We start from the raw sequence: 60,948 nt of genomic DNA on the forward strand, positions 1-60,948 counted from the left end.
GCACAGTGGTTGACGCTCAGGGCCTATTCAACAGATGTTTATTGGCTAAATTAGTAAACTAATGAGTGACAGAATGAGTGGATAAATGAATAAATGCCTCAGGATAACTCCGGAATGACTCAGGGGCCCCATGGGATTGATGTGTACTTGGATTTGGTCTTTTGTTGATCTTTATCTTAATGAAGCACCATTAGCCAGGACCTTGGTTTCTATGTAATAGATCTGCAAGACTGAGGGGTAATATGTGATCCCAAATTCAGAGACCAGCCCTTAGTTTCTCTTGGTTTCACTTGTGATATTTTTACTCAGGCCTTGCTTTGATAAGAAGAGGGAGACTTGGGAAACAAGCAGTAAACCACTTGGTTTGATATGCCCAGTCAGGCTTTGACAACCTCTCACAGTTTGTAACTTGGAGACGTATTGATCTGATGATTAGGCTGTTCTCGGGGCAGAAGCTTTTCAGGTTTGCTAGAGCTTCTTGCGCCACAGTGACTTCCAAATCCAACCCCAGTGGAGGCAGTCTGTCCTGAAGTCCACAAACGAAAGCAGAGCAATTCAGAAGTATAAAGGCCTCGAGAATTTTGCAACTTTGCAAGTTATTTATATATTTGGTTGTATCAAATTATGTATCTGTAGCTAGGATGTCCTTGGATTACATTTGAGGTCTCTGAAAATCTTTGGAGATGGAAGAAATCTTTGGTGGAAGGGAAATCACCCAATTGTCACCTGGTCCCTCATTGGAAGGGCCTGGAGGCAGGCCGTGTCAAGGAGGACGAGAGCACCAAGCTGGTTCTCTCGAGGTCCAGAAAAGCAGCCTGGTCTACCATTGGTTATGGATCTTCTTCTCAGCTCAGAGACAACCTTCTCTGATATTTTTGGCAAAATAGCCCTTTTGGCCTTTTTATTATTTTTCTTTGGCATGTTAAAGCAGGGGCCTTGGAGTCCTGTGGCTGGGAAACCAAAACCATAAGAAAATAGGAAAACAAAAGGCCATTTAGAGGAGCACAAAAATCCAATAGAAACTTCCAGAGAATAAGAATCATTCACTCCTTGTTCATTTGTTTTCTTTATACAATTTTCCTACCTCTGATTTTAAAAATTCAAATGGTGCAAAATGATACAAAGAAAGAGAAAAACATCTTTTATTAACTTTCTGCCCAGAGACAATTGCCATCAGCCTTTTGATGCTCCTCTTTGTTAGACCTCTTTCTATGCCTAATCCCACCAATTTATCTATGTCTCTATCCATAAAAAACCTATGGAGAGAATCATACTAGGCACGTCATTTGCAATTTTCATGTATGCATGTGTGTATGTACAGACTTATGCACAAACACATATTTAAAATTACAAAGCATTCTGCATTATGAAGGTGAAATAATATACCAAATCATGGTTGTTTTGAGGGACATTTTGATTGCTTTCATATCTCCCGATTATAAGTAATGCTGTGATGAGTACCCTTGGCCATATATCTTTATTCTGTTTTTTTTTTTTTAACAATACATCTTCAGGAGTAATAAGGTTAGATCAGGATATTTGCACATATAAAGTTTATATTTTTTGGTGGGGAGGTTTCTGGGGATTGAACTCAGGGGTACTCTACCACTGAGCCACAACCCCAGACCTATTTTGTATTTTATTTAGAGACAGGGTCTCACTGAGTTGCTTAGGGCCTCGAGTTTGCTGAGACTGGCTTTGAACTCACCATCCTCCTGTCTCAGACATTACATGCCTGAGCCACCGCACACATATAAAAATTTTTAAGTGGCATTCAATTGTCCTGCAGAAAGGCTAGCCAATTTCCACACCTGCCAACAATAAGTGGGAGTGTCTTTCCTGTCACCCCTTGACCAACGTGGAGTGTTGTCAGGGGTTTCCACATTTATCAATCTGATAACAGACAAATGACACCTCTGAGGAATAATACTTATGTTTTGTGGGGAGTTACCAGTTAAATTTCCAATCTTTTCTGGTGATAATTGGCTATTTGTTTTCTCTCTCTCTTGCTGAATTATCTGTGTCCTTTGCCCATTGTTCTATTGAGGGGTTCACTTTAATTCAATTATTTGAGTTTTTGTATTAACCTTTTGTTGGTGCCATATGTAACAAATATTTTCTTTAGCTTGTCATTTATTTTCGATCTTTTTTCGTGATTTTGCTATTGCATGTCATGTAGTCATTTCTATGGGTCTTCCTGGATCTGCTTCCTGGGTTTTCTACACACTTAGCTCATCTTTATCCTAAAAGCATAAAAATACAAAAATGTTGACTCATTGTCTTCAGTACTTGTTACTATTTCTTTTTATATGTATATATTTAAGTTGTGAGTATCACTAGCATTTTTTTGCTGAAATATAGCTGAAGTTTGATTTATTTCTAAATGCCAATTGTCCATAAATTATTTATTGAAATTTCCTGTATTGATATGGAATGTTACCAATTTTTTTTAGAAATCATTTTTTTTGTTTTTGTTTTCAGAAATGGAAATTTAAAGTGTGTAATTGCTGAACTACCTACTTGGTCCAATTGCTACTCCTGTACTGTACTGCAAAGCAGTGGGTTTTTTTTTAGAAAAAGATATTTATTTTTAAGTTATGGTTGGACACAATGCCTTTATTTTATTTATTTTTATGTGAGCTGAGGATTGAACCCAGGGCCTTGCACGTGCTAGGTGAGCACTCTACTGCTGAGTCACAATCCCAGCCCCATGTAGTGGTTTTATAATACATTTTAGTAAACATCAGGTTGAATCTCCTTCACTGGCCTTTCTTTTACCAGTCCTTTTCTAAAATCATTTGGATTTTAATGTCATAGTTTAGGTGAAGTGTGTGTGTGTGTGTGTGTGTGTGTGTGTGTGTGTGAGAGTTGGTGCTAGGGATTGAACCTAGCGATGCTCTACCACTGATCTATATCCCTCGCCCTTTCTATTCTTTATTTTGAAACAGGAGTTGCTGAGGCCGGTCTTGAACTTGCCATCCTCCTACCTCAGCCTCCCCAGTCATTGGGATTACAGGTATGTAGCACCACACCTGAGTAGGCTGAAATTCTATTTAAAAAATATTCATCTGTCCGATAATAGAATGATCATTTTTTTTCTTTCAAGTCTTATTGAAGAACATAAGTAGATTTTTTAAAAAAATATTGTTTTCTTCATCTGAGTTCTTCTGCTTCTTATTAAATCTGTATGGAGAACTTAGAAGGGTCTGGGACTTTTGCTCTTTCTGCAAATAAGTTAGCTGCCACAGTGTCATGGGTGCTGACTGAAGACAGATGACTCCTATGTGAGGGACACAGCAGGTCACAAAAGCTCGACCATCTACCTCCCTGTCCAAGTGACATGGCACGTGCTGCACATGCAGCCTGCGTCACAGCTGAGGAACTCTAGGTTTAGGAAACCCTAATGAGAGGTCAGGGCAAGCTACCACAAGCTGATCTAGAAAGGGAGAGTAAACCAGAGAGGAACAAAGATCATTCCGGGCAAAGACCCTGGGGTGAGAAGTGGGCAACTATAAATTCCTGGGGGTGAGGGAAAGCCAGCATGGCAACTCCATTATCTTCTAGCTAATGATGCTGCAGGGAATGAGCCTGTTTATTTCTTCCACTATAAATGACCTGTTGGTTCTCCCTACACATGCACAATTTTTTTTTTAATCCTTTGTATCATTTTCACTAAAACTTGTGCTGTTCATTCTTAAATTTTCTTTTTTTTTTTTTTTAAATTTAAGCTGGTGATGGACCTTTATTTTATTTATTTATATTCAGTGCTGAGAATCGAGCCCAGTGCCTCACACATGCTAGGCAAGCGCTCTACCACTGAGCCACAACCCCAGCCGTCATTCTCAAATTTTCTTAAGACACAGAAGGTCCCTTCATTCTGGAAGACAGCCTCTTTAATATATATTTGAGTATTTTCCTTTCTTATTAGGTTTGAACTTTTCTTTAGATAAATGATAAATCTTCATTGTCTATCATCCACAGTTATGTTCTCCCCCCAAAACAAAATAAGACAAAATCTATCTTGTTTCCACCATGTTCATAAGGTGGGACTCTTCCTTATTCTCAGTATTTATCTTAGTTAGTTTTACTCCTTCTGTTCATGCATCAGTTTTGGAAAGGGAGATTTGAGGAGGGGAATCCACTTTTGGCTCTGTCTTTTTCAAAGTGGCTGGGCCTGTTATTGAAAGGACCACATTAGAAGTCCTTTCTCCAAGCTCTATAAAATGATCCCAAGGAGATATTTAGAGAATCCCCCAAATAAATTCACTTATTAGCTCACTTAAGCAATCTCATTACTTAAAATTATTTTTATTTATGACAAGGAATTGGGGAACATATTTCTGCTTCATAGATGAAATACGTCATCATCCAGGTGTGATGAATTGAGGAGCCTGAGAGGTGGCATCCAGTATTCCACCAATCTTGGTTCCTAGTTGTTCCATTAACATGAAATTTGTTGATCAGATTTAAAAGGTCCAGAAAGGCCATCACATTCTCTTAGATCCATGTCCTCCTGTGGAAGGCAGGAAGTGGAAAGCGGCACAAGCCCTGAATCTTCCTCCTCATAGGGCAAGGGAAGTGGAACCTCAGAAAAATCCAGTGAAAAGATTATTTTAATTTTTATTTTTAGGAAAAATTTCTGACACTTTGAAAATTTTTTGGAACATTAAGCTTCAGTTTTAATGATAAAGATTTTGATTAGATTCATTTGTATTTGACGTTTTATTGTCATTTAAATTCAATTTTTTGTTGTTAGTGATGCTTACAAAAACAATTGGTTTTTGTAAGAAAACATTCTTAGGATACTGTGCTCTTTGACTTGTTACCCTTCCTTTACCTTTCAAACCTGTCAAGAAGAGTTTTTTTTGAGGAAGGATTTCAGCAGAGCAGAACAGGCTCACCCTTTGAGGGGACTCTTCTCGAAAGAGAGGAGAACCTCACATCTTCTCCATGGTGGGTTTTCTCTTGTTGACTTTTGATCCTGATATTAATGGATAGTTGCTACCTCCTCACTGAAGGCAAAGTAAAAGGTAAGGAAGCACTTCCCCCACTAGGAACACTTCCTGTTTCCTAAGTCTGCACAGATTAACTAATAATGAAACAGAAACTTGATGATGAGAGGTCAAAATGGAACTCAGACCAAGTTTCACATAACAGAAATCTTATTAAATACATTTTGTTGGTTTTCAGTATCTTTGGTAGCCCCTTTACCAAAGAGAAAAAATAAAAAAGGGAATTTGAGGGGCATTTATTGGCATTGTGGAATCCAGACACTAAATCTAGAACCAGAATAATTTGGTTTTCTTACATATTAGTAACTTTATGTTCACTGAGCATAATTAAGATGCTTTTAATTATATCACATGTCACTATTTTGTGTACTACCAGGAAAGAAAAAAATTCTTCTGATGGAATTCTGACATACTTAAAGTACTAGGGTGTACCTTGATTTCAGAGATGTTAAATGTGTGTATAAAATATGTATTTTAGAATCAATGAGATAGGGTATTTTTCTTCAGTTTACCAAACAGGAAAAATTGACATCCTAAACAGCTTGTTCCTCTATCAAAAATTCTCAACTGTGCATTCCATAAAATATTAATAGTTTAAAATTCTATGTATTAAATATAAATATGGTATTTCTAAGAACAATCAAGATTATTGATAGAATACTGTTAATCTCCAGAGAATTAACAAAGTGACCTGACCTTTGTAAATGATGCCTGGAATTTCCCCTGTCAGGTTTTTAAGAATTTCCTCTATTTCATATTTTGCTTCCTGGGTAAAGCAGTCTAGTTCCCCATTGCTGCCCTGGTCAGGATGTAAGGACTGCTCCCATCATCTTCCCCAACTTCTTCTGCAGCCTTGGATACTTCCACTAATCCTTAGAGATGAATTTTATGACTAAACATCAGCCCGAGGTAAAGTCTGATGTTCTGCCCACTTGGTACATTCCTAAACGTTCTAGCAAATCTGATCCCAGGGTCCATCAGCTGCTCCTTGCTTCTGGGTTTAGGTAATTCTACCTGAGAAACTTGTGATTCGTATTTTTAATGCTATGCTAGGATTATTAGAGCACGGGGATCTGCACAAAGCATTACACAGGTGACACTTACCCACAGTCCCAATATCTTTCCCATGGTGGCGTTTTGGCATGTCTTCCACTTTTTGCCATAACAATCTGCATAATTTGTGTGACACTTCTTTCTCTCAGCATCATGTTATGCAAAGAGTGATGCTAAAGGCTCTTAACAAGTTGATTGTTTTATTCTGTAGATATGTTAACTATTCCCCTGTTGCTCGTTATTTGAGTTGTATTCATTTCATTTTTGCAATTCTAAATTACATAAAAATGAACATCTCTGTATGCAAATCTCTGTCCATGTTTTGATTGAGGGAATCATGCACTTTAATACAATTGTACTGTTAAATTTTTTTTTTGAGGGAAAAAACAGTTCATGACATTTTATAACCCAATCGAAGGAGTAGGAGTAAATATGAGATAATGGCCGCATTTATTTCATACTACTATTATAATGGTCCAAAGCTGAACTGAGAAACTGAGACACAAGTCATCTTGTCATTGATGACATCACCAGTTTCATTGGTTGCCAGTGTCTTCCCTGCCTCCTTATAGGCCCCTGGAGAGTTGCTGTCCTTGAGATTATACCAGGGGGCCAGTCACCTCCCTGATCCCAGGGGCACTGTGAACCCTCCTGGGGTGCCTGACCTTCACCTCGTTGGTTGTCCCCTCCAATAAGTATCACCCCAAGTCACCAAACTGTATCTGTTTGCCTTGCAAACCAAGCACTTCTGCTTTTGTTTTGCTTCATGTCTGGGCTAATTCTTAGCACCTCTTCTGCCTGTGAGCGGTTTGTCACCTCATTCTGTAAGACTGGCACCAGCAGAGATGCAGTCACAGAGGATCCCGGGGAGAAAGCGAGGCCGACCCCCACTCCACTCCACACCTGTGAAGATGGCCGTCCACAACCTTTATTCTGCTTCCGCTGGCTCCTTACCAGCCATGAAGATGCCCAAGAAAAGGGGGCGGAAGCCTGGGTACAAGGTATGGCTTTCGATGAACTTGTGTTGGGCTGGGGCCTCCTGGGGCATGGGCCGACCCCCACTGCAAGACGCAGGGAAAGATGGAGAGCTTGGTAAACACAGGCTGAGAAGCAAGCCTCTCTCCAGGCAGCACACGAGGGACAAGGCCTCATTGTTACAACGTGGCACAGAATGCCTGCTGTCACATGCATTTTTACGAGTGGAGAAAGCAAATTACACCAGATGGGGAAGCTGTAAGGCGAGCAGATTTTAGGGTCATAGATGAACACGCGTTACTAAACCCTGCGTCTGAATTAGTGTCTGTGACACTGAGCTTTCCCTGACTGTTCTTACTAGGGTGGCTCTTGAAGCCATTTCCCAGAATTCTTTCGTCATTCCTTTGAGTAGAAGCAGATGATATTCCTGAGCCACTTAAATGAATAACACAAGCAGGCCAGAATCAAAGGACGTAGAATAGTCCTCTCAAAATGGGCAACCATAGGGAAAATTCAGGGTGTTAATTGAGTTTCCTGCTTATATAGAAGGTGCTGATGTCAAGTTTGGCTACAAGAGGGCAAAGCAGGCAAAATTTTAAATCCTGTGACCCTTTTAAGAATTAACAATGATTTGAAGAGACTGGAAGGACAATAGATCTTCAGATGTAACCACAATCCCAGAAACCAACCCAAACCCGAGGGGCAGCTCCTTCTGTAAGACATGTTGGAAGAAGAAAGAATATTCTGCTTGTTCTCTACAAGTCTTTTGGGCATTAGGAAATGAGTTTCAGAAGTTCTCCTCCATTTGTTTTTCTTGAAATTAAGGTTTGTGTTTCCATCTTGAGACCTGAATACTGAAACCCAAATGCAAATTGGCAATTAACTCTCATATATTAGGAAAATGTATGGAAATGATTTCAGGTCAGCAGAAAGAGCTTCTGAAACAGTTGGTAATGAATTCAACCTTTATTCCATTGCTTCTCCCAGTTCTTCCAAATGCTGGAAAATAAAAACAGGTAGGTGTGGGGAAGGTTGGTTATTCCAAGTTATTTTAAGGTCATTTTTCTTTTAGTAGGAAAAAAAAAAAGCTTTTACTAAGTCATCTCATGAGGTAAAGTCTTCTGTCATTGTTGCATTTTCTGACACAGGGGACCTTCTTCACTCACAGTGTGCCAGCTTTAGGGTTGTGTCTCTGGGGCTGGCCCAGGGCAGGTGTCACTCACTCAGGTCCCTGTACCATTGCTGGCATCTGGGAATCGTATCTGGAGGGCTAAGGCTGGGCAGCTCTTCTATTTATAGGGCCAAGAAGCAAGTCCAGGCTCTGAAGAAACAGACTGAAAACTTCTCTCTTCTCTTTGGCCTTCTTCTTGCTCCCCTGGGGGCTGTGACCCAAGAATGAAAATTACCAACAGACACAGCATTTTTGGAGCCAGGAAGAATGGAAATTCAATCCATGGAATGGACCTGATTTTGCACTTTTCCTGTCTCCTAAAAAGGACAGTTTTCAATGCTCCTGATGCTCAGAGACACTTCAGGTCAGGATGAGAGTTTTTTGGTTGGTTGGCTGGTGGTACAGGTCGTGCACAAAGCCAGCAGCAGGTCATTTTCATGACTCTGTAGGATTTTTTTCTGGGTAAAAAAGCCACAACTCTTTTTTTTTTCTTAAATATCTAGTTCTTAGTTTTTTTTTTAGGTGGACACAATATCTTTATTTTATTTTTATGGGGTGTTGAGGATCGAACCCAGTGCCTCACGCATGCCAGGTGAGCACGCTACCACTTGAGCCACATTCCCAAACCACCACAACTCTTTTTGTGAGTCTGCTTCCCTTATATTTAGGAAAACGTATGAGAAATATTTCAGGCCAAGAGATCATGGACAGCTTCTCAAGTCGTAAGTTTAATGTTCTAGAAGAATAACTCCAAACAAGGTGCCAGACTGAATGATGTTCTCACCCATCAATGATGACATGAGAAAGATAACCATTTGAAGTCTTCATAAAGCTAAAATGATTCTGCTTAAAGGATCATCCTTTTTTTTTTTTTGAAACATATCTGCTTGCTATTGTTTTGTGGTAAACTAATTTTTTGATTCATTAAATGTTAAATGCTGATAGGATTTGGTAATTAAAAAATATTCTTAGCTGGCAAAATAAAGTTGACAACCTATTAGCTCTCCCTGGTTTTATTTGGACAATTCCCTGGATTCTGACACCCTCATTTTTACCATTAATGAAAGGACTTTAATTGTGGAGAAACCAGCAAGGAAATTGGACAGTCTCACTCCATTTACCAAATGGCCACTAATTTGGCAATTTTAGCTAACTGGGACACAGTTAGGAGGTAGGAGTTATTAAAAAGAATTCCTGACCAAGCTAAATAAGATCTTACTTGGTCTGACCTTAAAGATTTTGTATTTTATTACTAAGAAAATGCTTCCAAGGCCTTCATCAGAGTCCACTTACCTTCACTGTAAACATTTCTTACAGACTCAATTCTAGCAGTTTATGGTCTTCTATTTGAAGGGGAAGGTGTTCTTGGAGAGAAGACCAAACAGACACCTGGACCCTACAAGCATAGTAAGAACTATTGTTATAACATGGTACTAGTATACGAACAATATAAAACCATAAAATAATACAGCATAACATCAGTTTTATAAAATAACAAAATATAATTTATCATGTCAAAATAGAATAGTGAGGTGTTGATGATATTATTATAATGAAATAATACAATTTGGAGCCTTTGGCTGGCTTTTCTGGAGATTCTCAGGAGGCCTCATTGTGCTGACTGCATCTCAGGTCTGTGCTGGTGGACGTTTGTCCCTTCTGGGCTGGAGGTATTCCAAGCTATTCTGTCAATCACCTCTGTGCTCTTGCACATATGGGAGTTCTCTCTGGTTCAAGAACTGACACAAGCTCCCCCCCCCCCCCCATTCAAGACCCAACAACAGTTAATAGTAGTGAGCTCGAACTGCTTCTGAGTCTTGAGGATAATTTGAGTGAATTGCAGGCCGGAAAGGAAGGGTTAAACTGGCAGTCATGTCCCCTGGAGTTCATAGGTCAGGCCCCCTCCCAGGGCCCATCTGGTCATCTCTCTCTTGACCTGAGGCCAGCAGCCACATTGCTGGGGCATGATTGCCACTGTGAGAACATCACATTTTATGGCCTTACTGCCCCCTGTCATCTCTGACAAAGGAAGCAAAAGCCTCTTAACATCATATCTTCTGTGAAGAGCCATGCTCTGCTGTGAAGATAGCTGCCTTCGTTCTCAAACAGAACACTTACTTCTTAGCTCAAAGCATCTGTTATTGGCTTTGGACCTTCATTCAGAGACTCCCCAAGATCAACAGGTAAATGTTCTTAAATTTCCTGACTAAAAACACTACTGAAATCTTTTTAAAGAGACAGGAAGGATTGGCTTCAAGGATGAATGCTAGCTTCTATTCGGTAGGTACAGCTATTCTGATGTAGGATTTCCATCTGGCTGGTCCAAACTGTGAATTGGATAGTAGTTGTTGAAAACAAAAAAAGAATTTTAGTTTTTTTTTTGTGCCACTCCCAATGTAACGGCCACAGAGGACACTTTTTAAGACTTAAACACTTTTAAGTTTAGTCAGCATTTTTAACATTTTTACCCATCATTTTCTCAAGTCTGTTAGTGAACACAATAATAAATTCAGCCCTAATCTATAGCATTTGCCAATTTCCAAGGTGAAGCTATTCCCCGTGTAGCTAATTTTGAGCTATATTATGGTGAACCTAGACATGGGCTGGGAAAGGATGTTCAAAAGCACAGCTTTGGTGATACAGGTACAAAGTAAAATGATTAGAAAGTGATGAATTTTGAGTATTTATTGCTTCTGTTTTTAATAAGCTTTATTTAATTATGTGTGTATACACTTGGATTCTAATAATGATTATTTAGCAATAAACATGCAATATTCCTGAAACTTTAAGTCATCTCTTATGGATGAATATAAGCTGGCTCCAGCACCCCCTGCTCTGAGTTCTGCTGTGAGCAGGATACATAGAAACACATTTCCAACGTCCCTTTTCTCATCAACAGGGCTGATTGATTTGACCCCACAGCTGCTGATGTATGAAATTTGGCCCCCTCCCCAGTTTCTGTAAGAAACCCAATTATACCAAGCATTTCTCAAAATGTGTTGCTTCTGAACAAGATTGTTGGGGTCACAGGGCATGGTGGACAGGGTGTCATTAAATGATTTTCAGTGATACAAATGTTTTTCTGAATTCCACTTTCTGCACTGGTGGTTTTCCTTCTGCCTTCTTGCTCTAGGTACCCTGAGGTACAGTTTCATTGTGTCTCTCTTGTCTTTCGTCTCAGCAGCAAGATTAAATCATTCCTCCCCACCCCAGGCAGAGCAGCAGCCCACTCCCTGCTCCTCTCTAGATCCAGATGGAGAATCTCAACCCAATGCAGAGCTGCTGGGAGAATCTCCAGCATCCTCGTCCTTCCCCCACATCATTTGCATCTCTGAAAGGCACATTCCCCTCCCACCTCCAAGCATCTTCTGATGTCATTGTAATGCCCACAGTATATTGTATTTGGAAAATTTTATTTTCCTAGGAAACTTTTAGTGCAAAGAATATTTAGTTAGGATCCCAAATTTGCCCAAAGCAGGCCTCAAGGCCAAAGGATACTGATGCTTTCATTTCTTGGGTATTTAATCTTTCCCCCATGTGCAGGGCGAAAAGGTATGGGTGGATCCAGTTGAGGATCCCGTGGATCTAATCGACTCTTAGGAACGGAATTAGGTCATTGGCCACAGACTTTCTGTTATTGAAATTAATTTGCATTTCTACAAGGCAAGTAGACTAAAGTCTGAGGTCTTAAGCAGACTAAATTATTATTCATTTTAGTATGCTACATTTCTTCTAATGAGCATTTGATTTATGGCATGGACTCAGATTCATTGCTTCCAAAATTCATCTACTGAATGGTATATACACGGCCTTAAGGGTTGGGAGAGAGCTTAACAACCAACAACTCTAGCCCATTAATGGATTGGAAGATGAAATTCAGAGGCACTGAGTGAGTTTCTCATAGTCTAATGTGAGGTGGCAGCAGAACTAGAATTAAAACAATGGTCATACAGGATGGCAAAATACGAGTAAAATGATAATAAAATGTTTATGTCTTAAATGTAAAAAAAGAAGAGAAACAAGAAAAACCAGATACTATCTCTGTTTTAGCCAGTTTTTCTGCTGCTGTGACTAAAAGATATGACCAGAACAACTGTACAGGAGGAAAAGTTTATTTGGGGCTCACAGTTTCAGAGGTCTCAGTCCATAGACAGCTGGCTCCATTCTTCGGGGCTTGAGGTGATGCAGGACATCATGGCAGAAGAGTGGTGGAGGGAATCAGCTCAAACAATGATCAGAAAGCAGAAAGAGAGACCCCACTCTCCAGATACAAAATATATACCCCAAAGTCATGCCCCCAATGACCTCCTCCAATCATACCCTACCCATTTTCAGTTACCACTCAAGTTAATCCCATCAGAGAATTAATTTGTAGGCTCTCATAACCCTATCATTTCTCCTCTGAACCTGAGCTTTTGAGTGACACCTCGTGTATCCAAACCATAACTGAAAGAACGATCAAGGCTCATCATCAGAGAAAATGCCCCTTTATTGAGGAACAGCTCTGCATATTTATAGAGCGGGGGTGGTTTGACAGTTATGACAGTTTAATGGTTGAACGGTTTGACAGTTGGCATGGGGTGCTTTCTGATTGGTGAGTAAGGATCATGTGAGTTAGTAGGGCTAGTCTGATTGGTGGGTAAGGATCATGAGAGCCAGCAGGGCTAGTCTGATTGGTGGGTAAGGATCATGAGAGCCAGCAGGGCTAGTCTGATTGGTGGGTAAGGATCATGTGAGCCAGTAGGGCTAGTCTGATTGGTGGGTAAGGATCATGTGAGCCAGCAGGGCTCACCATTGGACGGCTCTTCTCTGGCAATTGGGAAGTTAGTCTTTGGTGCCGGGGCTACTCGCAACAATAATCATCTCTAAGTCCCATCTTCTTGCCACCTCCTTATAATGCAGTGGTGGGTGGAGTTGATGACTGAAATCATGCTCATTTCCCATGTGTTGGAATGTGAATGACCTCCTCTTTATATCCTCTCCCAGAAGTTTCACACTGAAGGTTTACTTCTTGAGTAGAAATATTTTGAAACATAGGGACAAAAGCAGTGTAATTGCTCCCCCAGAGTTAGCTAAAGCAGCAATAAGTAAACATGCTAATAAGTAAATATGCTAATGTTTAAAACTAACATAAAATATACTATCAAAGAAAAGATCATGTGAATGAACTACAAATTATCCTGGATTTTGCAATCATAACCTCACTTCTATCTTCAAAGCAAATCCCAAATCCAACTAGTTTCTACCTCTCTACCTCCACTAGGACATCATGGCAGACTGGTTTCTTGCCTGGACTATGCAGTGACCTCCTTACTATTGTTCTCTTTCATGTTGCCTTCCCTCTTCCCAACCACTCTCTTTGCAATAATACATTTACCTTTATAAAACAAAATCTGGGTTGTGTTTTCCTGCACAAAATTTACTAATTATTTCTATCACTCTTAGAATAAGATCCAAACTCTTTTTTTCCTGACTCTATGTGTTTACTAGGGCTGTATAACAAAGTACCACAAACTGGGTGATTTGAAACAACAGCTCTGGATGGAGGTAGAAGTCTAAAGTCAAAGTGTCAGCAAGGCTGTGCTCCCTCTGAAGGATCCTGAGGACAATTCTTCCTTTCCTCTTCCTGGTTCCTGTTGTGTGCCAACAATCCTCAGTGTTCCTTAGCTCTGTGCATCACTGATCTCTGTCTCCGTTACCATGTGACATTCTTCCTATGTGTCTGTGTCGATTTCTCTCTCTTTGTATAAGGACACCAGTCACTGGATTAAAGCCCACCCTCATCCAACATATTTAATTTCAATGCAATTACATCTGTAATCCTACATAAAAGTCAACATTTATGGGTACTGGAAGTTAAGATTTGAACACATCTTTTTAGGGGAGCTCAACTCATCCCACAATACTGACTTAGAAAGTCCTCATCACATAATCCTGACCACCTAACCATCTTCCTCCCTTCTGTCCGAAGTTCCTTGAAGTAACCTAGACTCCCTGGTCCCTTGAAGAAGTCAAGATTTAGTAGGCTGACATGAGTTAGATCATCTGCCTGGAAAGTTCTTTCTTTAGTCACAAAGGGCTACCCTTTCACATTCAGATGCTGACTTAAATGTCACCCACTTATAAACCTACCCTGGACACAGAGTCCCTTTTGATCACATCATCATATTTCACCTCTCAGAACAGTGTTTCTCACAATCTGAATTTTATTATGTGTTAGTTATTTGTCTCCTGCAACAATATTAGTGCCTGAGAACAGGCACCTCATGTCCTCCACTCACAGTGGAATCCTCAGCACCTCAAACAGCTCCAGGCACACAATAGGTGCTCGATAAACATTTGTGGAATACATGACTGCCTCATTGATTGAATGAATGATTTTTTTTCTCCTTTTAGACGAAGCTTAAGTCATGCAATGTGGAAAGGACAGCTCTTGTATAAGTAGTACTTAGGAAACCATTTGATGTATTGGGAACAGCTTGCTCAGAAAGTATCATCTGCCAGGTGCGAGGTAGGAGGGTGGGTGCAAAGATCGTAAAAATGTGATCTTAAGTGATACACATAGAAAATATAAATGGGTCCCAATTTCTCCCTTCTGCCATGGCTATAGAACAAGAAACTGGGGATTCATTTACATTTCTGGAATTTCTAATAGTTGCAATATTAATAATAACAACTATAATGCCAGTTAACTTTTTTCAAATCCCTACTTTGCACCATGTTAAACATTGCATTAAATTCTTGCTTCACCTCTTCGATAGTATCATCATCCTTACTTTGCAGATGAGGAAAAGCAGGCTCTGAGAGCCACAGTAGGAAGCCTCAGGGCAGAGCTGGTGAGTGTGCTAGCTGGACTCTGAACCCACATCCAAAAGCCAGATCTCATTGCCATTGTATATGCCCTCTGCCACCCAATTTCATTTAGAAAATGTGCTCTGTTGGTTTATCCTCTGCTGATGCTCAGGTGCCTCTACACCTCTTCACGCTTCCCCAACTTCACCCCCGTGCCCACATTACCCTCCTCTTGCTTCCCACCACTCTTTAGTTAATGCTTCTGTTATTACAAGAGAAATACTTGAATTTTACATCAACTGACCCTTTCTACTTTAGTGCCCTTTTGACCACACTCTCAGTTTGCAAACAAATCCCCTTCCAGTTCTCTCCAGTGATTCTCCAGCAGATGATTCTCCTACAGAAGGTCCTCCCCTGAAAGACAGCTGAAGTAAGAAAATTTCAAGGCCCATATTTTGGATCTATAAGTGGAAAAGAAAGATGAGCTCTCTGGGTGTGGTGGCACAGGCCTGTAATCCCAGCAATTTGGGAGGCTGAGGCAGGAGGATTGCAGGATTGAGGCCAGCTTCAGCAACTTAGCAAGGTCCTAAGCAACTTTGGAAGACCCTGTATCAAAATTAAAAAATTAAAAGGGCTGGGGATGTGGCTCACTAGTTAAGTGCCCCTGGGTCCAATTTCCAGTACCAAAAAAAAAAAAAAAAAAAGAAGACGACGACTAAGAAGAAAGGAAGGAAGGAAGGAAGGAAGGAAGATGGATGAGCTGATCCCAGATTCCCAGTCCCTTTGTTGGTGGCTCCAGTTGGCAGGGACCAATACGTTGCCCTACCACAGTATCCATGATGGTAATTTAAGGCAAAGGAAAGCCCCTGCAGCAGCCATTAGCAGTCATGCCCTGGCTGAGGACTCCGTCACGGCTTTGAATGAGGTTCTGAACTTCAGGTTAAGTGGTACTAGCATCTGTCCACTGTTGTTGGCTTTGAAGGTCAAGGATTATCAGTGAGTCCTCTTCCAGTCGTTTGCTGCTAGGAAGAGACCTTTCTCCTCTCCTCCTCTCCACTTACCCATTTTTTTCCTGCCAGATTCTGTCTTTAATATTTAAAAAAATAAACTTTATTTTAGATGTTTTTAAAATATTTTTTTTAGTTGTAGATGGACACAACACCTTTATTTTTTAATTTTTGTATGGTGCCGAGGATTGAACTCAGTGCCTTACCCATGCGAGGCAAGTGCTCTACCACTGAGCCACAGCCACAGCCCCCAAATACCTTTATTTTATTTATTTATTTTTATGTGGTGTTGACGATCAAACCCAGTGACTCAGATATGCCAGGCAAGCACTCTGCCATTGAGCTGCAATCCCAGCCCTCTATCTTAGAATTATAGAAAAAGACAGAACAGAACTTGGGGAAGTACCCTGCCCCTAGTTTCTCCTATTGATACCATCTTATGCTATGATGGCACATTTGTCACAACTAGTAAATCAATAATAATAAATTGGAATTAAGCAAAGTCTATACTGTATTCAGATTTCATTAGCTGTCCTCTATTCTCTTCCAGGATCCCACATTATATTTTGTCATCATGTTTCCTTAAGCTCCTGAGGTGTAATTGTTACTCACCTTTTCCTTATTTTTGTCGACCTGGGCAATTTTGAGGAGTACTGGTCAGGTATTTTGTGGAATGTTCTGACACTAGGGTTTGACTACAGTTTTTCTCAATACTAGACTGGAGTTATTGATCTTTGGGAAGATCTCAGAGGTAAGTGACATTTCATGGTGTCATATGAAGTACATACTATCAAGATCACTATTGATATTGACCTTTGACATAAGATTGAGGTGATATTTGTCAGCTTTCCTCACTGTTAAAGCTACTTTTCCCCCTATTTCCATCTGTACTGTTCTGAAGGAGGTCACTATGTGCAGTCCACACTTAAAGACAAGTTATGTTCGTCTACTTGGGAAAGAATTTTCTATGTAAGTTATTTGGAATTTTTGTGTATGAGATATTTGTCATTTACAACTCTCCCTAGCATTACACGTTAGAGTTGTTGTGAGATTTATATGAGCAATAAACAGTCTAGATGTTTAAGTTTCCACCACCACCACCACCATCATCATCATCAATCTTTCTAGGGAAGGATCACAAGGATCCCTGTGTGATTTTCTTGAAGTTCACAGGGAGGGGAGAAATGACAGCTTGCCAATTCTGTTTTCCCTGATGAACATCATTATCTTTAGATTGGGGTTAAAGGGCTGTAAACCTGCAAAGGTGGATTAAGCTGAGGTCCTCCCAGAGCCCTGCCCAGAATCCTCTGGTACTCATGGCCAGCCTCTCCATCACAAGTCGTGCAGAGTGGGATAGCATTCCCAGGAACCCTTGGTGCTTGACCTCCAAAGACTGGCAGCTCCTTGGCAAATGAGGAAGCCACACCAAAGCCATGGTGACTGAGTCACAGCAGGCTTCTGATGTCTCATTCCCACCACTGAAGTTTCTGTTACATTATTTTTATAATATTTGGCAATGTATTGCTACATGATGGGCCCTTAATTTTTTAAATGCTGTGCTCAGAATAAGATGAAATCTGTTGTTAATCTTAGCTTCTGTTGAATACAGAGGCTCCCTCAAGAGCTCCAAACTCTGTACCCATACAGCACTCTGCAGTCGATGGGCTTGCTGATGGCTGATCTCATTTTAAATGCATTTCCACACATTCAGTGTCCCCTTGGTGCTGTTCAACAGCTACACTCCCTTCCCAGTCCTCCCACCCTCCTGATTCATAAGCATGCTCACCTCCCCTGTCTTCCTGCTCAGCTTCCTACATCCCAAGGAAATTAGACGCCATCAGAAAAAGACCTGCAAGATCCCACCTCCGGATCCACCTACCCAGAAGCCAGACCTTTATTTTTTTTTTCAATATAGTTTTTATTTATTTATTTAATTTTATCTGGTAACTACATGACAGCGGAATGCATTGCAGTTCTTATTTCACATGTAGAACACAATTTTTCATATCTCTGTTTGTATATAAAGTATGTTTACACCAATTCATGTCTTCATACATGTACTTTGGATAATGATGTACATCACATTCCACCATCATTGCTAATCCCCTGCCCCCTCCTTTCCCCTCCATCCCTCTGCCCTATCTAGAGTTCATCTATTCCTCCCATGCTCCCCTTCCCTACCCCATTATGAGTCAGTTACCTTATATCAGAGAAAATATTCGGCATTTGTTTTTTGAGATTGACTAACTTTACTTAGCATTATCTTCTCCAATGCCATCCATTTACCTGCAAATGCCATGATTTTATTCTCTTTTATTACTGAGTAATATTCAATTGTGTATATATGCCACATTTTTTAATCCATTCATCTACTGAAGGGCATCTAAATTGGTTCCACAGTTTAGCTATTGTGAATTGTGCTGCTACAAACATTGATGTAGAAGCCAGACCTTTATATTCTGCTTTTCTTCTCTTTGAAGCAGATGAAAGGTGCAAGTTCACCTCCCCTGCACACAGTGAATCTCTTCCCTCCTCACCTTCTCAAAGCCCCACACCCCAGGTCTCCACACACTCCCTTATATCATCAGTCTTTCCTTCTGTACTGGATTATTGGCATCAGCATTAAAGCACTGTTATTTTCCCCATCTTGAAAACAAAACAGCACAGAATCTTTTAAAATATCTTTTAAAAGTTTAAATCATGATTACTATTGTAATTATTTCTAATTATGCAGTTCAGTAGTAGCATGTATATTCACATTATTGCACAACCAATCTCCGGAAATTTCATTTTGCAAAACTAAAGCTCTAAATTCACTCAACAGTAATTCATTCCCTCCTCATCCAGGCCCTGGAAACTGCGACTCCACTTTCTCTTTGAATTTGACTTTTGGTGGTTGTCAATGGTGCTCTATGTATATGAATATACAAATATCTCTTTGAGATCCTACTTTCAGTTCTTTCGGTATGCGCTCAGAAGTGGCTTGCTGGGCCTGTCGTATGGCAGTTGTATTTTTTTTTTTTTGAGGAAATGTCTTTCACTTTTCACAGAAATGTTACATTTTACATCTCTACCAACAGTGCACAGGAGTTCCAGTTTCTGTACCACCTCACCAATATTTGCTATTTCATGGGGGTTTTGTTTGTTTGTTTACTAGTAGCTATCTTAACGGGTGCAAAATCTTTTTTGTACCTAAGGGGCAAAAATCCTTTTTTTAAAAAACATTTATTTTTTAGTTGTAGGTGAACACAATACTTTTATTTTTATGTGGTGCTGAGAACCCAGTGCCTCATGCATGCTAGGTGAGAGCTCTTCCTCTGAGCCACAACACCAGCCCCAGGGGGCAAAATTGTTTTACTCTTACTATTCCCTCTTTGTTTTTTAATTTCTCTATTTATCAAGATATTTATTACTTCATTATTATAATTTTATCAATGAAGGTTTTTACACAATATTTATGAGATTTCCAGACATTGTACAGTTTTTGATTTTGTGAATGGAAGTTTTGTCATTGTTTTCTAATGATTTATTACTTATTTGTAGGAATTGATTGATTTTTGACAGTTTCTTTCACATATTATACAATTTACATATTTAAAGTGTATAAAGCAGAAGTTATTTGTTTAAAATACTCAGAAATATGGGCAACCATCTTCACAGTGCCTTTGCTTTTTATTTATGTATTTATTTTGGTGCTGATGATTGAAGTCAGGGTCTTACACAAGTGAAGCATGCATTCTACCACTGAGCCACCCCCGAATCCCACACAGTGAGTTTTAGGATAAGTTCATTACCTCAAGAAAAAAAAAAAAAAACCAATATCCTTTTCCCTCTTTTTATGTCTCATTCTCTTCTCCCCTCTATGACAAAATTCCTTGAATGAGTTGACTACTTCCTAATCCCAGTGTCTCTCTCCCATTATTTCCTAATCTTATTCCAATCAGGAACCACCCCATTTTAAAATTTCACCCCAAAATACAACTTCTCAATTGCCCTTCCCATGCCCTTTCCCTGTTTATTTTTCCATAAGTTCTTATCACCATATAACAGTCAATATATGTATTTAAGTATTTCATTTGTTGTCTGTCTCCCACAATAGAATGTAAATTCCATAAGGGTAAAGATACAATTTTATTTCATTTGCTTTGTTCTCTGTTGTATCCCCAGCAATTAGAAGAGTGTCTTGCATTAAAAAGGGCCCAAGATGCATGTTTGTGAATAAATGTAGAATGACTGGGTAACTAGCAGTCAATACCTTTTATCAATCACTAATAATATTATTCTGTCCTAAAAGTACAGGCTATGGATGGGGACTGTTCGTATGTTAACAACTGAATAGACAACCTTGCTACTCATTTGTGGTCCAAAGTCAGTATCACCTATGATCTCATTAGGATGCAGAATCTCAGGTCTGACCCCAAACTCCTGAGTCAAAGTCTGCCCTCTAAGGAAACTCATCAGGAGGTTTCTTGGCAAAAGTTGAAAAGCTCAGGGATTGAGCGACAGCCTTCAACTTAACTATGTAATAGAATCTGAGTACCTTTTGAAACTCCTGACACCTAGGTCCCACTTCCAGAAACTGACTTTCTTCCTCTGGAATGAGGTCCAGACAGGTCAGTGGTAGAGAAGGTTAGTAACTAATGGCTTCGCTATTTGGGGGTAGAGAGCTAAGATACAAAGCTTGTCTCTGTCCCAAGCTTGGTACAGAGAATGATTTGTTGATATTGATCTTATCAATATCATCTCCACCAAATTCCATAAGAGAAGATTTTAGCTCTTCATTTGTGGTTTCAAATGAGAAACCACATTTAGTTTCAAGGTGGCTGCTGCTCACTATCAGGAAAGGCACTCCCTCCACATCTAGGCCAGCTGCAGAGAGTCTGCTGCAGGAAATAAGCACAGAGCAGTGTCGGTCCACGGAGGGATGGCTCCTGCTTGCTTTCTTTTCTAGAAGGATCCAGTGATCTTTGCAAGTAGAGAGCTCAGCAGAGAGTGAGGAGTCTTCAGGGTCAGTCTCCTGGATGTGGGCAAAGCCCTGTCTACAGGATTCTAGGGAGCACAGGGACACAGGCAGGGGACTGTCCCTCCCATCCTGTGTCCTGCACTTATAGGGCTTATGAGTGACACTTTTGTTGTTGTTGTCGTCGATGAACACAATACCTATATTTTATTTATTTATTTTTATGTGGTGCTGAGGATTGAACCCAGTTCCTTACACAAGCGCTCTACCACTGAGCTACAACCCCGGCCCCACAACCAGTGACACTTCTATACTTACTGCTTGGCACCATCATTTCCTGGGTGGCTCCACTATAAGGGTGTTGTGCAGAGCTGACCTCTGAGTGTAAACCCCCAATATGAATCTTGATGATGAACTTGAATCTGAACCTCATCCCTCCAAGCAGCACAATAGGAAAGTTCAGAGGCATGATAGAGAACAGCAGTTAACTGACCTCCAGGAAAGATTCTGGAAGGGCACGGAGAACGTTTCTAGGTTTCCACTGAACACTTGGGCTCTCTCTTGCAGCTCAAGTCTCGGGTGCTCATGACTCCTTTAGCCCTCTCACCTCCGAGGAGTACTCCGGAGCCAGACCTCAGCTCGATCCCTCAGGACGCAGCCACCATACCCAGCTTGGCAGCCCCACAGGCTCTCACAGGTAGGTCAGCAGGATGGACTCCAAGGCTGTGATGGTCTATAGGTAACGTGGCCCACCATCTAACAGTTCCTTTATGTACTAAAATGGTGTCACTGAGACAGATGGACGGATAGGGCAACCAGATTCTCTGAAAATATGAGTTTACTTGCCTTGCAGTTTAGATCATTTGTACCTTGGTTTTCAGTGCAATTTGAGCTCAACTGCTTGCTTGGGGGTGGGACAAGAAAGTGTGGCTAGGTGCTTCATTTCAGAGCCAAGATTCCGGTGCACCAATGTGAGCCTGCTGACCTCAAGAATGTTTTCATCCCTGTGTTTGCACTTCAGATCCCCTAAGAATAATCTCCTTTAGCCCCACATAGTACCCTCCAGCGCGGGCAGGTTGTGTGCATCCTAATCTCTCTGAAAGAACACCCACAACAGTTTCATTCTAATAGTGACAGTAATCTGATGTGCCCATCTGCCCGTTTGCACATGCGCACACGCACACACACACACACACACACACACAGAGTGATCCCCATCACAGTCCCACTGGCTGCTCCCATCCCACTTAAGTCCCTCAGTCCCCTCCCATGGCTCTTCGGTAAAGACCAAACCTGTTAATATAGCTGAATAGGCCTTACTGGCTCCACCCCCTGGGGTCCTGCCTACTGCCCTTCAGTCAGTCGCCAGGGCTGGCCACAGGCTCTTAGCACATCCTCCTCCATCTGGAATGAGCTTCTCTTCAGGTGGGTCCTCCTTCCTGCCTCAGCTCAGGCACACCTCCCTCTAGAAAGCCTCCTTTGCCTTTCCTGCCACCAGCTCTGCTGGTGACCTGGGCTAGCTCCTCCCTGTTGTCCCTCACAGACTCCTGACCTCACCCCAGCTCCTGTGAGAATCTGAAGAGGCCCACCTCCCTCCAGGACCCTGGGCTCTGTGAAGGCCTGGGCTGGGTCACGTTGCTCAGTGCCTGGCACAAAGACCCCTTGTTAATTTGACTTTCTTTACCATCTGGGAGGAGGAGAAAGGAGATGGCCCCAGAGCGTGAAAGAGCCCTTGTCTTCAGAAGGACTTGAGTCCAAATCCCCGTCACACCATGGACCTCAGGCTTCAAGCTGTCCTCTCAGTACTTTCAGCCTAGCTCCTTCCTTGGTTGAGCAGAACTGATAATACCCAACTCTCAGGCTTGTCTTGAGAACATAAGAGGTGCTCAATAAAAGCAAGCTTTCTCCATCTTTCCTGTTACTGCTTAACCTTTCCAAAGTACATTTGGTCTCCTCTTAAGGAGATCTTAAGTTCCTCTTCAGGCTGGGGATATAGCTCAGCTGGTAGAGTGCTTGCCTCTCACGCATAAGGCCTTGGGTTCAATCCCCAGCACCACACACGCATGCAAAAAGTCCCTCTTCAACACTCCCTTGCTCAGTGGCCACTAAGGTAAGATGCTTATATCCTGGGAGGGTGGGGTGTGTCATGATGGGAAGGGCAGACACTTAAACTGGGGGTGTTAAGTATGGAAGAAAATTCTACACCTGCTCTTAACATACATTTTTATCTCATCCCGGTAAACTTCTATTTTTTAGATATGTTTTAGAATATAAATAAATACCTGTGAGACCAGCCTTTACTATGTCACTGGAAGGGAGAGAACAAATTTTTCCACCTTATTTGGGTTTGTTTCTCTCCAGGGGTGGGCTAGAGAACTCTTTGCTTACGGAATGTGGCTTGATTTCAAGGACAGTGAGAAACTTTGGGCTTTTCTAAGCAAGGTGATAACAGCGTAACTGTTATTTTAAAATCTGAAAACAACTGTTCTGGTAGTAGGGGACAGGAAATAGGCTGACCCATGAGGAAACTATTGTCAAATTATAGGTAAAATAGATGTTTGGGGGTGGGAGTTTATGTCATTGTCCTAGAACAGAATTAAGTGGAACTTGTGTAAACTAAGTGGGAGCCCCTCAAACAACTGCCTAAGTCACTTATATTGATGATAATCAACTCTGTGGGTGGTCTTCTCTGTAGGAACGTTTTCTCCTTAAGAAGGATTTAGGAGACATTGCCTTTTCTTTTAAACTTCGAAATTCATATAGATTCCCCTGTAATTTACTGAAATCTATTGTATATGGAAAATCAGTATTGTAGACATTCTAACATTTTCTATAGCTTTAAATTACATAAATTTGATACTTTCCTGTAAATAAATGTATACAATACATTAATAGAGTTAAGAATGTAAATAACCTCTACATAGATAAACACAATTTGAGATATATTTTCAAAATTTTTGTACTGATATCTTATTACCTTTGGGGATCATTGACTGAGCTCCCCTAAATGGGTTGTCAAACATTTGTTCTCTCTGAGATTATGAATAGCACTCTCTTTAGAATTTCATTGAATATGGAGTCTCTGGAGTGATTGGCATCGTGTTAGTTTTTTATTCATGGAGAGTTCACAAAGAAATGGCCAACTTTATGTTGGATTGACAGCTCCCTTGGATGAGGAAATATTTTGTACATGTACTTGCCCAGAGAGGAAATACATTTATACTCACGGTCCTCCTGGGTCACCTTATCAGTGACCTGAGTGCCTCAGAAGGGACCCCCGTACATGCTCCTTGTCAGGAGACTCCTTTGAGAGCAAGCCCTGGAAGGTGGGGTGTCTGGCGATTTTTTTTTTTTTGCCTCTTTTGCTTTTTAAGTTGGGAAGAATCTGTGCTGCTTCTGAGATTTTCAGTTTTCCCAAGGTCAAGGCCAAGGGCACAGGTCTGTAGAGTCCCCGCAGCATGGGGAGCAGCCAGCTGACCTGCTGCATATCTGATGCAAGGGCACTGTGGTCTCTGTTCCCAGTCTGCCTCTACATCAACAAGCAAGCCAACGCGGGGCCCTACCTGGAGAGGAGGAAGGTGCAGCAACTTCCTGAGCGCTTCGGCCCCGAGAAGCCATCCGCGGTCCTGCAGCAGGCCATCCAGGCGTGCATCGACTGCGCCCACCAGCAGAAACTGGTCTTCTCCCTGGTCAAGCAGGGCTATGGTGGTGAGCTGGTGTCAGGTGAGCCCTGGGGTGGGTCGTGCGAGGAGGGCTGTGGGGGTCTCCATGATGAGAAAGCAGCCATCCTCAGGTGGTGTGGCAGGGCCTGACCTCCTCCTGCTGGGCTCCAAGGACCAGGCTTCTGTCAGGGCTCAAGAAGTTGCTTCCAGAAAGAGACAAGAAGAATGGACATCTGAATCCTCTCTAGACTCTTCTCTGTCTCCCAATCCCTACTTCCAACCCTTCAGCAAGTCCCATTGCTCTACCTCCAAAATACATCTGGGATCCAATCTCCTTTCATCACCCATAGCAACCACTATGATTCTTTAAAAAAAAAAATCTAAGTTAGATTATGTCCCTTCCTGTACCCTAAACCCCCCAATGACTCCCATGTCATTTCAAGTAAAATGCCAAGTCCTAACAGGGGCCCACAGGCTTATATTAGTTGGCCCTGGCTATCTCCTCTATCTCCAGGTCACTTTCTCATCCCCTAGTCTGTGCTGACCATGGTGACTTCCTCGCTATTCTACCTTCATTCTTCAACTGTGCTTCTGCCTCAGGGCCTTTACACCTGCATTTTTCTCTTTCTGGAATGTTCTTCTCCACATGTCCATGTGACTTGTTCTTGGATGTTCTCTAGGTTCCTACTCAGATGCCTTCCTTATCAAAGAGTTCTTTTCTGGCACCTGTCTAAAGCATCAGCCCTTGTCACTCTAGTCTTCCTCACTCCCTTCCTTAGTCACAGCACCCACCCACCATGAAAGATGTTTTCAACCCCAATTCAAGAGTTTATTTAAAAAAAAAAAAAAAACAAGATCTCTCAATGTCAGAGAAATCCCTTTGCTTGCTGTCACAGCCCTCCTCCAGCTACAGCCCACACAGCCCACACAGCAGCAGCTTCCAGAGGGAGCCCTGTTGCTCCCACCATGTGAGGGGGCAGGATGGAGAGCTCTTGTCCCGTTCAAATGTTTTGCCTGCAAAGGCTCCTTCTGGTCTACCCCAGGCTCTACACAATGGTTGCTCCTGCCTGCCTGTAGCACCAAGCCCTTACAAGGGGTCTTGTCACCAAGGGGACAGCCTGATGTCTCCTTTGGCTCAGCACTAGGGAGTTGTCCTTCCAAAGCGTCAGGGATTCTCTGATTTTCTGGCAGTAGGGCCGTTCAGGGAACCTGGCTGACTAGCTAGCGGAGGCTGCAGTCAGAGTAACCCAAGTTGCATACTTCCTTTATCTCCAGCCGCCATGGCTGGGGGTGGCCAGGTTGTCCAGCACTGCTTCCCTGACTCCATGGAGACAGCTGACCTTTTGGAGTTCCCTCTCAGCGGGAAGCTGGGTCTCACTTGCTGGCGATTGATTTTGTCAAGGTTGTGTCTGCCCCAGAGTGATTTTTAACCCTCTCCTTCCTTCCTTCCTTCCTTCCTTCCTTCCTTCCTTCCTTCCTTCCTTCCTTCCTCCCTCCCTCCTTCCTTCCTCCCTCCCTTTCTTTCCTCCTTCCTTCCTGGTGGGGAGGGCTCTGGGGATTGGACTCAGGGCCTCACACATGTTAGGCGAATGCTCTACCACTGAGCCACACCCACCCCCTGACCCATGGTAATTTCAAGACACTTTATCAGAGAGGAGAAGAAACACAGCATGGAGGGGTCAGGAGAGTCGTCAGGTCCTCCGAGAGCCCTTAGCCATTCCTCTCCTGACTTCTGTCGGGAGCCAGGTTCCAGGTCCTGGGCTGCCCTTGAGGTTGAAGGCCTGTCCTTTTCCTTGCTGCATTGCAGGGCTAAGGCACAGACCTGGGCTAGGAGCAGGCTCCTCCTCACACTGAGTCCACTCCTGAGAGCCTCCTGTCTAAGTGCTTTGTGGTCCCTGTGCCTAAGCTGCAGAGCTGACCCTGTGCCCTGCTTTCCTGCTCAGGCCTCTCTGTGGCTTCAGGGCCTTGGCACTGGGGAGGAGCAATGCCAGAGTGGACAGGGCCTCACCAAGTTTCCCTTGGATGAGGGAATTCCCAGGCAGGCCAGGCCAAGCACTTTCTCCTGGGGTCTTGGAGAAGGCCACAGCACAGAGCCGACTCCTCACGCTGCCACCTTCGCATCACTAAGCACAAGGTGGGTTTTTGTGTTATAGATAAAGATGGAGGCTTGGCAAGGCTGTGTGACAACACCAGGGTGGCTTAGGGAGAGAAGTGACTCCAGGAGAATTGGCGGACTCCTACACTCCACTTAGAAGCCACTCTGTGTGGCACTGCTCTCCAAATGTCCCTACATCACAGCAAGGGATCACATGGGGGCTGGCACGTGAGCAAAGGAGCCAAAGTGCTCATGGCTACAAGAAGCTGCAGGGACCTTGGGCCACACCCACGAGTTAAGGGGACAGCATCACAGAGCCCTGTAACCCACTCCTGGCACACCTTTGGGGATGCTGTCTTAGCCATGCTGTCTCAGAGGAGATGATTTTATGAACCCATGAATTCCTCCTGTAGAAGTGGGATTCCCCACTTTGGGGATTTCCCAAGCACTTCCAAGAATACACGCACATGGATTGATGGGACAGGCCTGAGCTCCTTGGAACCTCCTGCTGTGGGTTCCATTCCGTATCACCCAGGCTTTCAAGCTATCGGAGGCAAGAGGCTGTGCTCACACTAAGAGGGAATTTCTAGCACAGCTAGGACAACAATGCCCTTCATAAGCATCATGGCAGCCCTTTCCCTGGACCTGGCAATTAGAGCCACCTGGAGCATTGAAATGAAAGGCAATGTCACACAGAGGCCAGGTGAGCTGGGAAGTCACTCTGGCCTACTTTCTTCCTCATCTGCAGCCTGGGTCCACTGTCCTCAGGAGAATGGTCACAGGGCCTATGTGAGGTGGTAAATACCAAAGGTCTTGTCAAACTGGAAAGGGCTACACGAAAGAAATGGATTCTTTTGATTTATTATTACAATAGTGTAGTCCTGGGGTGGGAAAGGACTGTGAGAGAGATTCAGGAAGGCGCATGCTCAGGGCTTTATGAAACTGATATTGCTTCTGCATTCTAGCAACTATTTAGAAATTGAGTTCCTTTTTAATACAGAGAGATTATTTTCCTTTTATAAAGACTGTTTCCCCAAATGCTTCTTCAGAAGTACCCCCTGAAGAAATTGCATGGAAATGGAAGGAGACCCTCAGCGTTATACAAAATTACATACAAGAGGAAGTGAGGGGAAAGGGAAAAAAACACAAGGGGGAGAAATGAATTACAGTAGAGGGGGTAGAGAGAGAAGAGGGGAGGGGAGGGGAGGGGAGGGGGGATAGTAGAGGATAGGAAAGGCAGCAGAATACAACAGACACTAGTATGGCAATATGTAAATCCATGGATGTGTAACCGATGTGATTCTGCAATCTGTATACGGGGTAAAAATGGGAGTTCTTAACCCACTTGAATCAAAGTGTGAAATATGATATATCAAAAACTATGTAATGTTTTGAACAACCAACAATAAAAATTTTTAAAAAAAAGAAGTACCCCCTGAACTCTGGTTCAGGATTAGAACTGAACACCTCAATGTGAACTCGTGTTTATTTGGATGTATCAGTGTATCTGCATCTATCTCCTTCTATAGATATGGACATAGAGACAGATACAGATATGGATACTTAGGTAGACCTGTAGATAGTGAGTAATTATAGCAGGCTAGCATACATACATACATTCTTATCTTTGTCCACCAGAGGGCTTAGAATCACTGACACCTCAGTAGCAATGGGCACACCAGGTGCCCCAATCTAAATTTCGAAATATCATTCTTCAATGAAAGGAGTCAGGACTGTTGAAGGAATGGCCGGTGCAGGGAAAATACAAGATTCACTTGGAGCATATGGAAACGCTCAAAACCAAAGTGATGCTAAATAAAATGAAAGAGAGGGCATGTCACAGGAGTTGACCTGTGAGAGCTCCCAAAGACAAAAGTCAGGGCAATTTGAACAACAAAATAAATAAGGTAGTTTTGGACAACCCACGGTGTGCTGAGATTAAGAAACGACTGACTAAATCACTAAACAGGGGACAACTCTTCCCCACAGAAGAATTTCAGATGACATGTAGAATTCCCCCGCCGTCCTTGAGAGTGGACAGGCTGAGTGACTTGTCCCCAGGAACAGGATATGGAGAACACAGTAGAGGAATGTGGGGCGTGCTGTCTTGGCCAGGTGAGGAGATCCGGTGCCCCCTGATCTCAGGCCTGAAGGGCACTCCATCTCTTTCCTTTCCCCAAACCCATAACCTCATCTAACCATGAGAAAAACATCAGGCAAAACCAAACTGAGGGGCCTTTCACACAGTACCTGCCCAGAACGTTTCAAAGCTGTCAAGATCAACAAGGAAACGGTGAGAAACTGTCAGGACCCAGGGGACCAGGGAACTTGACAGCGAAATGCAACGTGTCATCCTGGATGAAACCCAGGAACAGAAACATAGCGGGACCACAGGTGAAATCCAAACACGACTGACTTCAAACTGAACCCACGCGGCCCTTCTCAGGGCTGGCTCAGGGGCAGTTTTATCCTGTGTCCAGCTCTGAGTCACTGTCTCTGTGCTTTTCCAGTCTCGGCTTCCTTCGATGGGAAGCAGCACCTGCGGAGTCTGCCTGTGGTCAACAGCGTGGGCTACGTCCTGCGCTTCCTGGCCAAGCTGTGCCGCAGCCTCCTGTGTGACGACCTCTTCAGCCACCAGCCCTTCCCTGGGACCCCCAGTGCCTCCGAGAAGGCCCAGGAGCGAGAGGAAGGGCGGATGGAGTCAGGTAGGCCATACCTCAGGTGAGCTGGAGAGGTGACTGGGAGCTGGCAGAGCCGGCTGGGACTGAGGGGTCCCTGGACTGTACCCACCCCAGGCAGCAGCAGGAAGTGGTCACTTCAACTATTAAGCACTAACATTCAGGCTTTGAGGCTTGTGGTGATAGAATTCAGACTCCATCCCATCTAAGGAGTGATTTTTCCTCACTTGAGTATAATCTAGACGCGGGGCATCTGCTCATCATTATTGAGTAGTTGAAGGACTGGGAGACTATGGAATTAAGAAATCCCAAAGGATCCAGAGCTAAGAACAGGTGAAGGTGGTGCTGCCCAGGAGTCTCAGATGCCTGCCTGCATGGAGAAACAGTGCTACGAGGTGTCTCTTACTGTAGGAATTTGACTGTATTTAAAAAATGTCTTAGTGAGAGCTGGTATTTATTTTGCCCATCAGAAGATGCAAAAGTAACCCAAGGGTTGAGCTTCTTTTGTACCAGCAGCCACAGAATAGATCAGGACAGACAAGGCCACAGGGGCCACACTTGCCACGGTGTGGTATTGTCTGTCAGAGGGGCTGGATGCCCATGGGAGGGGCCCCTTCCCCACTTAGCAGCCCTGAGTTATGGATTTGCAAAGAGTTGAATGTGAATCCCAAGGTAAGACAGAAATTTTTTTGCCTTTTGTCTTTTTCTGAAGGCAGCATTGTTGATCTATGAAAAGCACACAGGTAGTGGAACTGGAACTGCCATGGGGTTATTCTGTAAGCATAATCCTCTTCTGTTCCAGGCACTGTGTGAAATGGTCTTAGATAAGACAAATGCATCAACTAAGAAAAGTTTTTTAGGAACAGATGACATTAAAAATAGTCACAGGCCTGGGGTTGTGGCTCAGTGGCAGACTGCTCGCCTAGCATGCATGAGGCACTGGTTTGATCCTCAGCATCACATAAAAATAAAAAAATAAAGATATTGTGTCCACCTAAAACTAAAAAATAAATATTAAAAAAAAACAGTCATGGAAAGATTTAGAGCATTCAACAAAAGGGTACTTAAAAAGAAGAGTGGCCAGGGCTGAGGTTGTGGCTCAATGGTAGAGCGGTTGCCTAGCATGCGTGAGGCTCTGGGTTTGATTCCCAGCACCACATACAAATAAACAAACAAAATAAAGGTATTGTATCCATCTACAAATAATTTTTTTTTAAAGTGGCTATACCTCAAGCCCAGGAGGACGGCAGGGGAAGGATCAATTTAGATCCTTAGCATAGATTTTCTTGGAGACTATCAAGACCTTGCCTATGGTTTTGCTTTAATCCCTCTGGGATGTGGGAAGCAGGAAGAAACTTGACTTTCACAAGTTTCCAATTGGTAGTAATTGAACGTGGTTGATGTAAGCAGATAACGTATTTGTCTGTGTTTTTCTTCATGTCTCCATGTGTGAGCTTGAAAAAGGCTTCTCGTCTCTCTGTACTTGTGTTCCCTATGTTCAGGGAGAGGCTGGAGGTGCTTTATAGAATGTTTTTTTGGGTTTTGATGGTTTATCAATCTGGCCTTTCTTATGAGCGTTAGCTGACTTGGAAACATTCTCAAGTAAATTTATTTTCTACTGAATCTTGCAACGAGATAGCAGAATGGTGTGATTTCTCAAACCCTCACCTCACTGTTCCATTGATCAAACAGTGGCCCATGGGACATGACATAAAGCCACATAATTCACATCTTCTACTATCCTCTACATTTATCCTGTGGAACCAGTTTCTCCCTGACTATGGATGGAAATTTAAGACAAATCTTGTGATCTTTCTGGTTCCTTTGGTGTTACAAAATGTTCTCTAGTCAAGAATGAATGTGCCCAGGTCAGAGAGATGTTTGAACTTTCAATTTCATTCAAAGATATTGTACTGTTCTGCACAATCCTGGCTCAGGTTTGCCTCAGGCCAGCTGTCTGCAGCACTAACAGAGGGCATGGTTGGCTTCCCTAACTATCCCCAGCGGGTGTTTCTGCCACCTCCCGTACCTACATCATCTTGACTTCAGGACCCTTTACAGTAGTGTGAGGAAGGAGGGGAGAGGCAGAGGCAGGGGAGCTTGCCAGGATCTGCTGTGAGCTGGCAATGTGTTCCCTGACCCTGGCAAATGTTTTAAGCGCATTCTTCATCCTGTGGGGTCTCACATGGATTCTTTGGTGACCCTATCATCTCTTGCCTGCATTTTCCTTGACACGTACAAATGCAGCTCTACTCGGGATGGTCACTTACAATTCCTTCCACAGTCCAAGACCTCAGGGGGTCGCCTCCAGCTTCTTTCTGCTGAAATGCCCTGTGCCTCAGATAGTCCTGTGGAAGGAATCTAAGGCAAACCCTCTTCAGATCTCTCTTCCCATGGCCTACACCTGGTCCTTGAGAAGCCTACACTCTGCCCCAACAAACTCTGGATGTGCAGGCTGATTCCTGAGGGCACCTCTCCTTTGTTCTGCCAGCCAGCTGCAGTCTCTTAGATCTCCTGTGGGCATTGAACAATCAGCCATTGTATCTCCCAAGCTCCAAGGTATTGGAGTAACAGACCCTCACAGTGTGTTCCCTTATGGCTGAAAAATACAAACTATTCACATGGCCACGCTGAAGCCACTGGGAATAGACTGAATAGTTCTCGCCACAATTTTTTTTTTTTTTCTGGCCAATGTTTTTCAGCTGCTGTGATCTGGCTTCCAGGCTAGATGTGGGTGGCATCTCTTGGTAAAAAACTGGCTCTCCGCCACCTCTTTTTTTTGCAAGGGCTGCATGGTGGCCTCACACTTTATTCTATGTGGTATCTGTTGTCTTGTGGCCTCGACCAAAACTCATACTAAAATAGGTACATTTTGACATGGCATTCCAGGAGGGTGACAGCCTTCCTCAAAGCTGGCATATCCAGCAGAGACTTGGTTTCCTTCCTAGTCATTCCTGGAGGAATGACCTCAGTGGCCCCTGACCCAAGACTACTTTGAAATAACCAACAGCTCTGTTTTAGTCAGCTTTTTCACTGCTGTGATTAAGGATCTGACCAGAACAACTGTAGGTGAAGAAAAGTTCATTTGAGGGCTCACACTTTCAGAGGTCTTAGTCCAATAAGGCCGACTCCATTCCTTGGGGCTCGAGGTAATGCTGACCATCATGGCGGAATAGTGTGGCAGAGGGAAGCAGCTCACATCATGGTGATCAGAAAGCAGAAAAAGAGACTCCATTCACCAGATACAAATATACCCAAAGCCACACCCCAATTTTCACCTCCTCCAGTCATACCCTACCACTTCAGTTAACCCATCAGTGATTAATTCACTGAATAGGCTAAGGCTACAACCCAATTATTTTTCCTCCAAACCTTCTTGCATTATCTCCTACATAAGCTTTTGGGGGACAGCACATCTAAACCATAAGAAGCTCCAAATCAAATACCCTTGTGGCAATAGCTCCTTGTGCCCTGGATGCTACAGAATCAAGTGCTGAGTCTTTCTTTACTCTTCAGGGAGCTTCAGGGAGAGGGCAGGAAGCAGTGGCCTAGTTGGCTCTGAGAAATCCCCTTACCATGTCTTTCCTACCAGTGTGCCATGAGCCCTCAGATGACACCACTAGGGAGTTGGCCTTTAGCGTAAGACACTGTCTCGTTAGAATTGCCTGTCACAGTTCCCTTGCAGTCTAACATATCAAGTTATTATTACATTAGAGGATGAATTCGTTTATACCCACTTTGTCATCATTGTGACAGGAAGGGCCATCTGCAGGAAGGGGTGGAAGCTTTTTGATATTAGGCTCCATAGGTATCCGTAGGACGACATTGTTCCTAAACAAGATTGTAAGGTCTTGAGCTTATTTGAACCAGAACAATCCCTGCTCCCATTCTGCCCCAAGGTGTTCAGTCCAGGCCAGAGTGTCTCAGCTTAGTGTCACATACTTAGAGGGTTTGTCACTGGAATGTGTCAAAAGGCAGCAATCCCTTGATATGAAAATGCAAAGCCATGACAACTTAGGAGCCATCCAGGGAAGTGGGATGCTATGGGAAGGAACCGGGAAGATATTGGGAAGATATCAGGAGGACACGATTCCAGTGTGGAGGTTTAGCAGCTGCCGAGTTCAGGAGTAGGGGCTAGACTAGAATGGTAAAATGCTCAGAAAAACCAGGTCATGTGCACTTTGTTCTCTGTGGCTGAAAAGCAGAAATGAGACCCACTCGAAGGTAGATTTCATTAAATCGAAGGTCTTGCCACTCAAACTCTGGTCCCCTGAGGATGGCAGAGCTCAGCAGCCCTCCAGGACTTTGACCAGCATACCACCAGCTGTTTTGAAGGCACACTGAAATTCCAGAGGTGTGGATATAAGCAACACTCCCCAGGTACAAAACTTGACAGTTAAATAACCAGGAAGAGCTCTGTGAAATCAGTCCCCTCAAAGAGTCAGATGGGGTTGACATCATAAAAGAGTTCTGAAAAGTCAAAGCCACTCAGAAGTAGAAGGGGCATCTTGGGTGGAAGGTCCTCATTACTGGTGACATATATATGTACATGTTCACCTATGAAGGCCACTAGAGGCACTTTGACAACCCAGAGAAGTAGGAACAAGATGTCTCCTCTGGTCCTTTTCAGGCTGAGAGTCATGGGTTGGAGTCATGGCAGAGGACATCCCTAGGCAGCAGGAAGAACAGGGACCCCAGGAGTCCCAGCAAGGGACCTTACAGAGGTAAAGGGAAGGACACCAGTTTTCTCCCTTGAAAAACACCTTCCTGGGAGCAGAGGCAGGGCTTCTTACAAATCTCTTCCTCAGATTTTGAAATATATCTTCTCTCTCCAAAAATCTTTTTCCTGGGCTGGGGTTGTGGCTCAGCAGTAGAGCGCTCACCTAGCATGTATGGAGCCCTGGGTTCAATCCTCAGCACCACATAAAAATAAATAAATAAAGGCATTGTGTCCAACTACAACTAAAAAATAAATATTTTTTTAAAAGAATCTTTTTTCTATTTCCAGGGAAAACCAGGTTTCAAGACCACCCAGCTGCAAGAGGTTAGTGTTCTTGGCTTGAATCAGGAATTGCTGGCCTATCCCTCTAATTCCATTAACTGTCTAAACATGGCTAGTGCTTTAGGAAGTAGAGCAGCCTCTGGATGCATCAGGAGATGGAGGCAGAAAGATGATCTGGTAACATTGGTCACAAGTCATGAAATGATCCTGGGGAAAATGTTCTTTTATGTTTGGGTATTGAAAAAAAAAGTTGCAGGAATAAATATCCTTTAGTTGCTTTGCAAACTTGAATGTGCACAGGAACCACCTGGACTTCTTAAGAAAATGCCGAGATTCTGGCTAGCAGACTGGGGTGGGGCCTGAGCACCTGCTTCTAACAGGTTCTGCTGGTTGGGGCCACACTCTGAGTGATCAAGTGTGGGCTGGCAGAGCCCAGCTCACATAGAGAATTTTCTTTCAGTCTATCCACATTAAGATGCTTCCTTTGGGGTACAAATGTTGCTGCTGAAGATGATTCTGATGTCCAGTGGAGGCATTCCATGGTCTAGAGAAGAAGAGAGAGGCACAAGGGACAGAGTGGTTGGGTGGAGGTGGCAGCTACAAATCCAGGTGAGAAAGAGATGCGTGGATCCAGGAAGGAAGGTGAAACTAAGAATGACAGACACATTTCTCAGTGTGGCCTGGCAACCTGCAACAGGAGTCTGGTACCCTTTAAGTCTCTTCCAACCCTGAGAAGATGCCCATCTAATCTTCCAGGCCCTTCTTTCCACATCCATGACGGTATTTGACTTTAGCTTATACTGTAGGACCCTAGGTCCAGAGCTTACCTCCCCTGCAAGATAGACCTGGGGGCAGGGCCACCCATCCCCAGCAGAGCCTGTAACAGAACAAATGCATACGAATATTTACTAGCTTGCGTTCTATGCAACCTAGCAGAACAAACTTCTATAGAAACCACAAATGTGAGAGCTGAACCCTTCTGCAAGATCTAATTGAGTAGCGGGTTTCCTGTCTTTTGAAGGCTTAGCATGATATAAACAAATTGTTTACTTCTTGTTGAGTGGCTTCTTTGATGCACAGATGGTAGGAGGTTGAGGAGGAGGGCCATTTACTCCCCAGACTTGCTCTTTTCTTCCTTGGCTGTGTCTTTGATCCTGGCACCAGGAAGTACTAGAGTAACAGACCCTCACGGTATGTTCTGTTATGGCTGAACCTGTACACACGACATTTAGAAAGCAAATCCACTCCCCTGCTCAGTGACAGATTTGTCTAATATAATAGCTCTACAGAGAGTAACCACATGGAGGACATTAATCTTTCTAAAAGATTACTCATTTCTAAAAGAGGATAGAGTATGTCAAGTGGCGTGAGTGCCATTATAGATCCATCCATCTAGCCAGTTGTGGACATTTATTTAATGCAATGAGATGCACAGAGACCAGGCCACTTGCTAAGAGCCACATGGGAGGGCAGCCTCAGGAGGAGACTGCATGCATGGCTTCTCTCCTGGCCCTTTGCTTGTCCTCCCAAGTCCTGCTACCTGTAAGGCCCCGTTGCCCAACACTGGTTGGGAGGGGTGCACCCTGTTTCCCATCTCAGAAGGCTGACTGCACCAAGTGGATTTCACCTGGGCCACCTCTAGCAAAGAGGTCAGGGAACAAACCAAACCCCAGTCCCCTTCAGTGAGGCTGCAGTGGAAACCGCACTCCAAAGAGGTCCATTCTCTCTCCTCCTTCTGGGTTCACCTTTGTGCCATGGCAACACTGGTCACAGGCAGGCAGAGCCGGCATCCAACCACCTGGAGAACTTTCTCATCTTTACAAAACCCCAAGCCACCAGACATGAGGCCCTGTTGGACCTGGTATTTTAAATAATATAAGAAATGGCAGAGCAGGAAGAAAGAAGTGAAGGGGAAGTTGTTGACTCATGAGTACAGAGTTTCTGTTTTACAAGATGAAGAGAGTTCTGGACATAGACAGAGGTGATGGGTGTATAACGTTAGGAATGTCATTAATACCACTGAAAAGCAATTTTTAAAAACGGTCAACCTGAGCTAGGCATGGTGGCATATACTTGTAGTCCCAGCAGCTCTGGAGGCTGAGATTGAAAGTTCAAAGCCAGCCTCAGCGACTTATGAGGCCCTGAGCAACTTAGTGAGACTCTGTCTCAAAATTCAAAAAAATAAAAAAATAAATAGTCTGGGAGTGTGGCTCAGTGGCTCAGTGCCCCTGGGTTTAATCCTTGGTACCAAAACAACAATAACAAAAAAGTCAACATGGGCTTTTGGGTGAAGTGGCAGATGTTATGTTGTTTTGCTCCCATTAGTGGTGTGATGGGTAAAATGAATAAAATTGGTTAAGGTGGTAAATTTGATGTTTCACATATTTTGCCACATAAATATTTGGGGTAGGGGAGGAACTGAAACAGGATCTCCTGGAAGAAGAAAGAAAAGAAGTGATGGAAGGCATTTTAGTCCAGGTCCCCTTGCAGCTGCTGGTCTTGCAGTGTGAGCCACAGGACTGGGACACTGGGGCGGAGCTTTGTTCTTTCTGTCACAGCCAGGGGCCACACAGACAAAAGGAGCTCTCTGGATCTCCAGCAGAGCAGGGGAGAAAGGGGGTCATTTGCAAAGGAGAATAAATTGTCAGTGGCAAGTTCAGGTCTTAAAAATCCTTGCAGAAGGTTTTGATGGAAAGGTTACAGAAGAGTGCACAAGTCCTGCAGCAAATACCAAAGCCTTCATTTATTTTCTGACACCCAGGACCAGCAGAAGCCCAGAGCCCTCAGAGTGTGGAATAAGAGGGGTGGAATAGGGATGTGCTCGCATGGAGGGTCAAGTCCTAGTGCTCCCACATGCACTGGGGAAAGCCATCGGTTGTGCATTCAACCATATCTTTCAATAAATTATGATGTCTGAACATATGTTATAACATTGAGCTAAAAGGGAAAAACACAATATCTCTCTCCCTCTCTCTCTCTCCCTCCCTCCCTCCTTCCCTCTCTCTCTATCTCTCACCACTGAGCCAGTCCTTTATTTTATTTTGAGACAGGGCCTTGCTAAGTTGCTTAGAGTCTCAGTAAGTTGCTGCAGCTGGCTTTGAACTTTTTATTTATTTTTTTTCATTTTGGTACCAGGGATTGAGCCCAGGGATGCTTAACCACTGAGCCACATCCCCTGTCCTATTTTGAATTTATTTAGAGACAGGGTCTCACTGAGTTACTTAGTGCCTTGCTTTTGCTGAGGCTGGCTTTGAACTCATGATACTCCTGCCTCAGACTCCAAGCTGCTGAAATTACAGACATGAGTCGCTGTACCTATCAACAATCCCTCTCTTTTTTTTTAAAGGACCTCCAGAGGAAAGCCTGAGCTTTGTAGAATTTGAAACATATTTTTACTATATCCAATAATTTATTGAATCCCACTTCATTGTAAAAGGCTAAGGTTACAATCTTAGAGATCAAGGAAGTTATTTACTCAGTACTCGTAGTTTAATGAATGAATGACAGTTCCAATTAAGTTGTTTTAATTGCTCAAGGCTCTTACATATGAGATAGAGCATATGATATTGAATCATGTTACCTACCTTGATAACATAGAAAGTATCAATAGTCAAATAAAACAAAAAGATAAAATATTCTTCTTTTCCAACATTTCATGTAAAATAATTTTGTATATTTTTAAAAAATATTTTTAGTTGTAAATGGATCTTTTATTTTATTTATTTATATGTGGTGCTGAGGATTGAACCCAGGGCCTCACACATGCCACTGAGCCACAACTCCAGCTCTCATTTTGTATCTTAAAAATGCAAACACCCAAGACTCTAGGAGCAGGATGAGGATGATAGCGAATGTCCAGTGTACTTTCTATTTGTGAGCGCTCCTTCTATGAAGGAGTGTGGAGGAGAAAAAGAGCCTATAAAAGAGGCCAAGTTGTAAATTGTGCAACAATCTGAGTAGAATGATGAAATATCACACTGTCCCACTCTGTCCCACCTGGGAGGTAAATCATCTCTTTGTCTAGCGTATCCACACTGTATATGCTACCAGCCCATTAGGCACTTAGTAGCCATCAGAGTTTTCAGAACAGTAGTGCAGTATTGTGGTGCTATGTTCAAACCATTATGTAGTAGCCTTATGGTACATCACAATGCCAGTGTCATTCACCTCACTTCATCTCGTCATGTATGTATTTTATCCTGTCACATCAGCACAAGAAGGGTAAGTACAGTACAATACAATTTTGAGAGGGAGATGAGAAAGAGGAAAACCACATTCCAATAACCTTCATTACAATATGTTATTATATTAGTTTATTATTCTATCTTTATTATTGCTGTTAATCTCTTTTTTTTTATTAATTTCTTTTAGATGTTGGTAGACTTTTATTTATATGTGGTGCTGGGAATCGAACCCAGTGCCTCACACATGCCAGGCAAGTGCTCTACTACTGAACCCCAGCCCCACCCAGCCCTGTTGTTAATCTCTTATTGTGCCTAACTAATAAATTAATATTTATCATGGGTATGTACTCATCAGGAAAACGGTATGTACGGCACATGGCACTGTCTATGGTTTCAGGATCCATATGGATCTTGGAATGGATGTCTCCCAGATACAGGGGACTACTGTACAGAAGTACTGTGAGGCTTCCTCAAAGTCAGGATGTCCATTTAGAGCTGAAACTTGTAAGGTGTCTTCTATTTCAGGGACTTGAACCGTTTCCTAAGGACCACTCTTAATTTTCCCAAAGTTTATAAAAGACCCCAAAGCATGGGGGCTGCTTAGGAAACGTGGGGGGGGGTCCCACGGGGGGGGGTCCCACGGGGGGGGGGTCCCACTGCTTCTGCGGAGTTCCTGTGAGCCTTGGGGTAGAGGCTTGGCAAAGCTGCAAGATGACAGGGAAGGTGGCTGTGGACCCTGCTCTCCTTTTGACACTGAAAGTGCATTTGTTATTCCAAACAGCCAACTCAAAATTGCCTTTGTTTCACATTTTCAAAGGTGGGGGGCAAATCAATCTATAGCTTAGAATAAAGTCTTATGTAAACCAGAAACATCAGGGAGGACGAAAGAAGTTCAGGTGTCAGGAGTGAAAATTATGATTGGTTTCTGTGCATCTCATTAGGGAAGAAAAGGTACAAATGTACTTAAGTGGACCGGAGGGGGTCAAGGCTGATCCTAAGGCTGAGCCATCTGAGCTAGAGACAAGCTCTAAGAGAAAATCTATACTGGCCAGAGAGCAAGTTAATGGAAAATTTAATTGAGGCGAATGAAATGCTCAGCCTCTTGGTTGTGTGGCTGGGTGCCCTTTGAACTAGGAAGGCTGGGCCAAGAGGCCACAGAGGGCCCTAAGGGGGAAAAAAAAAAGAGGCGCTTATCTGCACAAACAAGGGGCGGGACTGAGCCCGGGAAAAGAAAATCAGAGCCTCCAACAGAGCTTCAGCCAGAGGCTGCACCAGGAAGGAGGAAATCTGGCTTCTGCCACCAAGAAGTCCCCTCGAGGTCCACAGCAGAAGGCCCCGCAGCTCCAAGCGGGTGCTGGGAACCAGCAGTCACCAGAGGAGTGTGGCTGAGGCTGCCTGGTGGCAGGGACAGGAGCGCCCAGGTAGGAATGGAGGCACCTGCTTCTGGGCTGAGTGGAAGACTGTGGCTCCAGGACACTTGCTTCCTCCTGCCCTTGCCTCGGTTTGCTTCTCTCCTTGCAGGTCCCCTGTCCTGTGCCCAGGAACCTCTGGGGCTGTGCTCTCTAGGTGGTGGCACCTGGCTAGCATCGGGTGATAGTTACTCACAGCTCTTGGAATCTGCCAACCGTTTTGCTGCCTTTTCTAAGGTGGGCTTCAGGGCTGGGGGTCTGTGCTGTCACTGCCACCACCCCTGGTTCACAGGAGGAGCCCTCTGGAAATAGACCCAGAGTCTGGGCGGGCCATGGGCTGGCTGGGTTGAGCAGCCCTGCTAAGGGTCAGGCCATCGATCGGGGGGGGGGGGGGGGGGGGGGGGGGGGAGTGGCAGTGATGGCCACAGGAGGAGGTGTTGCTCTGCGCAGCTTCCCCCTCGACTGGGGGATTATGACTGAAGGGGGAGGTCAGTGGGGGAGGGGGAGGAGTATGTGAGAGAAAGAGGGAACCCGTTAGAAATGGGGAAGAATAGTGTCAAAGATTCTGGAATGTTTTGGTGATGATTGGCTAAAAAAGTACGATGGGAGAATAATTTTGCAGTTGGTGATGTTATTCCATTTCAGGGCTTCACTTGATTAGAGAATAAAAGCAAAGTGCCAGTTTAATCTTTTAAATGACGGCTCCCTTCCGTGTGAGTGGTCAAGTCTGCATGCCGATTGCTACCTTTATTTATTTTGTTGATTTAGTTTCTCTTTTCTTTTTTTAATGTGGTGCTGGGGATCAGACCCAGTGCCTCACATGTGCTAGGCAAGCTTTCTGCCACTGAGCCCCAACTGCAGGCCCTCTGGGTGACAATTGTGAAGAGGAGTTAAGCTTGGTCCGGAGGGCTGGAGGTTTATAGGCTGGGGACATTCCCTCCCAGCTTGGGGACTTCCACTCTCTCTGCCCTTGGATTTCTCCTTCCTGCCCCTCTTACCCTTTGGAAGTTCCCTGCATCCCATGTGGGCCACCCCCACTCTCCAGCCAGCAAAATAGACCTCCATTCCTGGAGGTCCATCCCCACTTTCTACTCGGGACATTGCAGGGGGAGGGAGGCAGGGGGGACACCCCACTCCAGGAACCCTGGAACCCTGTTCCCCAAAACAGGGAGGTTGTGACTCCTGAGCACACGGGTGTCCCAGGAGGCTCCGGTGGGTTTGAAGTGCCATGAGTGCTCTTTGGCCTCACAGATAGGCACACTTTACACAGAGCAGTCCACCGGTGAGCAATGATGACAAAGAAAGGCCAGGCTCTCCCGAAGGTTCTCAAGTCACTGAACCCTGAAATGTGGCGGATTTCTGTGCACGGGGACACTTGCGTGAGATCTATTTAAGCATGCTCTCTCTTGTGATCGTGCAAAAGGCAGATTCTTCCTTGCTTCTTTTTTCCTGGAGGAAAGGTGGGATGCTTTGTAGGCTGCATTCTTAGTCTTCTGGTTGACGCAGGGATTGCAAGAGAAAGGCTCCCGCTGACCCTGCCTTACTCAGCCAGCATTTTCCACAGCAGTTAAATGGCCTTCAATGGAGCCATTCTGGATCCTTCCAGGGGGAGAGGTCTAGGGAGACAGTACGGCTTATTTCAGATGAGAGGGTCTTGTAAGGATCTGGGAGGAAATGACCACGAACATCCTGACCTGTCAGCCCTGTGGTTTTAGAGGAGCCTGTGTGTGGAATTTGGATTCTCCACGGGTGCTGGTGCTGGATGATTCCAGGTCTGTTGGCCCCATCTGGTGTTCAGTCTCCAGTCAGCCACAGAACCGCTTGAAAAGTGTGGTTCTTTCCAAATACAGATTTGCTCCTTTCAAACAAACAAACAAAAAACAAAACCAACTTTTAATAGTGAATTTAGATTATAAATATGTCCCAGTTCAATTAAATTCTTAAGCTACTAGAGGTTCTGCATACCTATGATTCGTCTACCTGAATGTTAAGTGACTTAGTGAGTTTTGTACAACATAGAGGGGATGTATACAGCACTCATCTTTTAAATTGAATCAAGAGGGATTGGAGTTAGATATAAAGAAGAACTTTTCCACCGTGCTGTAAGATTTTTAGCCCAATGGCTTGAGTGGGAGATGATAACATCTCTTTTGGGGAGCTTTTAACTAAGGGGCTCAGTTGTTGTCCTTGTTTTACTCTGTAGACAACACCCTTGCCTGAAAAGAAAGAATGGATTCAGCTCAGTGTGTTTCAGATGTTAACATGCCACCTTCACAATTTTTACTAGCTTTGAGTGACACCTTTAGCAATGTTAAGACATTTCTTTCAATTGAGTTATTCTTTTAACTTAAGCCTTTAGTCTGCTCAAGCAATGAAACATATTTTATCAGTGAAATTGGTTTGATGGGGCTGGGGGAGTGGGCTCAGTGGTAGAGTGCTCACCTAGCCTGTGTGAGGCCCTGGGTTCGATCCTCAAGCACCACATTGAAAAAAAAAATGAATAAATAAATAAAATAAAGGTATTACGTCCATCTACAACTACAAAAATAAACAATTTGTTTTTTTAAAAAAGACATTGGTTTGATGTGCTCTTTAAATTTTATTAATAGACATTAAAATACACAACTATCAAAAATAACATTTACCTGTTGTGAAAGTTCTTTTGTTCTACAAAAAGATGGATGTTTAAATCTTAATCCCCAGTTTAAATCTTAATCCCTGTACATGGGGATTTACATGGAAATACAGTCTTTGCAGATGTCACCAAGTTGAGATCATGCTGGATTAGGGTGGGCTTTACTCCAAAGACTGGGGTCTTTAAAAGAGGAAAATTTGGAGACAGACATAACGCCCGGGGAGAACACAGGAGGGAGGCAGAGACTGGCATGCAGCATGCACCGCCAAGACGCTGAGGACTGGGGAAGACCTCCAGAGGCCAGATGGAGGCAAGGAGGATCCTAGAACCTCTAGAGGTCGCTGCCCTTTTGATCTCAGACGTGTGGCCTCCAGAACTAAGAGAGCAAACCTCTGTTATTTAAAGCCACCTGCTTGGCCGCGATTTCTGCAGCCCCAGGAAATGCCCACCCCGTTCTACCTAAGGTCCGTACCCTGACCCACCAGTGGGAGGCGCTAACACGTGGGGGAGCGCCGGGCTGGATGCTCCGTGATCCTGCCCCAGGTCAGTCACGTTCACACTCAGTTATGACGTAAGGGTTAGTGCTCCTCTTTATCAATGTGAGAAGGTGCTGTGTGAGCCAGGTTTGAAGAGATCCATTCTGAAAGCCATCATGTCTGTGCATCTGAGCTGGCTGTTCATACCTGTCTATCCCAGAGCCAGAGTCTGGGGTGTGGTGGTTGGTCTCCGTGGTTGACACCTGGGCAGACTTTGGAATCGCTGGAGCACCGTTTGCCGGGTGGAGGGCTATTGCTGGATGCTCTCTGGGGTCGGTTTTATCTTGTGATGAGTCCTTTTGGATTGTAGCCCAAATTGACTGGCTTTTATTACCTTTGGCTTGGCAGTTTTTAAACCAATCAGTGCATGTTCCTATGCTCCCCATTCCCACATTTTGTCATAGGAGAATGGCCTTCCATCTGCATCTGTATTTTCCAACCATAGTGCTGAATTATCCGCAATCTCTACCTTGAACTCTCAGAATTATGTAGGCATATTTAATACAGACTTAAAATATTAAATAAACTGAAAGTGTTTTTGTTAAATTTTTTTTCATTGCTTATCACAAGTCTACATGAAGGATTTGTAGGTAAGCCCCTTACAAGACAAATTTCAATGCATCTTCTGTGTAAGAATAGGCTGACTGTTAACACGAACCCAAATGTTTACTCAGTAAATATTTCTCAAGCCCCTCCTCTAGGCCAAGTACCATGCCAGACCTTGCTGTGCTTCCTCACCTGTACCAAAGCATCTACCATATGGAACCTGGGAAGGATTGGTGTCCCAGATTATGAGAACTTCATAAGGAAGGAAACTTAAGGACAGCCTTACTGCTTGCTGGCTTTGGAATGGTGCTGGCCTATAGTAGGTGCTCAATGAACATTAGTTTCCTTTCCTGTCAATCCATTCCAGAAGCAGCTTGGTATATGGCTCGATAGCCAGTTCCTTTTTAGAGTCTTCATTCTGATGGCTTAGGACCCAAAGAGAGGAGATGCAGGAGAGGCCACCAAGACAGAAGTGCAAGTTCCAGGTCTCCAAAGACATCCTGCAGCACTTCACTAGATGCCCACTAGCATCCACCCTTAGGCTCTCACCTTACTGGGTCCTAGTGCCCAAGCAATGCTGTCTCTTGGGATGGTATTCACAGCCTGAAGTCCATGAAGCACTGGGCTCCTGCCAACATCTTTTTTTTTTTTTAATAGCTTTTTGAAACGTGATTCACACATACAACTTTCCCACTTAAGAATACAATTCAGGGGGCTGGGTTTTGGCTCAGCAGTAGAGCTCTTGCCTAGCATGTGTGAGGTCCTGGGTTCGATCCTCAGCACCACATGAAAATAAATAAAATAAAGACATTCTGTTCAACTACAACTAAAAAAAATTTTTTTTTAAAAAGAATACAATTTAATGGCTTTTGCCATATTCATAGAGATAGGTAGTCATCAACTAAGTCAACTAGAGAGCATTTTTATTACCTTAAAAAGAAGCCACACACTCTTTAGCTATGTGCCCTACACCCTAACCCCAATCCCTAAGCAACACTAATCTCTTTTTGTCTCTATAGATTGCCTATCCTGGACATTCCATATAAATCAAATCATCAGGTAGAATCACCATATAATCAAGCAATTATACTCCTAGGTATACACTCTAAAAGAAATGCAAAGAAGTAACTATACAAAAACCAGTATATGAATATTTATGACAGTATTATTCATGTTAGCCAAAAAGTGGAAACAACTCAAATGGCTATCAACTGATGAATGGGGGTGGGGGGGAATGTGGCATTCTATACAATGGAATATTACTTGAGCACTAACAGGAATTAGTTACTGACACATGCTACAGTGTGAATGAACCTGGAACACTATGCTAAGTGAAAGAAGCCAGCCATGAAAGATCACATATTAAATGATCTCATTTTCATATTGCTCAACGAAAGTGTATAGAAATACAATTGATTTTTGCATGATGATTTTGTTTTCTGCGATCTTGTTGAACTGATGTGTTAGTTCCAATAATTTTTAATTAGATTCCTTAGCATTTGATACGTATAAGAGATAGTTTTACTTTTTCATAGCAATCGAGAAGCCTTTATTTTCTTTTTCTTACCCAATTTTCCTGGCTGGAACCTCCAGAACGATATTAATAAAAGTGGCAAGAATGGTCATCCTTGGCTTGTTCCCACTCTTAGGGGGACAGAATTCATTCTTTCACCATTAACTATGATGTCAGCTACAGGGTTTTGCAGATACCCTTTTAGGTGGAGGAAGTTCCCTGGTTTGTTGAGTGATTTTTATCTTGAAAGCATTTTGGATTTTGTCTAATATTTTTCTGCATCTCTTGGGATGATCGCGTAGTCTTTGCGTTGTTTCGGTTCTTCTGTTGAAATGGCTTATAACATTACTTGGGGATGTTAATCAACATTGCATTCCTAGGACAAATCCTTCTTGGTCAAGGTATATAAATAAATTGTTTTATGTGTGGCTGGGTTCCATTTTGCTAGTATTTTCTTTTGAGGATTTCCTTATCCACATAAATAAGATGTTGGTCTATAGTTTTCTTGGGATGTCCATCTGGTTTTGGCATCCGGGTAACACTGGCTTCATAGAATTGGTTAGAAAGTTATTCTTTCCTCTTTCACTTTTTGGAAGAATTTGTGAAGAATTGATATTATTGTTTTTTTCCTTTCCATGTTGATAGAATTCACCTATAAAGTCATTTGGGCTTGGTCATTCTTTGTGAAAAGTTTTCATTTTATTACTAATTCAATCTCTTTATTTGCAGTATATCTTCTCAGATTGTGTCTTTATTTTTGAGTCAGTTCCAATAGTTAATCCCTTCCACCCAAGTTACATAATTTATTGACACATGGTTATTCATGTATCCCTTCATAATTTTTATTTGTCTAAAATTGGTAGTAATATTTCCTTTTTCATTTCTGATTCTAGTAATTTGAGTTGTTGTTGTCTTCTCCCCTTTTTGGGGTCAATTTAGCTAAAGATTTGTTAATCCTAATGATCTTTTGAGGAATTGCTTTTGGCTTCATTATTTTATTGAATGACTATTGGCTCGAATCTTTGTTATTTCCTTTTTTACTGCTTGCTTTAAATTTCATTTGCTCTTTTTTTCCTAGGGTCTTAAGACATTATTCATTTGAGATTTGCCTTGCTTTGAAATGTATTTATAGCAATGATTTTTATCTCTAAGCACTGCTTTAGCTGCACGCCCCCTGAACTGGGTTTTATTTCCCATCCAGTTCCATGTGTCTCCTCAACTGTGAGAAATTTGACTAGTTCTCCCAGTTCTCATTTTTTCAATACCTGCATTGTGGGAGGAATCCAAACATGGAGAAGACGTGCGGATCTTGTGGCCCCAATGTGTGTCTCTATTGCTGATCTTAGAGTGTTGTCTTTTTGTTTCTGGTTGCATTTGGGGGGGGGGATATTAAGATCTATTTTGATGATGTTTAATATACAGATAATTATTGATGAGGCTATACAGACGTGATTTTGTCTAGGGTGGGAGAAACTAGAATAATTTCTTTTTTAATATTTATTTTTAGTTGTAGTTGGACACAATATCTTTATTTATTTTTATATGGTGCTAAGGATCGAACCCAGGGTCTCCCACGTGCAAAGGCAAGTGCTCTACCGCTGAGCCACACCACAGTCCCAAACTAGAATAATTTCTTCCTCTTTCTAGCTCCATAATTTCTCAAGACTTTGTTAAAAAAAAAAAAAACAAACATAAAAAACAAAGAAATCACCAATTGGGCCACAGATATAGATCACAGACAGTTTAACAGACTTCAAGGTTGAGCTTTAAAGGACTGGAAAGTCCTGATGGACTTGGGGAATGGATGTTGGGGTCCCCAGACTCTTCAGGTCCTCCACCCCGCTGCACATCAGACTGGTTCTTTGGCTCTCACATGCAGAGTCTGAGAAAGACCCTGGGTTGTCCAATCAGCATTTGTGTCCTTGATGTATTAGATCTGAGCATGTGGGGAGGAAGCACTATTAACCCATGTCACAACCCCAGCCAAAGCTGATTCTCCCAACTTTTGAGACACAGTGACTCCTGTTTGATCTATCCTGGGAATCCTGACCCCAGGAGGGGGGCAGTGGTGATGGACAAGAGGGGAGTGAGCAGGGACAGGTGACCAGCCAGCAGAGACTACCAGATGGTAGGAAAGGGGGGCAGGGGGTAATGCCAAGAGGCTTTGGTTTGGATTTTATTTCCAAGTCATCAGTAGCCAAGATAATAACTTTTCCCCTATAACCACGAAGGACACATCTCCCACTTGCTACTAAAATACGCTTTAAATGGCGAGGCTGCTGTCTCCATCTGCTGACAGTGTGCCATTTGGAATGAATCAGTGGGGTTCATTTCTCCTCTCCCACCCTCCCACATAGAGGTGACCCTGCTGCCAGGGCAGGCAGGGCTTGCCAGGAGCGAGGCTCAGGTGGCTTCCCGAACTGCTCTGATGTCTCTTTCTGTGCTGCTTTCCCACTCAGCCAAAACGGTCCCCACCGAAGAGTGCCTGGTGAGCCCCGTGGCCATGAACCGCTACAGTATGGACCCCTCCACCTCCTCCTTTGGCCACAGGGGCTCCTTGCCCACCCCCTCCTCACTCTACTGCAAGAGGCTGAACTCTGGAGATGGCCACCTTGGGGGAGGCCCTGCCACCATCACCAGTGGTCCCCATTCCAATCCTGTGTCCTCTGGAGGCTCCACAGCACCTGGACTGAGGCCCCCAGCCTCCAGCCCCAAGAGAAATGGGACCTCTCTTGAAGGAAACAGATGTGGTAATGTAATGCATGCGCTGGCTTTCCTATGGCTTTGCCTCCTCTGCTCTTGACCTGGGGACACAGCCTGGCAGGGGAGGGAGGACCTGGCTTTTGGTACATGGGACCACTGAGAGATTAGAAGTTTCCAGAAGCCCCTTGGTGGATTTTTATTGTTCTCAAAGGTGACCAATCTCAACTTTTGACTGTCAGCAAAGACAATGGTGTTTTAGGACAGACTAGTCTGTGGCAATAGGTCGACTCCAAAATATACGCTGGCTCAACGGCCATCAAGGTTTTTGTTCAAGAGTCCAAGATGGCTGTTCTTAGTTGCTGTGTCCTTCTCAGGACAGGGACCCAGGCTCTGTCCACTAGGTGGCTCTTCCATTCCCTCCACCCGCATGCTACAGGTATCTAGTGGATGAACAGGGACAAAGGGAGTGGAGAGGGCAGAGCCCAGGGAGGAGCCTGGAAGGGAGGCACATCACTTCTGCTCAAGTTCCATTGACAAGAGCTGGTCATTTTGTCACGATAAACTGTGACGGAGTCTGGGAGCTGTAGCTCTGTGCCCAGGAAAAAGAAGAATCAGACTTTGGTAAAGAATTGTCTCTTTCATGATAGGTGACACTTGCATACGTGGGCAGAAACAGAATTAAGCAAAATTCCCACAATTCTGGTTATTTTGCCACCTCTGTCATGCCCTCCGAAGAAAGCTTGTTAAGATGCAATATGCTAAAAAAAAAAAAAAAGATACAATATGCTAAAAAATGTAATATGCTGGGCTGGGGCTGTAGCTCAGTGGTAGAGCACTCACCTAGCACATGTGAGGCACTGGGTTCAATCCTCAGCACCACATAAAAATGAAGTAAGTCATTGTGTCCATCTACAACTAAAGAAAAATATTAAAAAATAAAGATGCAATATGCCAAAGTGCTTGGAGGGATAGAGGATTATAGGGACAGCTCGGAGGCCCTTCTGATGCATGCTTCACAAAATCATTTTCAGCCTTCAGTATTTCATGAATGAATAGAGGCCATAGAGCAGGTGGATAATCTCAAGGACACAAGTCAGAGAGGCTGGGCTGGAATCCTGGGTCTGCTGCTTCCTGTCTTCTCTGTGCCTCAGTTTCCGTATTTATAAAATTGGATTAATAATAATAACAGCACCTACCTCTTAGAATTACTGGGAGGATTCATTAAATTCATACGTGTATTTAGTACAAGTCCTAGGCTCAGTAAGAGGCCAATAAATTTAGTGGCCAAAGAGCCCTTGAACAAATCCCTCAAGAGACCACAGCCATCAACTCTACAGCTGAGAAGTGCAGAAGAAAGAAGGCCCCAGGCCAAGGAGGCAGGGAGTCTTCCTCTTGCCCCTCTGCGGCTGCCCGTAGGTGTGGTTTGTGGCTGCTGTTTGTGGCCAGCCACATTTCTCCTCTGGCGGTGCATCACTCCACCAATGGTTGCCATGAGCCACACACATGAGCCACTTTGCATAATTCAAGATTCCCCAAGCCCTCCCCTCAAGGAGCCTCTCCCACCCGGACTAGCAGAGCCCAGCACAGGACTGCCCTGGCAGAATCAGAGGTGAGCAGAGCCCTGGGGGCAGCAGTGGTTCTGAGAGGCAGAGCACAGACCCTCTACCATGGAGGTTCTTGCCATAGAGGACCCCTGCAGACCACTCCCTGACAATGTCACCCAGAGCCATGGGCCAGGCAGAAGGTTTAAGTGGGGAGAGCCCCATTTTCCAAAGGAGAGAGACAATGTTCCATTTCTAAAATTTGTAACAAGAGAAAGGAACAAGATCTGGGGAACACCGTCTTAAAATGAATGAAGAGCAGCCATAGGTTTGCCCCTAAAGATGGCATAATACCTGGCACATAGGAGACAGTCAATAAATGTTCATTGTCTCTGCCCTCATGGTACCCCTGATTGTCAAAACCCTCATTCTGGTGTCCCTCTGCCCTTTAAATGTTTCCTTCTCTCCTCCTTTTCTCCTCAACTCCATTCCCATTTTCTTGAGATGGTGATCACAGGACACCCTGATGATTGAATTGATCCTAATCCTTGGAGTATTGCTACTTCTTGAAAAAGGAGATAGGTACTCTCTCTGCCACTCATATTGATGAAATCTCAGGCCCTGTCATAAATGCAGAGTTCCAAGCAATGACAGGGAGGCACAGTTTGGTTAGACAGAACTTCTGTCACTCCCTCAAGAATTGTGGGCTCCATCTCAGTCCACCTGGTGACGCTGGATTCAGAGAATTCAAGTTCCTTCAAGAGTCTCAGAGTAGCTCCCCTTCCCCCCGCCCCTCAGTGCCTCCTTCTAGTTGGGCCTGGGATGACCTCCTTCTTCATCTCACCCCCAGTCTCCCAGCTATTTGTTCTCCTGGAATTAGACCCTGATTGAGTAATCTCAACAGGCAGCTACTGGAGGAGAAGCCCTGACCCTCCCTCTGGACCTGGCTCTTGGCACACCCGCTCTCCACGGGATCCCCTTCTGTATCCAGGAGAGCCCCACAAGCTCAGGACTTCTCTCTCTCAAGGTCTTAGTGAGATTGGAGAGAGAGAGAGAGCCCACCAGTTCCTGCCGCCTTCCACCCTGCAAACCCATAATTGCATCCTGAATACTTAGAAATATTATCGAGATCCTTTCTTGAGACCCTGGACATCAGAGTTGTTCACCATCAGTGGGACCTTCTGGGGCTGTGGGATGTTTAAAATCACAAATCCACTTAGCCTCCTGGGAATAAAGCTGCCCCTGGATGGAACAGCTGAAAGGACACTTTGTGAGGCACTGGGGATATGAACCCCTTCCATACTCAAAGATTCCATTGATCCACGGCCTTCTGCAGGGTGCTAATGAAACTACCAGAAAAAAAACCACTCAGCCATGCAGTCCCAGCAATGAGATGGAGAAAGTGGGCCAGGGGGAGGGAGGCAGAGGGCAATGCCAAGAGTCTCCAAATTCACTTTCCACTCTGTTCACATTTCATTGGCCAGAACTTACAGAGCCACTAGCTGCAAGGGATGCTAGGAAGTGTGGTTTCTATACCAGGCAATCATGATTCAGATGGAAATTGAAGATTCTATTACAAAGGAAGACATGGGGAAAAGATATTGGATAGGCAACTGGCAGTGTCAGCAACACCTGATTAGAAATGTTCATTTCCTCCATTTTTTCCTCCCGTGGCACTTTGTTTTATCACGTGTAGTTCATATTCTATCCTGCCCATGGTAGAGACCAGACCCTCAGCTTCGAAAAGTCTCTCAATCATTTTTTAATTCCTATGAACCCCAGCAAAGCATGGCTTGTTAGAGGCTATTTATGGGCACCTACTCTAAGCCGTTTTCCACACGCTATTTAAGATTTATTGACAATTATGTTTATAATTTATTATTGTTAAGCAATTAATTTTATGATATCCAACTTAGTGAGGCTCAAGAGGTCAATCAATTGTTGGGCCATTGACTTCAACAGATTTCAAATTTTGTGTCTTTTAAAACTGCCCCAGGAATCTTTGAACTGGCCTGAGGGTTTCAAGGATTGATTCCTTCTGAAATTCTAGAGGATGGAGAAGAAGGGACAAGAGCATTCAGGTCTCCAGGCTCCCTACCCCTCTCTTTAACCAGGGCCTCTTCACATTTGCAGAGCAGGTTTCTATGGGCGCTTTGCTTGAACAAAATTTGCATAGCTAAAAATGTTCAGAAACCAAGAAATTCCACCATGTTGAATCAAGTGGCAGTTTAATGAAACTACTAGAAAACTACCACCCGTCTTCTCACACATACCCCACCTACTCTTCAGCCTGGACCCCTATGGGGTGTCCTCCAGAGGCTATTAAGGTTTTCTTTCGCTCCAAGTACTGTTCAACATCGCTCTGAAATTGCATCCCAAGTGAACTCAGTAGGCATCAGGAAACCATATCTCTTTCAGAAGGTTTAACCCAAGTCCTTTAACCCTGGAAGAAACCTAGAAATGGATTTTCTCCCTATGGTGCTAATCAAAATGGTTTAAAACCACAGAAGCCAGAAAACTGCATGAGGCTGCAGGCAGGAGGGTGGGTATCGATGACATGACAAATTTCTCAGCCTCCTTCCCTCTCTTGTGAATACTTACCCCGGCCTCCTATTGCCTTGATGTATCTGCCTACCTCTGCTGCCAGCTGGCTCCGAAGGTGCATGTGCATGGGGCACGTTTCCCTGGTACATGCTGAGGCTCCGGTGAATCTTTGGGAGCTCTTCCCTGTCTCTTAGCCAAGATCCCATCACTAAGAGCTCTAAAGAGGTTTCAGATAGCAAAAGCTGTCTGACTTTTTTATTTAACAGAACATGCTATAGAATTCCCAGCCCCAACTTGGTCCAAGATTCAGAATCAAGAAACAAAATACATCTGACATTGTTATCACAGCCCAAATGCTTCCTGTGGGTTGGGTTTTGCTTCCACGGCATTGGGTGAATATGTTTGTCAGTTCTTCATCGCTGTGACAAATACCTGAGGAAATCAACTTATTGGAAGAAAGATTTATCCTGGCTCGTGGCTTCAGAGATTTCAGTCTGTAGTCAGTGGGCTCCATCGCTCGGGCCTGAGGTGAGGGAGAACAGCAAAGCAGAGAGTGTAGCCAATTAGAGCTGCTCAGCTCATGGCAGCCCAGAAGTGGAGAGCAAGAGGAAGCAGTCAAGGATAAGATCTGCCCTTCCAGGGCACAGCCCAGTGACCTGCTTCCTTCAGCTAGGCCCTCCCTCCTACAGTTTCCACCATCTCCTAATAATGTCATCCAATTATTAATCCACCAGTGGATGAATTCCTCGATGAGGTCAGAGCCCTCAGAGGACAATCATTTCCCAGATTCCCCACCTCTCAACACGGCTGCTACTGAGGAACCAAGCCTTTGACACATGAGACTTTAGAGAACATTCCAGAGCCAAACCACAGCAGTGAGCAACAGAAACAATTCAGCTAGAAAGAGAAGAATGAGGGCGCTTGATGTGAGGGGGTGGAGGACAAAAGGGTAGGAAGGGCTCATTCATTCTGGGGAAAGAAAAGAATTTGTACAGGGACTGTGGGGGAAGTCATGCTGGAAGATTTGGGGGGTCCATGTGAAGCAGATGGGGCTTTACTCTGTAAAAATAGTAGACCAGATATTTCTGGAATGGAGATGTGACCTGATGGCCATGGAATTTAGAAAGACAAATTTACTAGTTGTCGTCGTTGTCTTCTTTTTGAGTGACATATGAGAAAAAGAATGGCAATGAGCTTTTTCTCAATTCTGTCTAGTCCATATTTTACAAAATTATTCCATTTAATCCTCACAAGAGCCCAAGATGGCAGGTGCTTCTACAGTTGAGGCAATAAGACTCGGAGAGCTTTGGGTCATCCTAGCAACAAATACTTATTGAGCACCATAGGCCAGGGACTCTTCTCAGGTCTGAAGATAGAGCCATGAACAAGGCAGACTGGGCCCTGTTCAGAGTATGCAATGCCAGACAGATGTTAACAAAATTACTGCACAAATTTCATCACTACTGGGATTATTGCTATAAAGGAAAACTGTGAGTATCAGATGGAAAGGGGGTGATGGAGCCTTGTCTTGAGAGTCAGGAAGGGCTCCTCAGAGAAGTGACAGTGGCATCCGTCAGAATGGGCAGCAGCTGCAAGCTGAGGGGGCAGTGGGAAGGAGGGGTGGCTGGAGGCTCCCCCAGATGTCATGTTACTTACTGGTGGGTTGCAGTGTTGCTGGTGGCTAAGAAAGAGTCTGACCCTGCTCAACTAACTTCAGAGAGCTGTGGCCTCTCCTCTCTAGAGGCAGCCTCAGTCCTCACCACTGGTTGGGTGGCTGGTTTTGAAGGATTAAAAGAAAGACCGGTTTAAAATCTAAGGAGTGGCTAATCTCTTTCTTATGTCTCTTACTCAGTGTCTTGTAAATAAGAAAACAGAAATAGTGAAAAATAACACTGTTTCAAGCCACCTGATTTTGCCTAGATTATGGGCTAGCTTGGGCACCTCATAGACTTTACACAGCCTTGTTTCCAGGAAGGCTGCCCTGTACAGAAACCAGGTCACTAAGAGATGCTGGGAACAGATCCACCCTCTCCTTCCCTTCCACCACCCTGGCCCCTTCCCACCAGCTCCAGCTGCAGAGAGACCAAGGAGCGGCTAGGGCTTGTAACAGGCGCGAAAGGGTAGCTAAGGAAGAGACCTATGGAAGACTATGGACCTCCCTTCAAGATGCTTCTTGTCAGGTTCCAGCGCTGTGCCTCATAGTCACTCGAGTCATAAAACACTCTTGGGAAGCCACAAATGATATTCACAACTTACAGATGAAGAAACTGAGGCCCATAGAGAATGATCTGAGCCAGAAAGGGGCTAGAAACTTCCTCAGTATCCCCAGCTGGTAGTGCGAAGGATCACCCAGCACCATGGGTGGGAGAAACCGTAGAGATCCTGCCAAGCACCCTTCTTACAAGCGGAGAAGCCCAGGGATGGTCACGTGGGCGCTGGGTGGCAGAGATTTCTGACTCCGGGCTCATTGTTCATTCCACTCTCCCACAGGACTCCATTGTTAGCTAAATTTTCCTCTGAATTATGAATGAGCAAAAGGCAATTATGTGGGTGCTGTGGGAATGTGCAAGACGAGGGAGATTCACACACATGGTGCAAGTACCTGTGCTGGGGAGGGGGCTGGGACTGCTTTTAAACCCTGACTCATGGCTGTTCCATTTCTGCTAACTGTGGGTTCAGCTTTAGAAACAAGAAGATTTAATTATGCATCCATTCACCACTGGGTTTCACTTTTCATGCCTCCGCAGCCCACCCCACAGCGACAAGCGCAAGCCCGCAGTTCTCCGCGCTGCAGGACGCTGCGGTCCCATAAGGCGCGCAGCGAGCGCGCACTTTGCTCGCCTTGATCCGCGGAGGAGCAAGATTTGTTCAGTCCATCGCGGCTTACCATTGCGCTTACCAGCACATCTGCCTGCCCTGGTTATGTCGGGCTGGACCCATCTGTCTTCCTGACACCTTTGCAGCAGCTGGAAGTGGGGGGAAGGCGGTGGTGTATTTATTTTCTTTCTGAGCACAGAGCGCTGGGTAAAGGCTTTGCAAACCTGCTGCTGGAAAGTTCCATATTTCTTCCTTCTAGAGCGAGTTTATGTGCTTTGGATCAGGAGCAACTCCCAAGGTGTGACTTAGGCTTCCTGCTGCTCTCTGCCTTGTTTGACTAACAGGCTCCCCTAGAAAACACTCCCGCCAGCCTGGCTGCCGTGGCTCCATCCTGGAAAAGTGAAAAAATGCTCGCACCAGGCACCAGATACCACTAACACAGACAGTCACCCCGAGAGCCTCCTCCTTGAGGCCAAACCAGCCCCTCTGCCTGTCCTGCCGGCTGTGGCTGATGGGAAACATCTCCCTGACCTCGCTCAAAGGACCCTAGGATCCTGGGGATGATGCTATTAATTGGTCTGGTTTCTCCCCCTTCCTGTCAAACACAGGAAATTAGATTTGACCTTTGCTCTGATCACTCTAGAATCATTCTTGGACTAAAGACTTCCCGCCTTTGTAGTCAGAGCATCTATTACCGCCCTGATTAACGCCCGTGCTCTGATGGGCGGGCCCCAAAGGCAAATGCGATTTCCGTGATTTCTGGTCCCCATGTTGAGTGCAGATGTCTTTAAATTGAGTGAAATCATCTTTAATAAGCATGCATCAGCATTCAGATGGCTCTGGGGTACATTAACAGTTTCCCAGCAATATGCCCCATGCCAAACCACCTTATGGGACCCTTCCAGATCCAACAAGGAAAAAGCAGGAAAAATCTCAAAGTAAATCCAATTCTCAACCAAACCATTATGTATTTAGGATAGACTCGGAAATGTGATGCTGTTTTTTTCTCAGCACTAATGGAGCACCCGGCACTTCTCAGGCACAGTAACAGGAGAAGGGAAAAAGAGAAGAAAACCACTTTACCCTGAGATTAAAGAAACAAGCAAATGCTTCTCAACTTCTAACTTAGAGTTATTCTGTAGGGAAGCTGCTTCATTATTCAGAGCCTCCACCTTTTCCTAGCCTTAAAATAGGATTAAGGATCACCACTACAAGGCTCTGGTATACAAATTACCTGCTTTTGCAAAGTGTGTTGATTCATTTCACATTTATCAAACCCACATTTCAAATATACTTACTCAGATCCACGGCAGAGTCAAAGTAATGTCTAACACCTGTAATAAGAAGGTCTCTGCCAGGTACAGTGAGCATGTCTGCAACTCCGGCGACTTGGGAGGCTGAGGCAGGAGGATCACAAGTTTGAAGCCAGCCTCAATAACTTAGTCAGGTGCTGTCTCAAAAATTAAAAAAATAATAATAAATAAATAAAAGGGGTTAGGGGTGTAGGTCAGTGGCAATGTACTCCTGGGTTCAATACTAGTACTACAAGAAAAGAAAAAAAAAAAGATCACATTTGTGTTTTTCACTAAACATTTCACCGAGGACCAGGGACATAAATGTCTGTGGAATGAATGGAAGGAATCCTCAGGAAAGTAACATTTAACTGGAGGTTCTAGAAAAGCCCATAAATAATTGTACTACAAAGCAGAATGTGGAAAGCATTCTAAGGTAAGAACAAGTCAAGGTTCAGGATGAAGTGGGGGGGGGCAGGTGACATTCCGACAGCAGGAAGGAGAGTGACATTGTCCACCGGACAGCAGGTGTTACCTGGGCTTCAAGGGCTGTGGGACATCAGTGGGAAGGAGAGATGGCAAATGCCTCTTAGAGACAAGTCAAAGCAGCAGCTGAGAGTGCAGAAGGGAGGCTAGGGGACATCAGGCATAACAGGTGTGCCCAGATGAGGTGCTCAGGAAAGCACAGGAGCAGGCTGGGCACCTCTTCCCTCCCTGGAGCACCTGCTGGCCTGTACCTTTTCAGCCCCCACTCTTGCTCCTCCAGCTGGAGAGTGCTGCTATTTTACATCTGATTATTGAATCATGGCCAAAAAATTACTATCAGGGAGTGGCTCCAGGATCTAACCCTATGTTTCTGCCACCAAAGCTCTTCTCCCTCTCCATCTAGCAAGAAACGGAATTACTGTAACTGGAGATAGCCTTGACCTTGAGGAAAGTGGAGACCCATTGGGAAATCACTGCAGGGGTTGCTAAGAGGTTCTTACCCAAGGTTTGGCAGAGAATGGAAGAGACTAGCACAGGAGGTATCCTCCCAAGAGTGATAATTAAGTGTGGGAGGGGGCAAAGAAGCAGGAGGCGGTTTCAGAAATGGGGGCGATAAGAAGGTGGCTCTAGGGAAAGAGGATGAGTTGATTTGGGACATACACCCCCAAAGCCAACCCTTAAATATTGCCAGGCATCTAGATCATTCCTTTCTCCCTCCCTTCTTCGCCTGGCTTGGCCTCACTTACCTACCGCAAGATCAAGGTAATGTCATTACCATTTCTCCAGGATCAGCTATGGACCAGGCAAAGGGTTAGGCCAAGGAATTCACAGTGTAGTGGAGATTTTCAAGGTCCTCTGACAGCCTTGCAGGACAGTGGGGGCAATGGGTGTGTCCCTGGGGCAGTAAATGAAGTGACACTGTCTTTCTGCATGTGCTCACAAGGCCGGACCACTCACAGTCAAGACTTCCAAGTATAGGGTAGCAGATTTGTCCCACAGAGATGAAGAACCAGGCCCCAAAGGTCCCTCAGTTCTGCCCTGTTTTGATCATCTTTGTGTGAAGCCAAAGGTGGCTGAGAGGGCCCCGAGCCCTTTTACCTCACAGACCTACAGAGGCCACTTTGGACGTTCATCTTGACTCATTTCCCCTGGTCACCAGTCATAGGGGCCCATGGAGAGAACTGAGCAGAAAGGGTCTTGGAAACTCTTGAGTCAGAATGTCAGCCTGTTTGTTGAAGGAGAGCCGTTTTCTGGTGCTTCCTCCCCAGGCCACACAGAGGGCTTTCGCATAGATGGGCAGTGCTGGCTTCCTGTGCCCCGCTGCTCCTGGCAGAGCAGCCACTCGGGACTGGAGGGCACTGAGGACCCCCTCCCAGGCCAGGTGGGGTCAGGCAGCCCCAGGTAGGGGCTGAATCCTCAGTCCTACTGGCTCACGGTCTCCCTGTCTCTGCTCATCCCACTCAGCCTCGAGCCCTTCTCCGGATGCCCAGGATGCCAGACGGCCCAGGAGCAGAAACCCCTCCACCTGGACCGTGGAGGATGTGGTCTGGTTTGTGAGAGACGCCGACCCGCAGGCTCTGGGGCCTCACGTGGAGCTCTTCCGAAAGCATGTACGCAAGGGGTGACCTGGCCAGGACCGGTGGAGTGTTGGGGACATAGAAGGAGGATGCTGGAGGGTCTGGACTGAGCCGGAGGGGTACCCTCTAGGGAGCCCGAGATGAGAGAGACAGCTGCAAACACAGGCTTCTCAGAGCAGAACAACCACTTGGTTTTGTTTTAAGGGATATTTGTCCCATCTGTTCTCTCATTTGGGGCTTCATCGGGAGTGCCTGTTTTCCTGCCTCTCCATCCATCTGTCTGTGCATTCAACAGTCATTTATAGCACACCTACAATTCGCCAGGCGAACTGTAATAGTGCCTGTTCCTAAACTGCTTTGAGAATTAAATGAGAAAATGCACATAAAGTGTTTAGCATGATGTACGGCTCATGGGTAGACCGCAGTTAACAAGTATTGTGACAATTATTTCAGCAATTCTGAATTATGTCAAGATGGTAAATGAATAAAAGGTAAAAATTAAAATATTTTACCTGCCACACTTACCATGTTAGTTCTGTATCGTTACCATAACTAATTACCACAAATAGAGTGGCTGAAACAATCCAAGTTTCTTATCTCACAGTTCCATAGGTCAGGAGCCTGGCCTGGGTCTCCGTGGGCTAAGCTGTAGGGTTGGCAGGACAACGTTCCTTTCTGGATGTTCTAGGGAACATCTATTTACTTGCCTTTTCTGGCATCAAGATCCACTCTCTTTCCTTTGTATCCCCCCAACATCGTCTTTCAAGCCAGTGACATCAAGCTGAATCCTTCTCAGGTTGCCCTCTCCACAGTCCTTCTTCTGATTTTTTTTTTTTTTTTTTTGATCCCAGGGATTGAACCCAGGGGTGCTTAACCACTGAGCCACATCCCCAGCTCTTTTTTATATTTTATTTTGAGACAGAGTCTTGCTGCATTGCTACGTGTCTCACTAAGTTGCTGAAGCTGGCTCTGAACTTGCGATCCTCCTGCCTCAGCCTCCAAAGCCACTGGGATCACAGGCATGTGATCCACTGCGCCCCACTCTTCCACTTCTAAGGATCCTTTCGATTACATTGCTCCCATCCCAGAATCCAGGCTGATCTCCCTACTTCAAAGTCAGCTGATTGGCAACTTCATCCCACCCGCAACCTTAGTTCCCTTCACCATGTCACCTAACATGTTCACAGATTCCATAAATTAGGATATAGACATCTTAGAGGGAGAGGAGGGCATTATTCTGTTTGTTACGGTAATAATTTTTCCCCTCCCTAACCCTTATTTTTACTTAATGATTCTGTCATAAAATCACACTCTCAGATCTGAGAATGGTCCTTAACTTGGTACTCACATTTTATCTGGCATATATTTGACTTACCTGACAACAGTGACCAAAGATCAGGGAACACAGGGGAGGCTGCACTTAAACGGACTTGGCAGGAGGCATCTGGCTGTCTTCCCAGGGTGGTAGAAGAGGGTAGGAGTCTAAGAGTGGGATAAAGAGGGAACATTAGGAAATGGGGCTCCTGGGAAGGGCCCACAGATGAGTTTTGCCCCCCCCCCCCGTCATTGTGTCAGGAACATAGAGAGTGAATGACCAAAAGATGGTGGTCCATCAGTACTGGCTGCTGGATAGACATATGAGAGGGGCTGGTGACCCTTGTTCCTCTGTGTCTCTTCTCCCCACAAGACCACCCAATAGGAGAGCATTACCTTTTGTCTCTAGTGACCTAGTAAACAGCACTCTAGTGAGCAAGGAATCCCAGTCTGGCTAGGTACGTAAATGCCATGTGCATTCTGGAGAGTTACCATTTCCAGAGACAAATCGGAGCTACACCAGGACTTTAAAGAATTGGCTTACTCCCTTAGTAGTTTTGGGGTGAATCAGGCATATTATTTACTGTATACCATCTTGTATAATTCACAAGGCCAAAAAACACCTGAAATTCCTCGTAGAATTGGCAGTTAATCTGTAAATTGGCTAAAAGTATCTGGGCCTCCAAGAAAAGAAGTCAGTGATAAAATGATTGGAAGTCAGGGTCTCATGCCAGCATCTGGAATGGAATGGAGAGACAACCTCTGGTTTCCGGTATAATGGATTTCACTTTTTGCTCTGTTATCCCTTGATTGGATGACAAACACCATCCGTGGGATATTGGGAACATAGGTGGGGTTATGGTGGATACCTTCAACCAGGAATATTCAATTTAGCAGATGATTCCAGGAGGATAATGGGAAGAGAAGCACAGAGTATTTGTTTGCTTTAATTTTTCTAAGGATCTTGCTCTGTAAATAAACCCATTTGCTCTTGCTACATCCCCTGAGCATACCTTAACTTAAGCAACCATCTGATTACTCTATCTCCTGGGTTTTCTTTTCTTTTTCTTCTTTATTTTCTGATTCTTTCCACCAGGAGATTGATGGCAATGCCCTATTGTTGCTGAAGAGTGACATGATCATGAAGTACCTAGGCCTGAAGCTGGGACCCGCGCTGAAACTCTGCTACCACATTGACAAGCTGAAACAAGCCAAGTTCTGAAGATCTTTAAAAGATAGAAGCTGAACCCAAGACAACGAACTCAAGACTATCTTCTGCCTTACCAACATCCAGCCAACATCATGAAATAGGTTCTCTTCTTAAAATTAACAGCCACAATGACTTGGTTTTTTTTTTTATAGAAAGAGTGTATCTTCGCCTTTAAAAAAAAAAAAAATCTACCTGGCTCTTTTTAAAAGGCTCATCTATGTTAATGATTTGCCA

At 44.2% G+C, this 60,948-nt stretch overlaps 1 protein-coding gene across 1 annotated transcript; it reads left to right on the forward strand.

Moving 5' to 3' along the window:
- Positions 1 to 6,895: 6,895 nt before the first annotated feature.
- Scml4 (Scm polycomb group protein like 4) lies at positions 6,896 to 60,726 on the forward strand. The gene is made up of 7 exons (XM_026389670.2): positions 6,896 to 7,066; positions 21,538 to 21,667; positions 24,493 to 24,693; positions 29,238 to 29,432; positions 47,690 to 47,980; positions 58,078 to 58,223; positions 60,601 to 60,726. Exons 1-7 carry the CDS (start codon positions 6,911 to 6,913, stop codon positions 60,724 to 60,726), a joined length of 1,245 nt encoding a protein of 414 aa, XP_026245455.1. The 5' UTR covers positions 6,896 to 6,910.
- Positions 60,727 to 60,948: the final 222 nt, after the last annotated feature.

This window comes from Urocitellus parryii, chromosome 8 (genome assembly GCF_045843805.1).
Source record: "Urocitellus parryii isolate mUroPar1 chromosome 8, mUroPar1.hap1, whole genome shotgun sequence".
Classification (NCBI taxonomy): domain Eukaryota; kingdom Metazoa; phylum Chordata; class Mammalia; order Rodentia; family Sciuridae; genus Urocitellus; species Urocitellus parryii.

What these genes read in the sequence shown, in the direction of transcription:
- Scml4 (XM_026389670.2), top strand. Translation starts at nt 6,911, where the DNA reads ATGCAGTCACAGAGGATCCCGGGGAGAAAGCGAGGCCGACCCCCACTC. An exon ending in AGCCCCACAGGCTCTCACAG is followed by an intron (nt 21,668 to 24,492) that starts GTAGGTCAGCAG and finishes CTCTGTTCCCAG; the next exon opens with TCTGCCTCTACATCAACAAG. An exon ending in GGAAGGGCGGATGGAGTCAG is followed by an intron (nt 29,433 to 47,689) that starts GTAGGCCATACC and finishes TTTCCCACTCAG; the next exon opens with CCAAAACGGTCCCCACCGAA.